Here is a 69,725-nt window from a genome sequence, read left to right as displayed (position 1 = left end):
GAGGTCTCAGGGGCTGGCAGGTTCCTTGAGGACCCTGAAGCCAGCTGGAGGGATGGAAGGTGCTAGAATGGAGGGCTGCTGTCTCTGGTAGAGGGCTCAGTGGGGGGTGCTCAGGGGAGCAGAGCTGGGCAGAGCTCAGATCTCTGGCTCTTCCCACTTGTCCCCTGGTCCTGTGCAAAACTGACTCAGGGGCCAATGGCCTTATCTGGGTCTGGGAGGGGACAAGTAGGAGACAGCTTCCTGGATGTGCTTTGGGGACCCAGGGCCATAGTTGGTGCATCTCCCTGGACACTGCAGGGTCAAGGACATAGTCCACCAGAAGAGACAAAGTCCCAAGGAAGAGGGCAATTGTAGATGAGGCTCTCTCTCCCTGGTCATATACTGCTTTGGAAAGGGACCCCCCACCTGGCAGCCCCCGGAGGTCCCCAGCTCCTCTTCTCTCACTCAATGGCAGAGACCTCTTCCTCTGGAAGGGGTCAGGCTGGTGTACCTGGAAGTCTCTGACCCAATGACGGCCCTGCCTGGGGGCATTGAGATGCAGGTCCTGGAGGAGGAGAGGAACGGAAGGATGGAGTGGGAGAGGTGGCAGCTGTCCAGCTGGTTGTGTCCTCACCAGCCTGTGGACACAGCCCAGAGAGAGGCCAGCAGGAGATAAGCCCCCTACCGCTGGCCTGGGCCTTATCTCAGCACTGCAGATAGACATCTTCACCTAGCTGGACGCTGAGGCTCACAGTGACTCTTGGGGCTCTGTGCCAGGCTGAGGAGGGGGAGGGGCTGAGTGTGGCTCCCTGGTGGTCTTGAAGGAAGGTCTGGTGCCTGACAGCTCTTGGAGAAGAATGTTCTAGGATAGGGAGCAGCTGAGGAACAAGGAGAAGGAACCAGGTTCAGACCTGCTACCCCCACACTTGGGGGAGGGCCTGACCCTGTGAACAGAGTCTAGGGGCCTACACTCCCTAAGCAATGCTTCCCTGTCACCTGGACCAATGGGTGTCCACTCCCATGCACAAAAGATTCAGTTCAGGCACCTCACTTTAGGGTAATTCCAGGGACTAGGCACCATCAGGAAGGGTCTCTTGAAGAAGGTTTTAAAGGTCTCTCTCCCTGCCACCAGCTCACCATCAGCCCTCTTTTGAGATGTCAAACAAATCGTTCCAGCTCTTCCTGCCCTGACCCAACAAATCATCAGTATCTTTCTTTTGGGGATTTTCAACGTCTTCACAAAATCGTTGAAGTGCCCCTGAGAAATGACTCAGCTCAAGATGGAAGTCCTGCCCCTAAACCTCAAACCCAAACAAGCAACAGTAATTGGAGTAGCAGATGGCAGGGTCGGATCAGACCTCTAGGCCATGCAACTTTAGCAAATTCATCTTTCTTTAGAAAATGATAGACGACTAGCTCATATTTGCTGGGGGGAGCTGGGGGCTGGCCATTTTCTGTTTTTCATGTGTGGTGACTCATTTAATCCTTGCAAGAATTCTAGAAGGTAGGTAAGGATTTCCCGGACCAGGAGCCCAAGTTCAGGGAGAAATCAGTTTGGTTTCTTCTGTGGCCCAACCAGAGTGAGCTTGAGTCCCCCAGCTGCCTTTTCCTTCCGGCCACCTCTGGTAGGGCTCTCCATCTCCAGGATCTTGGTCCCTCTCCTCCCAGAAGACTTCTTGGCTGTCATGCAGAGAATATCCTCCCAGAGAACCAGGGGTTCCCCTGAATGAGGGATTCCGTCTCCAGGTTCCACCTCACCAGGCACCAGCCCCAAATAAATCATTTCATTAGAGTTAATCACATAGTCCCTTTAACTGAAAAGTGCTTCCGAATAGAGGGCTCTCTAGTCAGAGTTAATGAACAGATAAGAATCTTTGTAATTAACTCAGTGATGGCTTGCATGGTAATGGACGTTCTTCTAAAGCTGCAGGACTATTTGCTTATTGCTGTAAGTATAGGGTAGACATGCTCCTGGCCACCCTCTCTCTGACGAGCTCCTATACACACAAGGACCCCTCAAGGTTATTTATGCACAGCCCCTCCTTGCAGAGACTATAACCCTCCTTGGTTATAGTACAGCTCAGAGGGCTGCCTGGCTTGGCTCCAGTCCCTCTCCATCGGGGCCACACCCTCCTTTACTTGCAATGCTGGCTGCCACCCTGTGACTTGTGCTTACCTATTATCTTTTCTGCACTGATCATATAGTCAGGTATGAGCAGCCTGTTTATTACTGCACTGGAGCTGTGGGGCTCCGTCTGCCCATGTGCGTGTGCGTGTGCGCATGCGTGGAGTGTGCGCACGCACTTGCGTGAGAGTCTGGTGGGGAGCGAAGAGGGTGCTCTGAGAGTTAGCATTTGTGATACTTTCTGCATGCGTGCGAGGAGTGCGCGTGCCAGGAGTGCGTGTGCCAGGAGCGCACGTGCCAGGAGTGCGCGTGCATGTGCTCCTCTTGCAGCAGAGCGTTTTTTCATCTTCTAACAAAGCCTGCCCCTGGGCCACTTAAGGCCACAGGTGCTTTGTTGTGTCTCCCTGGAGTGGAGTTTTCTGGGGTGGAGGGTCACTGGAGAGTTCCCAGGGAAGCCACCCTGCTGGAATGTTCTTTCCTTTCCCTGCTCTCCTCTGTCCCCAGGGAGGCACTTCCGCCCCGTGGGCTACTCAGTCCAGCCCCCACTCCCTTGGTGGTGAGGTCTCCATGGGGATGAATCTGGAGCTGAGCCTGGGGGATTGGGGACACACTTCAGAAAGAGGACCCCTACCTGGTGTGCAGGTGTGAGTGTGAGTGTGCTGTGTGGGCAGGGCGTAGGGAGACAGCCTGGGGACACTGTCCCAGCTTCCTGTCAGCACTGATGAATTGCATCCCACCAGGGGTGGGCTCAGCTCCCTCTGCCTCTAGGAGGGTGGAGTGCGTGCCAAGGTGGAGGCGGCTGGTAAATAATAAGGAGCGGTGGAGAAGGGGAGGGAGGAGGGATCCTTTCTTGCATCCTCCCACCATCTTGAACCTCCAAGGCTCCCTCCCTTCCTCCGTTCCTCTCTGCTCTGGGGGGAGCGGCTCTCAGGTGGAGTCACCCTTTCAGGACAGGAGCGCGCTGCTCACCTCCACTGCAGACGGGGCTCCCAGGACCCGCGGGCGTTTCCTTTTCTCCCAGAATTCCTCCTGGTTGGCAGGCTCCCTCCTTGTGGGAGAAGTCCCTGGGAGCAGCCATCCAACAACGATTGGAAACACTTGTAATGGAGGAGAAAGAAAGTCGTTCTAGAATTGCAGGTGTGTGTGTGTGGGGGAGGGCCAATCTAGCCCCACAGTGAGGCTCAAAGAGGCAGGGTGGGACCCCGACACCAGGGCCTGCCTCACCCTGCCCGAGCTGGGATCCGGGGAAGGCGGCTCTGCACGCCTGCCCTGCTCAGCACCTGGAGGGGCTGTAGGGTCCCCCATTCCCCTGCTGGAAGCCACTCTGCAGATGGGGTCATGATTAGACTTCTGACTGGGCACATAGTCTCACAGAAAAGATGGGTCCTTCCCTGTGGGTACCTCCTTCTCCCTGGGAGCTGAGAAGGGCTGGGAGCCTCTCTGGGCCTCTCTCAGTCCTGGGCAGTAGTGGATCCCCCTCCAGGCCTGTAGAGGGTCACCTCTGCCCCCTCCCCACGCCCCTCCTCCTCTCCACCAGGCCCCTCCAGGGCTCCATCTCTCAGCCAGGCTAAATCCATCCCACCCCCTAATCCTCATCCCAGCCATCTGGTGGGCCCTTGCTAATGCCCCCTCAATGCGCTCTACACCACAGCCCCTGGTCCCTTTCAGAATCAACCCGGGCCTTCCACATCTGCTCTCACCCTCTGCTCTGTGGCAGTGCGCCTGCGTGCAGGGATCTCGGTGCACATGTTTGTGTTTTTCTCTGGATGCACCATGTCACTTCCTCTGGGTGTGGTCAGGTCCCCGCAGGGGATTGGGTGTTCCCCATGGGCAGGGCTTTATCTCCCCCTGCAGACTGGAGACCTTTGTAGAAAAGGGCTTCCTCTTCCATCAGACTGGGGGCTCCTCTAGAGCGGAACCTGGGACCCAGGCATCAGACCGGGAGCTCCCTGTGGGTAGGGGACAGGCAGCTTGTACTTTGAAGATGCCCTGTCTCTCTGGCACGCACCCAGTATCACCTCACTCACCCTGCTTGCTCTTTCACAACACCCACTTACAACATGGCAACCCCAGCCCACAGGAGTGTAAAGCAGAGACTGGAGAAGCCTGCACCGCAGCTGAGGACCACCAAAGTCCCTTCCCGCCTGCCTCTGCCCACCCACAACAGCTGTCTCTCCAAGAGGGTGGGGGATGGTGCAGGGTGTGAACGGGCAGGACTTGGTGGGATCCAGGACTTCACACCTCCAAGTCCAAGAGCCATCAGGACTGAAGGCACTAGGGGGACACCCTGGGCCCTGGACTCCAATGGAGGGTCTTGTCTTGCTCCACACATGGGTGATGTCGGGTTCACGGCCACACCAGCAGACACAGGCAGAGTGAGAATTCCTGCTGAGCCCCTGGACTCCCAGCCCAGTGCTCTGCCAGCACATCAGAATGCCTCTCTGAGTCCCCAGACTTCCCTGTGGGGGGCCATGGGGAACAGTGGGAAAATCATGGAACTTGGGGCCCATGTAGCCTGGTTCTGCATCCTGGCTCTGTTATGGATTTGCTTTGTGGCTTGAGGCAAGTCATATAACTTTTCTGAACCTCAGTGTTGTCCTCTGTAAAACGGGCCTAGTAATAGCCTCTACCTTAACTGGTTGTTGTGAAAATCCATGAAAGGATGGAGACGAAGTGGTCTGCAGATTGTGAGGTCTCAGTAAACGTCGGTGACTTTTTAACACTCCTACTTTCTCTGTGCCTGGATCCGTGGAAAGGTTTAATAATTGCTCACTGAGCCAAAGTGACAGGGATGGGGGCCTGGATGGCCTCAGTTTGCAGTTTGTCTTGCTAAGTCCTAGGGGACAGCAGGAATTCCCCAAAGGGAAGGTCAGGTGCAGGCTGATACCCAGCTCCCTATGCTGGGCATCTCTGCTGATGCCACCAGCTGTCCAGACAAGCCCAGCCCCACCGCTTCTTAGAAAAATGTTGCAGGGTCTCTGCTTTGAGGGACTGCCTGATTGCCTGCTGTGACAGTCTGCTGGGATGAGGTTCCCAGTGGTCACTCAAACCGTGGCAGAGGCCAGTGTGTATGGTTGAGCCATCGTCCTCCATCTGCCTCAAGCATTATCTACCATCTGTACCTTAATTGGGGTCTTGCAGCCTGGCCCCTCAGCCAGCACAGGGCACATCAAATCCTTAGGACACTTCTCTAATCTCCCCCCAAGGCAAACTTCTCCAACCTCATCCCCCTTCACTTGACAGTGTCATTGGTTGCCTCAGAATGCAGTAGACAGTAGGTGGGCCAGGTCGTGTCTAAGCTGGAGACCTTGGGCAAATTCCTTGCCCTCTCTGTGCCTGTGTGTCCTTATCTATGATATAGGAGTACACATCCCTATGTCCCTAGACTCTTGGTAGAAATACAAGTGTTGAAACAGTGGGGCTTTTGAAGGAAGGCCAGTGGATCTTATCTAGTAGTGGTGATTTCTGTGTTTTCCAAATAAGGAAATGAGGGCTCAGAGTTGGTGATGTATTAGCTGGAGGTCACACAGCAAATACACTGTCAGATTCCAGAAGCCCCTAACAACCTGACTTGGGAAGTAAGAGTTTCCCCCTCTGGCCCATCTACTCTATTTGTAATCCTCTCCTTTTGGTGCCAATATCTGTCTCCCTGCCCCAGAAGTCATTTCTTAAGGGTGACCCTGTGCCTGGTACATGGTAAGTGTTCAGTTCATCAAGACAGAGGTGGGGACCTGGCCTAGGGTGGCACAGGTGGAGGTAATCATTCTGGTGGCCGCTCCCTATCCCGGCCCTGCCTTCCCTGCTCCGGCTGAGAAATCTCATTTTGCAGCGAGCTGATTCATGGACCCGGTTCCTGGTGTTCCCCGAGCAGCTCTCTGTCAATAACTCTTCTTTACAAGGTCCCTTGATTCGTTTTCAGAGTTGAAGACAAATTTTTAAAGAGGAGTTCAGTGCCAGGGCCATTCCAGAGGGGCTGTTAACTTAATGTCCCCCCTCATTCCCGCCAATCCCGCTCCTGCTGGAACTCGGCCGGGGTCAAGGCGTCGCTGTTTCTAGCAATCGCTCCTGAGTTCTTGCATGTGGACCCGGAGGCGGGGGGATGAAGAGAAAGGGACACAGATTACAGGACAAGGCAGCATGCATGTCGCTGGCCATGTTATCTAGTGTGTGCTGTGTGACTTTCGGCCAAAGGCTTTTCCTCTCTGGGCCCTCTTCTCTGGTTGCTGAAGGCACAGAAGCTGCCAAACGCTTCCCTCTGGCAGTGGCCTGGCCTCTGAAACTCATTCGGCAAGGAGGTGGCAGGTCTTCTCTCCTCCTGCCATCTCCAGCTGGGATAAACCCTGGGCAAATTCTCCTGCTGAGTACCACTGTATGCACCAGCCCTGTTCCTGCTGCCCGGGCTCATGGCCCGAGTGCTTCCTGCAGCACCCTCCTAGCGAGCACCCTTGCTCCTGGTCCTGTGTTCCTTCACCCAGGGACAGGGAAGTAGCTGGACCTCAAGCCTGAGCCTAATTCCCAGATTCATGCTGGGCCCACCACACCTTCTCTCTCTCCTTCTCTCTTTTTGGTACTGGGAATGAAACCCAGGGATGCTTTGCCACTGAGCTACATCCCCAGTTCTTTTTATTTTTTGATTCTGACACAAGGCCTTGTAAAGTTGCTTAGGGCCTCACAGTTGCTGGGGCTAACCTCGAACTTGCCATCCTCCCGCCTTGGCCTCCCGAGTCGCTGGGATTACAAGCGTGCACCACCGCACCTGGCCCACACCTTCTGTAGTCCTCACATGTTTGCACAAATGCTCTTGTGTTTCCTTACTGCCAGGGGCTCATGTTCCAGGCTTGGGGGCAGTAGGTGCAACCACTCCTCTGTGCCCCACCGCCCCAGGGCAAAACTCTGTGGCCATCCAGGTGATAACTTACCTGTCTTCCCTGTGAGGGCTCCTTGAAGACAGGTGCACAGGGCTTCCCAGACCCACCCCCCCCCCTCACTGAGCAGGGCCAGCACGTAACAAGAGCCTAATGTGTTGAATGAACAAATGGCTCCGAGCTGAACACCTGTAGCCTCCCCACCCCGAAACCTGGGGTATTCCTCCTCGAAGCACACCTGTCCTCATCTCTCTCCCTTATGAGAGTCTCAAGGGAACGACTTGGATCACTTATGATTTTCTAAACTAATTAGATAGTAGAATCTGCAAAATCCCAAACCTGGGATGATACCAAGGCCATCGATGGTCTGTAATGGGCTTTAATTTAGTCAGCACACATTGGTAGAGCACTTGCCAATTGACCTGTGTCCTTCTAAGGTTCACCAGGAGCTCACATCAGGGTGGATTTGAACATCGGGGTCTGGTGCTCCTAGAACTCTAGGAGAGCCCACAGGTGAACCCCTGGGGTTCTGCCCTGCACACAGCTCTTCAGCAGCTACCCCCTTGCCGCGGAGCCCATCGGATCCTTGTTGCAAAATCATCCGTCCCTGGTCTTCTTGTCAAACCCATGCCTTGCCTGGAAGCTCAGAACTGGTTGTGGCCAGGACCCTTCCTTGAGACCCTCTCTGTGCAGTGGTCTGCCCTGGCGTCCTGTCTGCTACTGGGTGCCATATAGGACACTTTACACATTACCACCTCATGGAATCCTCACAACACCCCCCCGGGCTGCTACTGGGGTGGAGCAGAGAGTCATGGAAGCCAGCATCTCCACTTGGTGGGCAAGGGCATGTTTTGGGGGGCAGAAAGCTGCTGGTCCTTTCTGGGGGGTTGACGGCTATTCTTCCTCTCTTCAAGATGGTTGCTGTACTCACCTGTCCATGGGCATAGAAGGCTGGGCCAGTCTCCCCCTGCCTGCCTGCAGCTTCTGTGCCCTGTCCTCTGCTTGGGGTTGCTGCCTGTGTGTATGTGGGGGTGATCTCTGCGTATAAGGGTCTGTGAGTCAACCATGGTCCATTGGTGGGACAAGGGGACACCCAACATGCCTTATCCTACCATGGAAACCCTAGGAATTTCCGTATCAATGCCACGTTGAAGGGACAGGAGGTTTCCATGAGGCAGGGGGGAGCACCCCAATCCTCTCCCCTCTCTTGTTCTTCCGTGGCCTCCCACCCTCAGCTGGCCCTTCCCGCCTCAGAGCCAATCCTGGCACACACCTAGAAGCCACCTCTTCGTAAGGCACACTTGCCAGTTTGTGGATCCTTTGTCATTTGATGTGGGCATCCACGGGGCATCCGAGGGCCTAAGGGACCTGCATGCAGGGGCCAGCCAGTGTGGCCTCGTGTCATGTGGTGTGCGCATGGTGTATGCGTGCGTGTGTGCATGTGTGTCCACGCCACGAGCAAGAGACGGAACCAGGCACCATGGAACCAGCCACCATGTCTGTTTGCCGGGAGTTGCGGCTCCCACCCCCAGTCCAATGGCCTCCATTTATTTATGAAAAAAATCCAACACAGTGGTGGGTAGAACCCAAGAGAAAAGTGGCTGTGGGATGGGACAGGGGAGGCGCCAGCTCCCTCTGCCTTCGTGTGCCCCTCGGCCCCCCACAGTGCTCCCTGGGCCCTCTTCTCCCCCGGCAGGGATTTCCTCCTGGGGGGCGGGTGGTGGTGTGGCTGCCTGCCCTGCGGTGCAGAGGGAAGGGGTGGTGAGCAGAGCGGAGGCGGCTAAGGCGCAGTCGTGTTGACCTTGCAGTGGGGGAGGCAGGAGGCACCTAGGCCTCCCTGGGCCCTGCTGGCCACAGTGCTCTGGGGTATGGTTTGGCCAGAGAGGGGACTGGGGACTCCTCCCGCTTGGGGCCCCCCTGCCCACAGCCCTTGGGGGGCAGGAGGGAGTCCTGAGGAGAACCCAGAAGGTGCTGGCTTGGCACCAGACACCACTGTAGAGTCAGCTCTAGGCCCTGGGAGGCACCTGGAAGCCAGCAGATGCCATGACTGTCCACCGACCCCCAAATGTTGTCTGCAGCAAGATCCTTGGCAAGGCAGGCAGCCGCTGCCTCCCCACCCTGCAGGACAGAAATCCCTGAATATTGGTTTAAGAAAAGTCTTTGTGCAGTCTGTGACACAAGATTCCCCAGGTCCCCCTGGCACAGGGGGAGGACAGGGGAGCAGGAGACAGGACCGGGCACAGTGTGGGCTCACCTCCCCCATGCTGGACCTCAGGGCCCCGCTCCTGGGGCAGCTGGGCTGCCTAGACCCGCAGAGGCTGGAGAGGACAGGACGGAGCCCTGCCTGCTTCCCTCCTTGCAAGCCCCTCAGGAAGGGGCCCTCCACCCCCAGGTGGCAGGAGAGGGTGACACTGGGAGGTGGGAGGGGCCAGAATAGGGAGCCATCCAAGTTCCTCCAAGCAAAGCTGCGGGGGTGGGGAGTATAAAACCAACCCGCCTGCCCTGTGGTGTGAACCGGGGTCCCCGCTGGTCCCACCCACGCAGCCGGTGTGGGGGGTCATCCTTGCCACCCGGGATGGCGCCTCTAAGCAATCTCTTTGATTCTGCGCATGTAATTGTGCAGGTCCGGGGGCGGAGTGGCCCGCTTGGCTCCCGCCACGTCGGGGCAGCCCCAACCCAGGTCCTCTTCATCCTCCTCGTCCTCTTCGCCGGCTGGCACAGAGTCATAGGCCAGCTCCTCCGAGGGCAGCGTAGTGAAGGTGGTGAACTTGACCCGCTTGCGCTTGGAGGTGGGAGAGCTGGCTGGGTCCTCGGCCTGGTCCCGGGCGGAGCCGCCCGAGGAGCCATCGCCGCGTCCGTGCACCTGGCTCTGGACGCTGGTCTGGGAGCTGCCGCTACTGTGGTGGTCCCCGTGGCAGCAGGCGGGCACGGTCTCCAGAGGGTTGCCGGCGGGCGGCGAGAGCTCCCCTTGCACCCGAAGCGGCTGCCCGTTGCCCAGGAACACCCAGTGGTGAGAGTGGTCCATGCTGGTCTGGCCCTCGGGCGGGATGCGCTTGTGTCGGTAGCGCAGCACGAAGACGATGCAGTTGATGAGGAAGACGAGGATGGCGAGGCAGAAGACGCCCAGCAGTGCGTACATGCCGATCTCCAGGTCTGTCAGACCCCGGGGCATCTGCAGGAAGCCGGTGGGCAGCGGCAAGAAGTCCTCTGTGGGTGGCACCGCGGAGGTGCCCAGTCCAGGGGCCGCCAGCGCAGGGCCCCCTGTGCCTGGAGGACCGGCTCCTTGGGCCTCGTCCTCGCCCCCGCCAGCTCCCGGCTGGCTGGGGCCTGGGTAGTCGTAAGTGGGGTCCTCTTCGTCCCTCCCGAAGTGCACTCGCAGGCCCACGGGGGTCGTGGCCAGAACGCTCTTGCGCTTGGTTTTCTGGCAGCTCTCGGCAATCGTGAGCTCGGCGCGGAGCAGCTCCCCGGCCCCCTCGGCCTCAGCTACCACCAGTGGGAAGGCCCGATCCTGAGTGACTGTGGCCACTCGCTCATCCAGGCTGCTCACCAGCAGCCCGTAGTCCCGTGGGCTGTAAAGGGAGAGTGGGGCCGTGGTGCCATCACTATAGGAGAGCCAGAGGCTCAGGAGGGCTTCCTGCGGAGGAGGAGGGGATAGGAGTGAGAAAGCCTGCCCCACTAGGTCCTGATGGCTACAAGGATAAGGATCAAGGATCTCTGGCCCCCTTCTACCTTCCCCGTGGAAACTGGCATGTGGCAGGCACAAGTCCTCCCAGGTTGGGGGGGAGGGGTGAAAGGCATCATGGCATCCAGCCTGGTGCTACCCCAGAGACTGCTTCTGTCCTCTTGAACCCAAGGCAAATTCCGCCTTCAGTTCTGCTCTTATGCTGCGGCAGTAGCCCCAAATCTGCATTCCTGATCTTGAGATCCCCCATCAGACCCTTGGCTTATGATAAACACATGCTCCTAGCCTCCTCCTTGGTCAGTCTTAACTTCTGAGAATTCCTCTTCCTGCAGAGGAGCAAGCAGAGCCCAGAGAGAAGCAATGGCCCTGGCTCATGCGCAGAGCACTGGGGGTGGAGGACCCCTGCGTCTTGACTCCTGGCTCCATGCTTGAAGCCCACCTCCTCACCCCCTCTGTGCTCCCACCTGTCGCCTGTCCACAGGAAGATCTCAGGTGGCAAGTGCAGGAGAAGCTGCCCAGACCCCTGTGTAGGGCAGGGGGAGGGGACAGGGCAGACACTGAGGGGTTCTGAGGGCAGAGAGAGCTTCTGTCACCTGAAGACCTGACTAGGGGACTCATGGCGTAAAGGAAAGACAGAGCCCCTAAGCCCTCCCTCCACGCCCCAGACCCCCTTGCTGGCAGGTCAGGCAGCCAGCTACCTGCTTGGGGAAGGTGAGGGTCTGCTGTGCAGCTGTGGTGGCCAGGATGGTGTGGCTGCTTCCAGGGCTGGGCCGCAGGGAGAGCGTCAGGCTCGCCACCACCTGGGCCTGCAGCTGTGTGATGCTGACCTTCTCCTCTGTCACTGTCAGCAGCGTCTCCCCTAGCACCGCCTCCGTCAGTGGGGACACCACCTGAGGCAGAGCAGGATGGGGATGGGAGAGAGCCAGGAAGGCGGCAGCCCCCACCCAGGGTCTCCCCAGGGAGGATGCCCCTCGCTGCCAGAAGAGGAGCCCAGAGCCATGGGGTGGGCAGGGAGGCAGGGAGGCAGACTTCTGGCTCTGCCTTAGGCCTGCAAGCAGGAACCAAGGTCCAGGGGTCACAAGAGGGTGGGGGGCTCACAGGAGCCAGTCAGGAACCCGGATGAGAGGGGTGAGCTGATTTTGAGGACAATAACCCTCACACGGTGATAAACAGTAAGTGATGTTTGGCCTCAATGTCAGGGAGACAAAAAGGAGAAGTGGGGACGGTGGCAAGTGGGAGAACTCATGCTCACGGAAGGGGAAACTCATGACTCCTGCTGATCGTGGCCAGGTGGGGATGTAGGCTCAGTCTTGCCGGATTCATTTTTTTTGTAAAAACCAGAAATCTAGACTGTTTTTTTGAAAGGAGAAAACCTCTCAATTTTGAAATGTTGCACCAATCGTTTTCTAAACCAAATCTGACTGCAGGCAGATGCCAGCCCCTGGGTCCCTATTTATAATCTCTCAGATCCATGAGCTCTACCCAGACACCGAATTATCAGGGAGCAAGGTCCAAGCTGAGTTTCTGGAGCGGCTCTCCCCTGCTCCCGCAGCCCCTCTCCACCCGCACACAGTCCCCCTCCCTGTGGGAGGCTGGACAATGGTTGATGCCTCATGCAGTGAAGACCTTTGCCAAGATGAAGCTGGAAGGACTTGACCTTCAGTGGTGTAACTTCAGGCAGAATGACAGGTGGGAAGGAAGCAGGTCCTGGGGCCAGTTGGGGTTGCTCCCAGGGGCTCTGAGCTCTCCACCCACAGGTAAACCAGACCCCTTTGTGCTCACCCGGCTCAGGCCTACCTTAAAGGGGGTGGTGCCTGGCTCCAGTCCCGCTAGCGTGCTACTGTCCACCATGTGTGCCACTCGGGGGTCGCCTACCCGCATGAAGTCACTGACCAAATCCGTGACCTCCACCAACCAGTCTGGGCCCAGCATGGTGACCACCTGGTCAGTGCCCTCAGATGACGTTGTGTGGAACTGGGTGAAGACCTGCAGGGTGGCATGCTGGTACTGCAGGGTACAGCCCCGGCTCACGCTCTGCCGCCGCTCCTCTTCCTCCTCATCCTCGTCTTCGCTTTCCCGGGCTGACCTGGGGTGGGGATGCACCAAGGTCGGGGCTGGCTGGGCTGAGGGCACTTCACCCTAGCTCTGACCTGCACAAGTCTCTGCCCTCATCCTTGCCCTGATGGTCCTTCCAGCTCCCCATGGGTGGAGGCTCTGCAAACCTCCTCCTGGTTCGTGCCTCCATCTCTAAGTTTGTGCCAGGAGCCCCGACCTTTTCCTCTCTAACCCAAGCCTCTGCATAGTTGGCACTTGATCCCAATTGATGACTCCTGCCTTCTTTAGCACTAAGCATGAGCCTGGTTCTGTGCTCAGCTCCAAACTGGAGTAAAGGGGCTCCCTGTTAGAGAGCGCCAGAAGGCCTAGCTGAATCACGCACAACTTGCAGACAATGAACTTGGAAATTTAACGGAGGAGATTTCCAAGCAAGGTCTAGAAGGGGCAGCCCAGCTGCCCCTCGCTGCTTTTAGTAAAAGGTGAGAGGAGAGAGACAAATTGACAAACTGTTAAGCAAAAGGGAACTCTGGGATCTGATGAGTTGGGGAATTCTCAACCTAGCAGGTTGGAAAAGATGCTCACATCAGTAGATTCCCTGCCAGGAAGGCACGCTCCAGAGAGAAAGCTTGCGAGAGCTTTGTCAGTATCAACCAGCCCAAATATTCATTCACACAAAGGGCTCTTTCATCTGTGTTGACTGATTTAATCCTCACCACAATCTCATGAGAAGTATTATCTTGCTTATTTTACAGGTAAGAAAAATGAGGCACAGAGAGGTTATGTGAATAGCCCAAGTTTGCACAGCTAGTACTGAGTCAGGATTTAAGCCAGACTGCAGAGTTTGTTCTATCCTCACTACTTAAAGCAGCATCCCCATCACTCGGTAGATGGTCAGAAATGCAGAATCTCAGGCTCCTCCAGACCTTCCCCATCAGAAGCTGCATTTTAGCAGGATGCCCTGGTTCACTCAGGTTTCAGAGGCCCTGGTCTGCACAACCTTGCTTTTGTAAATCTCTGTGGAACTGAACTCAGTCCCATTCTCCCTTGGCCACCTGCTTCTTTCTCCACCCCACCCTAGCTGCCTGCTAATTTCCCTTGCTTCTCTTCCTTGCTGGGCCCTTCTCTGTTGTAGCTCTGAGAGAGTGGGTGGGTGGAGCATGGTGAGGACACGTGTTGATGCCCTGCAGATGGGCACTCAGGTGCATGAGCCTGCATCACTTCGAGGAGGTGGGGTGTGTGTCACGGTGCCTGTGTTCATGTGCTCGTGAGTCTGCCCTCAGTGTGCCCATGTAGGGGCAGCTGTGCCCAGGCACTTGCGTTCCTATGATGGTGCATCTGCTCCACTGGATGTACCTGGCTGCTCTCTCACCCTTTCTCCTTTCTACTCATCCTTTAAGATTTAACTCAAGCACACACCTATAATCCCATCGGCTGGGGAGGCTGAGGCAGGAGGATTGCAAGTTTGAGACTAGCCTCAACAACTTAGTGAGGCTGAGCAACTTAGTGAGACCCTGTCTCAAAATAAAGAATAAAAAGGGCTGAGGATTTGGCTCTCTGGGAAAGTGCCCCTGGGTTCAATCCCCAGTACCAAAAAAAAAAAAAAAAAAGAAGAAAAAAAAAAGATTTAAATCAAGGGTCAACTCTTCTAGGAAGCCTGCTTTGGCTTGACACCCGTGCACAGGACATCCCATGCACCATTGTGTTCTGTGGCACATAGGTGTCTGCCTTCTCTGCTGGACGGAGAACTTGGCAGGGTCAGCTCTCTGGTTCCATATCTCAAACACCGGTCAGTAGTACCTACCACACAGTAGCTGTTCAATACGTTTGTTGATTGCACAGCTGACCCACAGAACCGGTTTACCCGGGGCCTTATCCACATCAGCAGCTCAGCCTCTGAGGAGGCTGTATCCACCTGTGAGTGTCCCAAGTGTCCTGTGTGTGCGGGGGGCTGTACCTGCTGTCAGGGAGGATAGGTACCCTCCAGCCCTTCACTTGGCTGAGGCGAGCATCCGAGAGCTCGATGTGCAGAGGCAGCTTGGGGACCCAGACTGTCATTTCCAGGGGGGCGCTGAGGACGTCGTAGCGGAAGGTGACCCTGGCGTTCATGGACCCTCGAGACTCCTTTCCGCTCACAAATACGTAGTCACAGCTGCTGGAAACCTGGGGAGAGGAGGAGCCGGCCATGTGCCTTGCCCCGCAGGTCTTCCTGCAGGGCAGTGTGGGGGACATGTGTGTGGCAAGCAGGGGCAGGAGGCCTGCTGGAGAGAGAGGGGCCACCAGGTGGGAGAAGGCGCTGATTCCACTGGGAGATGCCACTTTCCACCCTGTTTTTCTAGAAAGCCTGCCTCTGTGCCCACTGGTCCTTGGTGGTGCCAGCCTGCAAGTGTTTCTGTAGGGGCTGGTTCTGACCTGACGGAACCACCTGGTGAGGAGACCCCAGGTTGAAGGGCCTCACAAGGTCCTTAGTAATTGATAGCTCAGGAGTCAGGTGTCTGGCAGGAGAGGGCGCCCCACTGGGCAGGAGGAAGTTGAGGTGGAGGGGATCGTGGTGAGGGGCAGGTCCACGCCTCCTCTGTGCTGCCCCAGGAGAATGGGCAGCTGGGTAATTTCAGGTGAGGGGGCTGCACTAGCCAGGTGTGGAGGCGAGGAAGCCGGGGAGGGAGCATCAGATGCCCAAATGCAGACTCCTGGATGTTTGCCACCAGTAGGGGAGGCTTTGGCAAATGCATGCCCACCTGGGCAGCAACCTGCATTCCTAGAGATTCCTAGAGATGGCAACTGGCTGCCTCCTGAGCACATCTTCCTGGAGACCACTGCCCACTCACAGAGAGGTCGCTGCCAGGACTTCAGGGCAAACACAGATGGGTGTGTGTGCTCAGTGTGCCCACGCACACACCTGGCACATGCTCGAGTGCCTCCTACGTGCATGGTGCCCAGGCGCCCCTGCTGGCACATGCCCTCAATGGGGCGGAGGATCCCCAGAGTCTCTGCAGTGGGGGCGGGGAGGGTTCTGGGACTGTGGCTCATGGAAATGAGCCCCTGGACCATCCCAGGTCCCTTAATCATCTCAGAGGGTGCATGGGGGAAAGTGGGGACAGTAGCCCTGCCAGAAATGCTCATTTCCCACCTGGGCAGGCAGAGATGCCATCTGCAGCCCGGCAGATTCCACTTAGAATGCTGGCCAGGCCCATAAAGAACCTGGGAGCATCGCATGGAGTTTCATCACAAATCCCACTTAGAAGCCTTGATGATTCCCCTCAGTCTCTACAGCTATCACTCGGGTAGGGGAATCTGGGCAACAGAAAAGGTGCAGGTGAGGGCTTCAGGGACCTGAATGGTTTTCCAGCCAGCCAGCAGTGGAGAGCCCCATGGCCCCCCGGCAAGGCTTCCAAGCGGCTGCCAAGGGCCAGGGGGTGTGGCACGGAGCCTCTGCTCTGACTCCCCTGAGAGCCTTCTGCCAGGGTCGGGGCGGATGAGGGCAGCACCAGGTTCTCCACTCTCAGTGGGACCCAGAGGCAGGGCATGAGGAGAGTGGGCACGAGGTAGCCCAGGTGAGCAGAGAGGACCCCTGCCTCCCTCTCCTGCCCTCCTCCAAGCTTCCTTCCAGGGTTGGACAGCTCTGGCCCCATGCTCCTTCTCTGCCCCATCTCACCTCTGCAAATAGGGAGGTGGCAAAGTGGCCACCCAAGACAGAAGAGCATCCTGTGTTCTGGGCTGAGGAGGACTTGGGGCAGAGCAGGTCCCTGCTGGAGAGCTGTGGCTGGGAGGGGCCTGCAGGAGTCAGGGGGTGCGGCAGAATGGGGACCTCTGTGTACAACCTTCTGAGGACTTCCTCCCTGAGCTCCATCTGCCCCGGGGTTCAGGGTCAGTCTGTGAGGAGCCCACCTCCCCGCTCTCCCTTGCCTTGCCCAATGTCTGTCACACCCCAGGGCTCAGTAATGACTTCCTGGGTTGAGTTTGAGTTCTCTTTGGGATGGCCAAGCCATCAGCTCCCTCTTCCTCCAGGAAGCCCTACAGGACTGGCTGCAGCGGTACTCGGAAGCTCTCTAGGGAGAAGAGACTTAGGGATGGACCGTTTCAGACAGGCATGCGGCCACTCAGGATGCATGAGCCTGGTGCTGTGGGAGGGAAGGGGAGGTTCTGAGTGCAGTTTTTAAGGATGAGTGAGATAAGCCACCTCGACTCTGGTTTGGGGGTCCACTCCCCCAGAGGGTCCAACACCATCTTCATCTAGAGGACCCGCCTCCAGGAAGCTCACCTTGATGATGTCCTCATTGTCAGACTCGCAGTCCACGAGGGTGGAGACATCTAGCACAAGGCCTGTCACTTCGATGGCGATGACTTTCACAGGGATGGCCACGGTCCTGCCCGTCAAGATGGCTGTGTTGATGATCTCTGTATCCTGAGGGAGGAGCAGAAGAGGGAGTTCTGTTTGTGGTCCCTTTCTCTATAGGGATATGTCTACCAAGACCCTGGACCCGGCTGCTGCCACTCTTCAGAGGCATAACCTTCCCATGGGGACACAGGCACCCGTGTGCAGGGATAAGCTACCACTCAGACTCACGCTCCTTCTTGGAGGGTCTGTCACGTGGACAGCTGTGGAGCCTCACCTAGGCCTCACTCTGCTCCCCAGCCTTAGTCTGTGTGGGCCTCACCATCAGGATGCTCAGAGTAACAGCTAACGCATTCACCTGGCTCCTCAAGGTGCACTGGGTTGGTCCCACATGGCCATTCTACCCCGTGCTCCTTCTAAAGTCATGGCTTCCTTTGGAGAAACTACTCACATCTCCACTGCTATATCTTTGTCCACCTGTCCAAGGCACCCTCCTCATCTTCCGTGACAGTGAGAGCCCTTCCCCTTACCTGACCTCCTCCCACCTGACCTTCCTCCCACTCCCCTGCATGGCTACCTCCTCTAGGAAACCTCCCCTGAGCAGCCTCTACATGGTGACTGCCCACCCTCCAGGAGTGCCCACCGGGAGGGTGGAGGCAGTCTCCTGCATAGTCCCCTCTGTGGGCGCCCACAAGCACACACGCACTCAGCCATGCTCACTGCCCCCCCCACACATAGAGACATAGGCAGCCACTGGCCTGGTCGCCTGGCCACTCACCATTGCTAGGGGCAGAATGGCTTGCACATCCCGCTGGATGACTGTCAGCTCGGTGACTGCCCGCTCCAGGTCAGGTAGGGCACCATGGCCACGGTAGTCGATGTGCCACATGATTCTCCGCTTGACCGAATGGCTGGTGAAGTTCTCCATCTCAAAGTCTAGCTGTAGAATCTCCAGGGGGCCCTGGCCCTCCCTGACAGGGAGGGAAAGAAGGGGGACAGAGGATGAAGACCAGGAGAAGCCGGGGAGCTCTGAAACCCTCAGAGGGGACCCCATCCCTCCTCAGCAGCCGCCTTCTATGGCCCTGGGCCTCTTCAGCCCTCTCGAGGTAACCTGTCCCCAAAGTCCCATGTTGGGGTCCAGACCTCAGATTTCCCATCAACCAGGTCCCAACCCTTCACAAGCCCAGCCTTGCCATTGAGGACCCCCCACCCCTCTAGGTGCCTGCTCTGCAAAGAGGTAGGGCTCACCAGGGGGGCAGGGGAGTGCCCTGGGCCCAGGCCACATCCACAGTGGCCGTTGAGTGCTTTGCCCCCGTCAGCAGCTCTGAGGTCACATGCCACTGGACACTTCGTGACTTGGTGCCTAGAAGGGTCACACCCTTTTTGGCCTTCACCCTGGAACAAAGAGCGAAACAGAGGAGAGAGAGAGGGTTAGGCTGGGACCCAAAGTCTGGGTGCCTGGCCACCACCTCTGGGCTGGAGTTGGGGTGGGGGAACAGGGGAGCTAAGAGACCCTGAGTCCTAGACTTAAGGGTCTTGGTATCTGACACCACATAGGTACGTATTGCTCATGTGGGGCAGTGTGTCCGTGGGCTCTATTTTATGTCAGAATCGCCCACCATGACTCAAACCATGCATTCCAACTGGGAAACATCGTATGTTTTGTGGGGGATGTGATATGATCTAAGCATTTTTGAATTCATGAGCTGTGTTCTTCTGAAAGTATAGAAAAAGTGGGAGTCTCAAAAAATTCTTCTCTCAACCCCAGGACTGAGACCAATGTCCCAACAGGCACATACACCTGTTGGTCTTATGGCTACCATCCAAGGGGGTGCTTTCTGACCTCTGTCTCCTCTCTAGCCTTTGTTTCCTCCTCTGTAAAATGGGGGAGTTGGATAGCTGATCCTCCAGAGCCCTTGCAGCCACATCCCATCATTCTGAGCCTCTACATGTGTGAAAACTGGCTATGCCTTTTACTGTGATGGTGACTCCATTGAGATAAAGGAGTCGCAGAGGTTTTGGTTGCCATCAGAAGGACTAAGAACATGGGGGTGGTGGCTCACCTAAGTTCGCAGTCTTTTGCCATAGATGGGAGAGCTGAGATTAGGATGCTGGACAGAGATCCAGCTAGGACCTGGACAAGGTGTCGGGGATCTACTGGACCTTGGAAGGGAAGCCAGACCCCTGACGACAGCTCTGTTACCTGAGTGTGAAATGCTCCACGCTGGGGCTGGAGGGCGAGGAGGAGTTGGGGGCCAGGTAGAGGAGAATGCTCAGTACCTCCCCTGGCTTGAGCGGCCGGTCGGGCAGGCGGATCATCAGGTTGCTGTCCAGCCTGTGCTCCTGCAGCGCCCTCCGAGGTGGCGGGCGGAAGAGGCTGATGCTCCCGATGCGTAGCAAGGGGTGCTGCGTGGGGCTTTCAGCGCGCGCCCCCATCCCCTGCCCAGGTGCCCGCCGTGAGCCCCCGCAGCCGCCCGCCGCATCGGGGGCGTGGAGGGTGTAGTAGAGCTCAGCCTGCTGGCTCTCGCCCGCGGCCTCGGGCTCCAACCCATCCGGGGACTTGCGGCGGGCGCTGGGGGGCACCGCGGGGGCCGGGGGTCCAAACCAGGCCAGGGGCAGCTCGGCCCGCACAAGGCAGGTGGCCAGGCCTCCACTGAGACGGCAGGAGCTCTTGACCTCCCGGGCATCCCTGAAAGCGTGCAGGCGGACACAGGGCAAGCGCTCGGTGACCCCAAAATCATCCCAGTCTCTGCCGGCCACGTAGAAGAGCACCTGCGCCACGGGCTGCGAGGCCGGCACCCGGGCGCGGACGATGAAGGCCCGCACCTTCCAGTTGACCGTCAGGCGCTCGGGGATGTCCAAGGTGCTGGAGGGCTGCAGCAGCTCCCGCGCTACCACCTGGCTGGTGCTGAAGGGCCCCAGGGAGACGTTGAGCACCGGCAGCTCCTTGGTCTGGAACACCACGAAGGGCTCGGAGCGCTGCAGGGAGCCGTTGGCCACCGCTGGCCACGGGGGCCGCGCCTCCCGCAGGAAGAAGGCCAGACGCGTGTGCGACAGGCGGTAGCTGACCGGCAGCACCGGGCTGGCCGGAGGCCCCGGTGGGCTGGGACTGGCAGGGTGGGAGCGGCTGGAGGCTGGGGACAGAGAGCAAAGAGACCCAGAGTGGTCAGGAGAGGCACGCTGGACCCCAGCCCCTGGCTGCCTACCTCTCACCCCCACAGACAGCCTGGTCCACTGTCTTTGGTGGTCCAGGGCCCTGCTACCAGGCACCGAGCCTGGCGCCACCTTTGTTCTTTGTTAATAACCCTCTTGCCCATGTTTTATTTCTTCCTCTTCGTCCTCAGGGTAAAGCCAATTCCATCATAAAGCCTTGTGAAGCTTTGGTGAAGTTGCCTCCCCTGGTGCTTTGGAAACCTCAAGACCTGCCAAATGAGCCTCAAAATTGTTTCTGCCTCAATGTGCCTGGTGAGGACCTTCTGAAGTCCCGAGCCTACAGGGCTGAGCCCAGCTCTGGAGCCCAGGAAGTGTAACTCTTCCCTGCACGCTGGGCTCTGTGCCCAGTGCTCCATGCTCGGCCAGTGTTAGCTTGTTTGATCCTCAGTGCAGTCCTTGGAGGTGGGCATTGTTATGATTTCTATCCACTCAATCACTTTCCTGACAATAACTTTTTTTTGAGTACCTACACTTGCATCGTATAGATAAAGGAACAAAGATGACAGGGACTTTAATAACTTACCCAACTTGCCTGGGCAAAAGAGCCAGGAGCAGGATTTGAACCTGAGGCTACTTGGTTCTCAAGCCCCAGTCCTTAACTGCACCAGCAGTCTCAGATGATGTAGGGGTCCCCAGGGACCCCCTAGTTCCCCTTGTTCCCTCTTATCACACACTATATAAACAGGGAATCTTGTCTTCAGTCTCCCAAACCTAAATGTGGGTCTTGTGTTTGGCTTCTCCCTTCTCCCAACCCTTGCCCCGTTTACCGAGAAGCTGCCAAGTTCTAGCAATTCTGCCTGCTGGCCAATTGCTTTGTCCTGGGCTGTCCTCTGCCCTCCATCCCCAGGACCCTGCCCCAGGTCAGGCCTCACTCCTGTTGTAATGCCTAACTGGGTCTCCCCTCACCCCCTCTCTCCTCCTCTCTGGCATCCTGACATTCCCCCCTTCCCTACCACAGCAGCCAGAGCCGCCCTTCTCCTGGACAGGCCAGACCTTAGCGACCCTCACTCCTGTCTCAAAACATGGTGGCACTGTCAGGGCACAGGTAGGACCTACAGTGGAGGCCTGAAGTTGGAGATCCTTTTCTGGATCTTCTCATAAACTCTCTGAGTCACATCTGTCAACTTTAAAATCAGGATGATAATCATGCTGGTTATTGTTATTTGTTTTGCGTTGGCGAATCCGATAAGGAAATGCTCTATCAATTGTGCAGCACAATGCAAACGTGGGGAGGTATCCCTAAGGAATCCTTCTTACAAGATAAAGCCCACACCACCTCACAGGGCCCTCTACTTGTAGACCCAGGACCCTCTTTCCCCTAGGACTCCCTTTCTCAAGCCCCTCCAGCAGGACAACCAGGTAACTGAGTGTCCTTACTGCATCCTCCATGTGGCCTTATGGCCCCTCCTTTGCTCATGCTGAGCCCTTTACATCCAACCCTCTCCTTATTCAAACCAGAATCTTCCTCCAATGCCACCTTCTCCAGGAAGCCCTTTAGGATGTGTCTCACTCAGAGCTTTGCCCTTTTCTCCAGGGTCCTCTCCCATCCTGCGTTGGGTGGGAGCTGATTGTCTATGGGGTCTGGCATCAAGCAAGGCTTCAACAAATCCTGGCTGATCTCCTCTGAGCCATCTCTGTTTAAAGGGGAGACCCCTGGTCAGCGCCAGACTGTCTTGGAGCTTACGTATATTTATCATTTTATCACTGTCCTTGAAACCTTGATAGTTTCACAAACATTCACACCCACTTCCTCCCGAAAGCAGTGAGCTAAAAATTCCCTGAACTTGAGGGTCCGGGTTCTCCCTCCTATTTTGAAAATCTGCAGTCTCATCTCCTCATTCAACAAAATAAGGCAATTGGCTTGAGCGAAGGCCCTTGGGGTCAGTTGTAGGAGGAGAGGTGCTTGGTCTCTCCACTCCTTCTTAAGGGTCCTCATGAGCAGCCCTGAGAACCCACTGGGGAAACGCTGGTCCCTGGTCCCCTGGGCAGCCCATGCTTTTGCCACCAGACAGTCTCACTGCATTCCCAGGAGACCTCGGTGTCCAGGCCCCTCTTTCCTGCTGGATGCTATGTAGCCAGCAGAGAGCTATGGGGGTGGAAGTGGGGCCGTGGAATCCAAGATGAGGTCAGGAAGATGTTTGCAGAGACACCAAAAACCTTCCTGATTGGCATCTGGAATCTCAGAACATGTCCCTGCAGCCTGGGAGGACTTGCCCCAAGGTGGGCTTGTGGATATCCAGAGTAGTGTCCTGAGCCAGGCCATAGAAGTCAATCAAAGCAGGAGGATGCAGGGAAATGGGCTGTGGGACTGAGGACACTCCCTGGGCACGTTCCTTCCCATTTGGAGCCTCAGATTCCATCTCTAAAATTTGATTGGTGACGTGAGCCCCACCCACCTCATGGGGATGCTGATAGTGGCTGACAGACCCAGCTGTAGGACAGGCTCTGTGAGTGGTCAGGCAGCCCTGGGGGGATGAGGCATTCATTTGGGTGGGAGTGTCCAGAGCCTATGAATGCTGGGCCTGAGGTGGGGACAGTCCACCATGCTTGTCCCTCTGACTTGGAGAAGGGCAGCTGTGGCCAGGAGAATGTGAGTGCTCAGGGCACAGGGAGGGTGGGATAGGCTGGAGTGAAGGGGTGGAGGGTCAGAACAGTGACCCTGCCCTCGTTGGCTATCCCCAGGAGACCCCAGAGGCTACTAAGTGGCACTTAGTTCCATTTGCCCCTCTCCCCAGCCCAACTTCACGGTGGACCATCTGGACTCCTTGGAAGGCACCGTGGGGGCAGAGGCCACCAGATGGCCACCAGACTCAGAGGGGCGTGAAGGAAGGGATTGGGGAACCGTGTTTGCATGTCCCCATCTACCTCCTGGGGAGAGAAGTGGTCTGAAAACCAAGGTCCTGGATGATTCAACCCATCCTTGCTGTTCTCAGAATCTGCTGAGCAAATGTGTCCGTCTCGGGCCTCTGCATGTGCTGTCCTCTTTGCCTGAGAGCGCTCCTCTCTCTCTCCCTGTCTCTCTATCTTTGTTCAGCGCCATCTGTCCAGGCCGTCCCATCTATAGTGGCATGTCCCACCCCCCTTGGTCCCTCTCCATCCTCTTTCTTGATTTATTTTCTTCATAGAATTTATTGCCATCTGACTTTACACGGTGAGCCCGTGTGGTTCCTGTGCACTAGACACTGTCCCCAGGGATGCCCACACCGCCTCCCTCCTCTGCTTAGAACAGGGCCTGGCACTTAGTGGGCCCTCATCAGCATTTGTTGAAACCGACGCTGACCGGGATGCTGTGGGGTCACGAGTTCCTTGTCACTGAGGCATGCAAGAGGACAGCAGATGGCCACTAAACCTAGGAGTGCCTCTTGTAGCCCTTTGGCCACCTTGTGGGTGAGAAACCGAGTCTGGGAAGGGATAGTACCTAGATTAAGGGAACAGCCAGCATTCAGAAAGGGGTGCCAGAAAGATGACAGTGTTACAATTTTCATATTTATGTCCTTGGGACACACAGCACCCCTGCCCATCACCACTCGGAATCGCTCCGTCCTCTGGGCCCTGAGGTCTCCTCTGTGGCTTGGAGCAAGGTGGGTCGCGGGCACCCTGGCACTAATCTCCGCTCTCCGGCAGCCAAAAGGAAGTGGCTTGACTTTTCTGAGCCTCAGTTTCCCCTAGAAGCGTGGGTGGCCCTGGAAACACTCTTGGTGTGGCCGGAGGAGTGGAGGAAGTGAGACGGGAGGAGGCAGCAGATCACACAGTAGGTCAACTTCTGTGATACTAGGGGTGTGCTTGCTAACAGGCACACGGCCCTGACCTCTGGACATCTTGGAGCACGGCACGCACGGGCCTGGGGAGGAGAAGCTGCTGGAAGGTTCCCAGAAGGAATACGGATGTGGGGTGGGGGAGGGGGATCAACAACGAGACCAAGGTCAGGCCAGGCCGGGAGGTGGGCGAGAGAGAGAGGTGCTTCAGAGGTGAGCCGGGCGGGGGGGTGGGGGAGTAGGGTGGTGGTGGTGGAAGTGACAGCTTGCACCCGCCTTGGACACACTCAACACGGGAGCTGCCCCTCACCCCCAGCCTGGCTGGGAGCCTGCAATCATGGGCACACGTACTGGCCCTCGCCTGCCCCTCAGGGCTCCAGGAATCATTTGAAAATTCCCACCCACCCGGACCCTCTCCCCTGTGCCGTCTCCTGTTGAAGGAACTTCTCCATGTCTTCTCTGGCTCCTGATAGGGTCTCGTGGTTCAACTGTTGTCCCCCTGGTTCTTATGTTGAGGTCCTCAGGCCCCGTATCTCAGAATGGGACTGTATTTGGGGATGGGGTCTCGAGGGGGAATGGAGTTAAGGGGAGGCTGTAGGGGCCCCTAATCCAGGGTCCAGGACGCAGGTCTACAGAGAGGGAAGATGATGTGAAGACGCAGGACAGACAGGATGAGGGCCCTCGCCAGCAGCTGCCCTTCCGACACCTGGTCTCAGGCTGCAGCCTCTGGAGAGCGAGGACGCACTGCAGCCAGCTGCCCAGCCTGGGGCGCTGTGTTATGGTGGCTGACCCAGCAAACATGGGGGCTGGCCTCAGTTTCCCCAGTGAGACATGGAGGCACCGATGGCGGAGGAATGGTAGCGATGACTGAGGTTCCCAGCCCTCCCCATCATCCCGGAACCCTGCCAGAACTATGGCTGGCAAGTGACCCTCCCTGCACAGACGTGGCCAGCTCTGTCCTCCCCACAACCAAAAGAGACCGAGGAAGGAATCTGCAGGTGGGGTAGAAAGGCATCGATCCACCTGGACCCCAGGGGGAACTGGGCATGGAGTGGGCGTGGGGTCCTTGTCTCCTTCCATGCCCAGCACGGGGGGTCCCCTTCCCCGGAAGCTCCTCTCATGTCACCTCCCAGGGAGATGGCTCCTCTTCTCCCTGCAGCTCTGTGCTCTGTGTAGCTCTGGCCTGAACACATCAGGGGCATGGCCCAGTGCGGATGAGAGGCAAATGACCAAAGAGCAAGGGACGCTGGCTCGTGAGCCCCTCTGCAGTGCACAGGTCTCTCCAGCCGCGTCCACCTCCAGGAGGCAGAAACCTGCTTTCCTACCGTGGCCTTTCCAACTGGACCCGGATATGGGCGACCCGGGAGCTGAGTCCGCTGTGCATAGAACCAGGGGTGGCATACAGTGGGTGCTTAATAAATGTCAATTCTATCTACTTATGAGGCTGAGGGGTACCAGCTTAGGGTTAGTGGGTAGACAGAGTCCCTTCCCTTTCATCTCAGGCTGGTCCTAGTTGTCTGGGAGCATATGGGTCCCTCTGGCCACTGCCGGATGAGCTTTCTCCCGGGGGGGTGCAGAGGTCAGGCCCCTCCCTCACCTTCCTGAGCACATAGATGGGTCTTCACAGAGGCGGGGGCCAGGCAGGCTGGTGCCCTGGCCATCTCTTTGCTTCTAATCAAGATCAGATACCTCCTGCTTCTACCTCTAATTGTCCCCAAATTAAAACTAATCACTTGTGAATCAGAAAAAAAAACCACAAAAAACTGTAATTAGTTTTGGTGAGTTTGAGGCTGAGGGGCCCCGTGGGGCACGCCCGTTGGGATGGAGGGTGCTGGGCTGACCGGGAGAGCACAGTGCTCCTCCATGGGCCACGCCTGAGGTCAGTGTCTGCAGATCCTTCAGCACTTGCTCCGGAACTTGCCGGAATAGAAGAATCATCTGGAACCAACACAACAGCATACAAAGCCTGGGGACCGATCCAGGTGGACACTTCAGAATTCCCAGAGGACAGTCCCCGCAGCCTGGGTGTTTAGCATTCATCCCAGGTGCTGTCACCATCACGGAAGTTTGGAAAACAGCACTAAGTAGGGAGGGTTGGTGGAGGAGCTGAAGAGGTAGGGGGTTGCACAGTGCCATGAGACTACGCTGACGGGTAATGACGATGAATTTCCAGAGCCTGGAATAGTGCCTGACCAGATAGGCACCAGGTCCATGCATCAGGGAGTGGACCAATGAAAGAGCCAACGAGAGGGAGCGAGAACCATACCAACGCAGGTGGGGAGAGTCCCAGGGGCCCCTTGGCCCGCGACCAGGAGGCCAGGGATGGCTACACCCAGCAACCCTTCCCCAGCCCTGACCCGGAGGGCCACAGGAGTGGTACGACACAGCGGGTGGGAGGGACTGGCTTGGGGAGACACCCAGCTTCAGCATTGACAGGGCTCTGGAAGGGCCGGCTGCCTGTCCTTGGCTGGTCAGAGGGTCTGACCCCGCATGCTGCTCTCTGCACCCGACTTCCCATGGGCAAACAAGGCTTCACAGCCAAAACAACGCGGCAGACTTTGCAGAGCAGGGCTGCCATGGGCACACCCAGGTCAGGAGAAACCTCCCCGGGTTTTTAAAGAGAATGAGTGGTACTTGGTACTTAGCAAGGGCTTTCAGAAATGGGCACGCTCTTGCCCCGTTGGTAAAGGGTAAAGTGGGTAAGCTTTCCAGAAAGCAATTTCAAAATCTGTTTTAAAGGCCTTACAAAATGTTCATGCTCCTTAACCCAGTAAATCCTGCTGCGGGGATCTAATAAGCAGAAATCTGCTCAAAGGTTTATGGAAAAAGGAGTTCACTGTGATGTCATGCTTATTAGTAAAGAATTAGGTAGGACCTAAAATGTCCAAAAGTAATGTTGTGTTAAATAAATGCAAATGCACAAGATGGATAGGTGCGCATCCATTAGAGATCGAGTTTTTTGTTTTGTTTTGTTTTTTAATGTTTACTCAGTTGAAAAAAATACTCACAAAATAGTGTTAAACTGACAAGGAAGAGCACAAAGAGGCTCTGTGGCCCAGTACTGATCTTACATGAGAAACACAGACGGAGAGGAAACATAGCGCAATGCTAATGGTGGTTATCTCAGAGGGGTGGGGATTACGGGTGATTGTTGTTATTTTTTTACTTCATGCTTTTATGTATTTTCCAATTGTCTGCAATGAACATGTATTGCTTGTAAAATTACAAAGAAAACAATAGATGAAGGAGAGTGTTTGAAGCTTTTCCAAGAATAAAAATAAAGGAATTAAGACAAACAAACAAAAAAAAGGGAAACTGTGTGGCTTTGGAGAAACAAACTCACATTCAAATCCCTGCTCTGACATTTCTCAGCTGTGTGATCCAGGGCAAGTGACTTAACCTCTCTGACCCTTGATTTCCATTCATGTAAAGTGAAGATCAGGGAACTTATTTTATGAAGTTGCCATGATTAAATAAGAAAATGGGTTAGTGTCGTCCCTGGTAGAGTCGGTGCTCCGTGTCATCTGCTTCTTGATTCCTTCACTTGTCACTTACTGGTTGTTTGGGTTCTGAGAGGAGGGATGTGCTGACCTGTTTTTCTCCAGCACTTGGTGCCTGTTTGGCTCATGGCAGGTCCTCTGTCAATGTCTGTTCAGTTAAATAGGACAAGTCAGAGTTGACAGGTGCACAAAGCAGTGTCCCAAGGGCCTCGAAGGAAGCATGGAGGTGGAAGGAGTACTTGCTGTCAGGGGCCCTAGAAGCCAGCCCAGGAAGCTCTGCCGCTGACCTTGGTCAGGTCCCCTCTCCTCTCTGGGCTCAAGTCCTCATCAGGGAGCGGCTTATAACCCCTGCCCCGCATGCCGCATGGGTGGCTAGAGGTGGGCAGGGTTGTGTGTGCAGGGATCTCGGGGGTCCCTGCAGCAGGCAGAGTTCAGCTGTTCCAAGGGGGTTAACAACGGCAGGGCCCAGAACACAGCCTCCCCTCCCTCCCAGGGCAGGGCCCCTGCAGCTGTGGACAGCTGCTGCTGCTCAAGGTGAGGCTCTAGCCCAGCCCAGGCCAGCTCTGCGGCCACTCCAGCGCCACCTCTGGGTTTGTCTAAGTTGCAGAGATTCCTCCATACAGGCCAGGCCCCGTGGGCGTGCACCCACTGGAGGCTGGAGTTGCCCTGGACCATGGGCTGGAGGGGAGAGGAGCCCAGTGTGTAGGCAGAGGAAGAGGTGCTTCCCTGGGGCCTACAGCCTGCTGCAGATGTCCACCCAGCCCTAGCCCGCCCACCTGCCTCCTCCAGTGAGCCCCTTCCCAAAGCAGCTGGTGCTCCCCACCGTGAGGCTGCAGACCCCACCTCTAGAGCCCATGGGGGTGCTCCTGAAGGGCAGGAGGGTGTGCCCTCTCCTCCAGTGCTGCTCCCCAGATTTGAGGGCCCCACGTGCCTGGTGCCTTGAATGTGAGCAGCCTGTGGCCACGCCCCCCAGAAGGGTGAGAGGAAGGGCCTGGAAGCTTGCAGTAGCCCCTCAGGCAGGCTGTAAATCCTGGAGAGGCGGCCACCGCCCCACCCCCATGCTGGCGGCTGCCCAAGGCTGGACTAAGTGGGCTGGGAGGAAGCTGCAGGAGGGGTGCCCCCCCTCCCCCAGGGCCTGCCGGGCGGCTCACCCAGCGGCCCTGGCTCCCTGCCACCCGCATGGGAACTCCCTAGCTCTTGGCAGAAGGGATGTCAGGTCCCTCCCCGGCATTTTGCTGAGGAGGAACCTTTGGGTCAGGAGGGTGGGGGTGGGACTGGCTTAGCACCCTCGGCCTTGGCTTCCTAAACTGTAAAGGGGGTGGGAACAGCACCCCTTTCAGTGGTGGCTTTGAGAACCAAACGCTCTAGGGGAAGGTCATCTGCAGAAGGTTTCCCCTGCCCAGTGCACAGCGAGCCCCCTCTAAATGTTAGCTCTGATTTGAGCGTTATCACCCTCATTAGCTGAATCCCCACCGCCTCCTGAGCCAGGGTCCAGGGGTCCTCCCAGGCCCGGCAGCGGATGGCCGGTTCTGGGGAGGGGGAACCCCCACTGCTCTCCCAGGCTGGCTGCTGGGGGAAATGCCCCCTGCTCAGGGCAGGGCCGCCCGCTGTCATCCCAAGTACAGAGCCTTGCCCAGGGTCAAAGCTGAAGAGAGGGCTGGAGAATGAAGGAATGGGGGACAGGGGGACCCTGGGGGGCTGTGACTGCTGACACAACCCAAGTGTGAGCATGAGCGTGAGCACACACACACACACTCACACACAGCCCACCAAGCTTCTCTGGCTGGTGCGCCCTGGGTCATCTGTCCTTACCTGGACACTCCTTTTGTGCTCTTGGCCTAGAGGCTGGGGCTCACGGAAATCAAAGGCCCTGGCAGAGGACTGGGGAGGGGAGGACCCATGGCAGAATGAAAGAATGGGGTGAGCTTAGCTCACTAGCTCCCCAAGGGCCCAGAGGAGGGCCAGGGGACCAGGAGGACAGGTGGCCATGGGACTCCAACAAGCTTTGCCAGCCTCCAGTACTCTTGGGTAATGGTGGTGGTGGGGAGGGCTTGCCCAAAGCACACAGTGAAAGAGCACCCTCCCTGGGGCTCTGGTCCCCTCCCCCTGCTGGCCCCAGGGGACCCTCCCTCTGGCCCCTGGTGGAGCCCTGCCACCAGACTGAGAGCAGTCCTAGTCCTAGGGGAGACCAAGAAAAGGCTCCTTGGTCCTGGAGACCAGCTGGGTCAGGGTCCCTGCCATCCCCTCAGTCTTGGGGGTGAGAAGGGGTAGCCCGATGGGCCGGTGTGGTCCTCTGTGGGACCTCTTACCTCTGTAAGAGGTACAGCCAGGCTTGTGCTGGGCCGTGGGGTCCCAAGACAGAGTGACCTGGAGCTTCATGGCCCAGTATTGAGAGGAGAAGTCAGGGCAGAGGAAGGGTATCTGTTGTGGGGACAGAAGCCCTGCCCCTCCAAGAGTATGGTGGCCTGGGTTCTCCCTGTGTCTGCTGTGAGTAGGGGCCTGTGTCTATTTGTCCCTCTGCATCTGTGACCTCAGGCTTGGGACCAGGCGTCTAGCAGGCTTGCGAAGACAAGAAGCCATTATGTTTCCAGCTCAGCACCCCTCACCCCCAGAAAGAGCTTGGATTTTTGCAAATCTAGAAGGGCCCCCATCTCTCAGCCTGTCCCCAGCAGTGACCTCCCCAGCAAACCTGCAGCCCCAGCCCTCAGTCTGCCCAGCTGTAAGGGATCTGATGTGAGGTCCCTGTCTCGATGGAGAGAGCTGAGTGGGGAGCCTGGACTGGAGGAAGCCAGGTCAAGGGGTTCTTTAGTCCCCAGGTCTGGAGCCAGCCAATGGGTGTGGGTCTAGAGGTCAGAGGAAACTGTCTTAATAGTCCTTTGTTCCCAAGTGTCCCCACCACCAGCTTCCCCTAACCCAGGCCACTTGAAGTCAGGGGCTTTCTGTTCCGTGAGCACTAGGGGAGTTCCACCTTCACTTGAAGCACCCGGGTTTCTTGGGGTTTAGGGTGGCCACAAGTGACTTGGAGAAGAGGGCAGTGAAGGGGCCTCTTGGAGAGGTGGCCTGCCAGCCCAGTCCTCAGCACCCCGACACCAGGGCTCAGGGCAGGAGGAGGGCAGGACCAGAGGGCAGCTCTGACAGACAGGTTGAGAGTGGGATCTGGACTCTGTCAGTCAATCAGGGATGAGAACTGCCACCAACACCTGTCCTCACAGGCTGGTGGCTGACCTGCTCTGCTGGCCTGCCTACCCCACCTGCGGAAACTGACCTGCCCCAGGGGGAGGGGGAGGGGGAGCATCGGAAAGAAGGCAAGGCTGAGGCTGGAGGCAGGGGAGGCAGGGGAGAGGCCAGAGAACCCAGGGAAAGAGGGGGGAACCGGGGTGGCCAGCCTGTGGCTGAGGAGTGAGGGAGAGGAGGGGAGCCAGGGCAGCGGGAGGGCGCCCGGGAAGGAGCCTGGCAGGACCTGTGCAGAAGGTGGCTCTGGCCTGGGAACGAGGGGGTGGGTGGCAGCAGGAGTGCGGGGGAGGGGCGCGCTGTGAGTTACACTAAATGACGAATGTGCATTATCCTAATTATAGCGGAGCAAGCTGAGCCTGCCCACTGGTGCAGCCGCCTGCATCTCCTAATAAGCAATTAGCCGCAAACAACAGAAAAGGAAAGTGTGTGTGTGTGTGTGTGTGTGTGTGTATGTGTGTGTGTGAGAGAGAGAGAGAGCGCTCACACACGCTTGCCCGTGAGGGGGGTGGGTTTGGAGCTGGGCCTTAGGAGTCCCTGGGGTCTCCTGGGCCCTGGGCAGGGGTATGGGCTGCAGCAGACCCAGGGCCCTTGGGGAGAAGTTGAGCCTCAATGTCTCCATCTGCAAAACGGGGCCAGCAAAGCCCACTCAGGCACAGTTGTGAGGAGTCTGGGATCCAGGCTCCCCTGGGACACTCTCACCTGCCGTCTCCCCCAGGGGACCCTCCATGATTGGTGGGTCCCCTGCTCTAACCGCCCCTCAAAGCCTAGACCCTGTTGCCCCAGGTGTATCTTGCGCCATATGATGGACTGAGAGATGTCTTCTTGAGCATCCCGGGCATCTCCAACAGTGCCAGGAAGGGGCTGCAAGTCTTGCTTTACAAATGGGAAAACCTAGGTCCAGAGGAGGCAGTTCCCGCAGGCCCAGGATTTCACAGCTCCGTCCTCTCCTCCACCGGGGCTCCACCTCACGGCCACCCATTCTTTCTCTCTGAGGGATGCTCACCTTCCTGCTCCCCAGCTCAGGTTTCCACGGGTGTTCCCTTTGGCCCTGAACTGTCTGTCCCTAGCTGCTCCTGAGTACTCTCTTCCCACCTCCCAGCCACCCATAACCCTGGGCCTCTCTCGCTATTTCTTTGCAATGCTGTTCCCTCTCTCAGCGGTGCTGTTCCCCACACATTCCACCCTATTGGTGTCCTCCGTGTCTGGACATCTCCCAGGTGTCACCCCCTCTATGAGAGCTTTCTTGACAGCTCTACAAGGGCTGGGTTAGGCCCCCCGTGTCTGAGCCACCACATCCACCGCCTGTCCTTTTGCTCTGAGCTGTCACTGTCACTGTGTCAGGTGGAACCTTGCTGAGGGCAAGGTCCAGGCCTGTCCCCCTGCCGCCCAGATGCCTGGGACAGTGCTAGGGCTTGTTACCGGATCCTCAAAGATATTCAACAAATAAATATTTATTCAGCCTTTCTTTGCAAAGACCCTGCTGGGAGCTGCCAGGGAGAGAGAGATAAAGAAGATAGTTTCTGCCCTTAAGGAATTTGCCGGCTAACAGGGAGACCAGACAAGTGCATAAATAACCATGCTAAAAGGTGGGCAGTGCCGGGAGGGAGCCCTCGAAGAAGTGAGAGCTCCCTGGGGCTCCAGGGGGAGCCAGCCAGCCGCCCACACACGGGGAGCACTTTCAGAGGGAGCGGTTGCTGAGCAGAGGGTCTTGAAGAGTGGGTGGAAACTCAACCAGAGGCTGGCGGCGGTGGCACCTGGGATGGGGGAGGTCAGGGACACTTCGGGTGGAAAGGACAGGGTGACACGTGGGAACCAGGGAGGGAAGGCAGGTGTGGATGGAGAGGCATGAAACAGGAAAAGCAGAGAGATGAGACGGGCAGGGTGGGCCCTGGAGGGCCAAGGCTTTGAGCGCCTGGCTGTGGGGCCTGTGGCTTCATTCCAAAGGCTCTCGAGTGTTCCTTGGGGCCCCGGGGGCTCTGTGAGGGGCCCCCCAGGTCCTGATGTTCTTGTCATGGATTTTCGCGTGGGCTAATTCCAGGACTGATGGTCCAGGGCATGGTCTCATGGCAGTGGGGGAGCCACTAGGAGGAGGGGTGTGACACTGTGAGCTGGCACTTGTCCCTGTGCCCCACCCCCACCCATCACAGGGTGAAGTGGAGGAGGTGCTGGTGCCTCGCTTGAGGAGCTGCTGCTATAATTAATCTCCTGAGCTGTCCTTGTGTCAGTAGCACATCTGGCCAGCTAACCTAGCTACGGAGGACCAAACCCTCTGCCCAGGGCAGGGCATCCCGAGGGGAAGGGGCATCTCCTTCCCTTCCCTGAGGGCTCTTTCTGGTCACAGCTGCATCCTGCTTCCTCTTCCTGTCCTCCTCTCACTCCACCCTAGACCTCCATCTCCTCTCCTCCCACCCCTGCCTCAAGCCTGACCCGAGCTTCTGCTTATGAAGGTGCCCGGAGAGCAGAAGGGGGGGGGGGTGGCATGCACAGCTGAGCATGGGACCCTCCCCAGGCAGCCCCCAGAGCTCCTAGAACATGCCTCCTCACTGCTGCTTGATGCACCCCCCCTGCCCCCCCCCCCCCCCGCATTTAAAAAGATGCTGAAAAAAACGCCACCTCCTCCAGGTAGCCTGTCCAGATTGCAGGGAGCCAGACTGTTTTAGATATCTTTGTGTCTCATGCCAAAGAATCTGAGATGAGAGCAATTTAGGACCCGAGTCCCAGCCCAGGGGAAGAGAGGAGAGCCCGAGCTGATTAACCACTCAGCTGTGAGTGCCAGATGGGAAGTAGGACTTCTAGGCTGCATCTCCACTGTCCTCGCCCTCCTGACTCCAAACATCAGCTGGAGTATTCAACTAGACATTTTTGAAGTTCCCTATAGTCCTCAGATTCTGGAAGAGGCCACACAAAAGCAGATGACATCCTCTTCAGCGCTAAGGCCACCTGCTCCCTGGTCTCTACTAAAAAGATAACTCTTATGTGTTCTGAATGCCCACATCTGGGTCTGGTTGCCAAGCACCTCCACGCCTCAGTTCCAAGAAGGAGAGACGGCAAAGTGGATTAGAGAACTGGATTCCCAATTCACTGAAGACTCTAACCTGTGGGAAGGGGAAGGTCCCACTTGGAAAGTCAAAGTTTCATATCATGGGTGCAGATGTGCCGAGTGCTAATTCCATCCTGCGGCACATTATCAACGGTAACGAGACGATACCCCCACTCTTTCTGCCACCAGAGAACGCACCTGTGGTCTTAAGTCTACACAGAGACACACTGCAGCAGCTCAGCTGCCACCCAGATCACAGATCTGGAATTCAAACCCAGTTCTATCGCCAAAGCACCCCAAAGGGTTATCCTGGGGAAAAGTGATACTGTGACATAATAAGAAAAATAACATTGGATCTTTGCCCCTTGTTCCTGACACGTGGCTTCTAAAACCTTTGAGCTTTCCAAATGATAGAGTGAGAGGACCATCTTCCGATATTCATAATGAACCCCTTTACCCCATTCCTGAATTTATGCTAATGAGCTGGCTCTAGGAGGAGGCCCTGGTTGCCCGGGGAACCAACCATGTGCTTGGAGACTTGGCCCCATGGCCCCTCCGCTGACCTCTGGGCAGAGTCAGGAGCCGGAGATTGAGTTGACCACTAATGGTTAAATATGCAACCCATCCTGCCTGCATAAGGAACCTCCATGAGACCATTCCACTGCAGGATGGGGGGAGTTTCTGGGTAGTGAACACACCGTGTGCCTGGACGGATGGCGCACCCAGCTCCCTGGGGACGGAGCTCCTGCACTATCTCTCCCTATGTACCTCTCCGTCCGATTGCTCGTTTGTGTCCTTTAATAATATCCTTTCTAATAAACTGGCAATGGTAAGCATGTTTCCCTGAGTTCCTCGAGCTGTCAGAGCAAATTATAGAACCTGAGGAGAGGCTCCCGGTAGCCAAGATGGAAGGAGCACGGGTACCCTGGCAGCCCGTACTTGCCCTCGCATCTGAGGTAGGGAGCAGTCTCGTGGGATAGAGCCCTTAACCCATCAGCCCCGCAGGAACGCCCGGCAGCTAGTGTCAGAATTGGATCCAATTGTAGGACATTCACTTGGTACCTGGTGAATTGCTGGTGTGGAGAAACAAAGCCCTCACATTTGAGATGTCAAGGTGTTTTGGACAGAGAACTGGGGTCTCCTTGTGGAAGGGATTCACTCGTTGTCCCCTCCTTCCCTATCTGAGCACCTGTCTCTCCCGCCCATGTTGTCCTTGTCTGTCTCCCTGTGCCCTCAGGGCCCTTGAGGAGGTAGATAGGGATTCCCATCTCTATTCCAGTTCCCAGCTGGTGTAAGATTTTCCTAAATATTGGTTGAATTAGGTCAACCAATATTGATTGAGGGCAGCCTGGGAACGAAAAATAAGTTAGTGATTTCTTGGGGTCAGAGCTGCCCAGCAACAGAAGAGGCTGCCTCGTAGGGCAGAGTTCCAGTCCCTGGGAGGACCCCAGGCGCTTGAAGCTTGGCAGTCTCCATCAGGGATGCTAAATGAGCCTTCTGCATGGGTAGAGGTGGCCCGATGCCCTTCCAGCCCAGGTTGTGGGAGGCTCCTATTGGATGGCACTGCTGCCTACTGCATGGAGGGTGGAGGAGCAAAGGAAGGAGGTCAGGAGAGAGGAGAGGGAGGGATGAGTGGGAGATGGTGTGGAGAGAGGGGCCCTTGTACTTCACTTTGGCAGAGGAAGTGCAGCCACAGGGGAAGGTGAGATTGGAGCTGGAGACATTCCAACAGCCGTTGTCTCTGCTCATTAGGGGAGGCCATGGGATCGGGGCATCTAGAATGACCCTCAAAGTCTCCTGGGATAAAGAATTGGTATTTTTTGGAGGTGGAGGAACCTTTAAGAGGTGGAGCTTAATGGGAGGAGGGTAGGCCATTGGGGGGCGTGTCCTCAAAGGAGATAGTAGGACCCAGCCTCTTCCTCTGTCATGTTTTTTGCCATGGATGGGATGATTTTGCTCTGCCACACACTCCTGCCATGATGTGCTGTCCCTCACCCCAAGGCCTAAAAGCAATAGATCTGCCCAATCACAGATGGGAACCTCTGAAACTGGAGCCAAAATAAACTTTTCTTTAAGTTGGTTATCTCGGGTATTTATCATAGGGATGGAAGCTGACAGACACAGGGGTGGGACACTCCCCTCAGTCCCAGGTGTCCCTTTCTGTTCCTTCCTTGGCAGGAGACCCAGCAAAAACTGAGGCTGGGCACCCCTCTCCCAGGACCAGGCTTTTGAGCCGTCCTGGAGGTAAGGGAGAGGCAGAGCCGTGTGGCAGATGGGATCTAGAACTCCAAACCCATGTGATTTGTCTTCTGATTCTGCCCAGCCCTGGCTGTGTGACTGGCGGGTGTCCCTTCCCATCCCTGGGCCTCAGTTTCCAGGCCTGTGTCCTCTCAGCCCCCTTCCTTTTGTGACCTCTGGACCACCCTTTCTTGGGTGAGAGACTGAACCAGTGGTCTCAGTTCTTCAGGGTCTGGAATAGCAGGGCCCAGCGGCACCCAGCCGTGGACCTTGGGATGAGCTTGCCTTCTCCTGAGCTGGGCTTGCCCATGCCTGGCTGAAGCCAAGGAGACTTTAGCCAGCGGGAAACACGCAGAGGGTGGAAGAGCCATCCTTTTGGCATGATTGGGCCTTTTTTGCTAAAAGAAGAATGAACTTCCAGGAGGGCCTGGTGCAGACAGCAAGGGAGAAACGTGCACAGGCCAGGACTGGCCAGAGTGACTGGGGGTCCAGCCAGTGGGAGGGCCTGGAGTCACCAAGCCCCAGGCACCTGCAGACTCGCGAGAAGAAAATACTCCTTGTTTTTAAGGGCATAGAATCATGGCAGGGGCAGGGGGTTATGGCATATGCATGGCAATAACTGATAAATCTTTCCCAGATGCATGGAATCCAGCCATGCTGAGGGGCCTCGGAGGGGTCGCCGCAGCCCTTCCCCTGCCAGTATGCAAGGCCACCGCTTAACAAGGCCACAAGGCAGTTCCTTGTTTGTTAGCAGTCAAATAGGACACCAGGGCCAGGTCAGGCTGCTGAGAGGCTGGGGGCACCTGGGGCTTGCTCTGGGGAGGCAGGAAAGGCCTGGAAGAGGCTGCCCCATCTTGCCTGGCCACAACCACCCCTGAGGCCAGGGCACTGAGGACACCTGACCTCTATGTTCTGACAGGAGACGGCTCTCTGGGCCCAACTCTGAAGCACAGTGAGGATCTTGAAGCTGGGCCCAGCTTCTCTCATCACACGGTTCATGCTCTGAGGGCCCCAATTGCCCGTGTGACAGTCAGGGACAAGGGACCTGAGTCTGCTCACTTAGGACTTCACGGCTGATTACATAAGGAAATAAAAGCAGGTCTTCAGGCAGTGAGGACAGACATGTTCCTCTCCGTGCAGCCAGCACGTCTGCGGGCTCCTCCAGCGTTGCCCCCCCACCAAGTTCCTGAGCAGCTCCGGGGAGCTGGGTTCCAGGCAGTAGCAGCCTCTAGATCAACCTGGTTTTGAATCCCAGTCTTGCCTCTTTCTGGCTGTGTGACCTTGAGCAAGTTGCTTCACCTTGCTGAGCCTCAGCCTCCTGTCCTTTGTAGCGCTGATGGTAACATCTACCTCATAGGGTTGCCTGAGGATGGGATGGTGAGTGCCACACACACAGGGCCTGACACCGAGTGGTGCTGTCATAACCCTTGGCAGTGCTACTAGTCACCCATCATTCTCATTAGACGTTGGGCTTTCTCGTTCTCAGAGTGCATTCATCCTTCTTCTGGTCCTTTAGGAGGTTACTGTCCCACGTGGGGCAAGGAGTAAGTCACAACTGGCCTCTGAGGGGAGACAGACCTGCAAGAAGCTAACAGAGCTGTTGGGGGCACCCAGAGCAGGCAGATGAGGCCACCCAGGAAGTACAGTGACCTCAGCAGGGAGCCGAGTAGGAACTGTCAGGAGGAGCCTGGTTAAAGTGACCGTGGTCACCTGCGTGGGGTGGGCATAGTGTGTGTGCATGTTTGGGAGGAGAGTGGAGAAGTGTGTGGTGACACAGACCAGGGAGGCCAGACCACAGGGCCCTGGACACTGCCACCAGGAGCCCCAAGGATCTGCCCCTCTGCCCCAGTAACAGGAGAGGAGGCCATCGCAGGTGGAGGGCCGGGATGACTCGGTCAGGTTTTCACTCTCTTGGGGAGTGGCCTGCAGGGAAGAGATTGGGGCCAGAGTAGGCACTCGGGGTGTGATGCATGGTCCAGGGAAGTCCAGCAGGTCTGAGCAGGGTGGTGACAGTGAGGAGGCCAGCTCCCTACCTACCAGGGCCATGTGTGGCCTTGGGCAGCTTACCCCGCTCTCTGGGCCTGCAAAATGCTGTTGTCATGAGGATTAAACAAGTGAAACATGCGAGGCCCTTAGACGGACGCCCAGCACTGGGTGTGCGCTCAGTGCGAGGTGGCCACTGTGGCTGTCACTTCACAGCCGCACAGCCGGGTCCCTGGTGGGCTCAGGCCAGACGTGGCCAGGGAGTGGAGAGATGGGGGAGAGGGAGTGGCACGGGGAGATGGGTGCGTGTTCCAGGGACCAGGCCAGGCCCTGCACCTGGGTCCCACCGTGGCTCTGTCTGCTGGGGGCCACAGCGCCCTTCTCCTCTTCCCAGCACCTGGCACGGCCCAGGGCTTTATTACTGTAACCAGACGGCAATGCCGGGCTGAGCCTGGAGGTCATCTGCTGACTTCTGGGGAGCACATCTGCTCAGTGCATAGGGCATAGGGGACATCTAGGCCCAACGTCCCCATCTGTAGTAAGGGGAAGGGGCTGAGTGGTGCTTCCCTGGGGTCCCTCGTCACCTTGGCAGATCTCGTGGCCTGTGAGTTGTCAGCCTCCAGGGCCCCGGCACCCACGCCTGGGAATGCGAGGTCACACTCATGTGACAGGAAACATGGTGCCTCCTCCAGGAGAGGAGCCCAGCCAAGGGTCTCCTCCACCATCACTCTCCCGCACCCTGACCCTCTGACCCTCATGGCGTTCTACTTTGTGAGCACACAGGAGACTTCAAAAGGGAGGCCACCCTAGCCCATGCAAGGGAGCCTAGGCTGCAGAATAGTGACAGGAAGGTCTCCCAAGAGGCCATGCCACCTCCAGCACTTCCTGGAGGACCACCAGAGAAGCAGATCCCGTCTCCCTGTGCAGGGACCCTCTTGCTTCCACTGCACTCAGACCCCTTCCTGCTTCCCCGTCTCCTGCCCTGGGTCATAAGAAGGACACAGAAGCCATCCTGAGGGGTGTGCAAGGGAGGCGTGGGGTGCTGAGCCCACCGTACACTGCTCCCGGATTCTCTTCTGCCTGAAATCTGCAGCTTGTCCCCTGCTGCCCCAGAAATGCCCTCCCTCTGCCAATCTGGCTCCATAGGATGGTGTGGCCTTCTACAGGGGGCACGAGGAAGCTACGGATCTTCTGGTCTGTCAGCACGTCCTGCTCTCACCTGTCCAGGCTGGAGGGAGACAGGGAGGCTCCCTTTCCCAGGTGTGGAAGAGAGGAGCGCCCCCCCCAGCAACTCTTCAAATGCATGAGAACTGCAGGGTCCCAGCGCAACCTCCTCACATCCCCCATGCACTAGAAGCCATAAACTGAAGCCCAGAGAAGTGAAGGGGTCCCCTGAGCCCACAATGAGAGTGGACAGGGCTGTGTGTCTGTCTGGCCTCTGATCTGTGCTTGACCAACACTTTAGGGAGTAGACCAGGCCAGGGAACTGTCTACTAGGGTTCCACATCCCAGGGAACTAGCCCAGTTTCCTGGCAGCAGTATTGTTACTTCCAGAAGGTATCTAGGTTCTCCCTAAAGACCCTTTTTTTTTGTGCAAGGTGGGATCTGATGGGATAAAGAAATAGTTATTCTGTAATATTATTATTATTTTGTTACTGCGGATTGAACCCAGGGGTACTCTACCACTGAGCCACATCCCCAGTCCTTTTAATTTTTGAGACAGTGTCTTGCTAAGTTGCTTGAGGCTGGCCTCAAATTTGAGATCCTCCTGACTTGGCCTCCCCAGTCTAAGATTACAGGTGCATGCCACTGTGCCCAGCTTGGGAGGTAGTTTTCAAACTGTGTTCCAGGAGGCTGTGGCAGCAGGACAGACCCCAGACCCAGTGCCTTGCAGAAACCCTCAAGGCCAAATGGTATTCACAGAAGAGAACAGGATCCTGAGTCTGAAGGCTGGGTTCAGACCCCTCCTCTTCTGCTAACTTGGAGCAGTGCCCTCTTGGAAGGGGTCCTAATTGCTCATATGGGGCAGTTAGAGGGGGCTATGGAGGCCCCTGGTAAATGGGAGGGGTCACAGGTTCAGGAAGGTCCTTGAGCCTGGGGCTTTGGGGTGGGGGTGGGGAGGCAGCCTTGGAGCCCAGGCACTTCCTCCTCCTCCTCCCCAGAGGGGCCAGAGCCTTACAGAGAAGCGACTTGGAGTCAACAAAGACAAATTGGTTTAATTGACCCAAATTAGCAGCAGGAAGGGCCTGGATGGCCCAGCTGCTGGTCCATTTAATCACTGTCATCCTGTGTGGTCAGGGACAGTCCCCTCCCCCAAGGCCATCAGGGTCATCCTCCCTGTGAATGGCAGCCTCTCTGGTGTCCTCCATCTACAGGAAGTAGGGCTGGGACTTTGGGGACAAAGACAGCCTCTGGCCAGAGGCCAGAGCTCCCCATAGGGCTCACAGCCTTGCCTAGGACACCGGGACCCTCGTTCTGAGTTCCGCTGGAGTTCTGGGGCACAGTGGCACTGACCGAAGGACCTCCATTGAGACTCTGTCCACCTCCTGGGCTTTAGAGGTGGGCAAAAGGGTGTGCTCTGCAGGGCCCCCTGAGCTGCTCTGCTCCCCTCTTTCAAATCCTCACCAATTCCTTTCCAATGCTGGGGCCAGGTCCACGGGGACCTCCTGAAAAACTTATCAGGTTGCAAGCCACAGCCCTCAGTGGCCCCTGGGTTCCTGTGGGCTGTTCCTGCCAAGGGTCTGCACTTTGAGAGGGCAGGAGGACCTCTGTCCACCCCAGGGGCCTCCCGCTTCCCGCCTGTGGAGATCTTCTTGCCTCTCACAGCAGACACTGGTGGAAGGCCCATGGTGAGCTGAGCCTGGGCCTGGGTGACAGATCATGGCCTCACCTTACAGATCCCCTTCTCCAGCGGCACCCAACTTTTTCCCGTTTGGAATCTGATCCACCAGCAGCTCTTGCACGCTCCTCTGGGCCCCGTGCGGAGTACCCAGGGCTCTGTGCCCTTCCCAGCTCCATCCTGGAAGCCAGCTCTGCCTGGGTCACGCTCCAACCAGGTCTCCTGCCCCAGGGCTCTGCCTCCCTAGACCTTTTAAGCCCTTCTCGGGCCTCTCCCAGCTGCTTCTCTCTGTGACCATTCAGGCCCTCTTCCCTCTGACAGCAAGGTCGACGGACATCTCCACGGACGCTCTCCTGGGTTCAATCCAGGTGCCAAAATGCACCGCAGAGAAGACCCTGAGGGGGGAGCCCCTGCTAACTAGCTTCCCTGAAAGCAGAACATCTCTGTCTCCGTCTCTCTCTCCCACACCCACAGATGCGTGTGAATGCACGCACACACACACACACACACACACACACACACACCCCATATTCCACAGACGGGCTTCAACTTATAAAAGGGCTGCTTATCAAAAGTTCATTGGAAATTGGCTCTTAGAACTCGGAAAACACATTTCAACACGTTTTCCTACACAGATCACATTATCAGGAGTCATCCGTAGTAGCTCAGGTTGAATATCCCTTATCAGAAATGCTTGGGACCAGAAGTGGTTTTAGTTCCATTTTTTTTTTCCTATCTTTTTGGGAATATTTGCATATACATAATGAGGTATCTTGGGGGATGGGACCTAAGTCTAAACATGAAATTTATGGGTGGCTCCTCAGCACCTGACATGCATAGCCTGAAGGTAATTTTACACGATATTTTTAATGCACCTGCATTTTGACTATGATACATCATGGGAGGTCAGGCGTGAAATTTTCCACCTGGGGTGTCATGTCTGTGCTCAAAAAGCTTCAGATTTTGGAGCGTTGGGGATGTCAGGTGTTCAGATTAAGAATGCTCAGCCTGTGGTAGTTATCGGTATTAATATTCCCAGGCTAGCCCACCAAGCGGATTTTTACCCATAATTTGGTGAGTATTTATTGATCCCCTACTATGTACATGCTGAGACTGATTGGCAATCTAAGAGAGATACCTTGAATTCTGGGTCCCAGAGCAGGGGACCAAGTGAAGCAGAGGAGGCAGGAAATGGAGAGGTCCCTCTAAGTCACTTAACACTACGACAGGCCCATCTGCGACTCACCTCTGCCTCCCTCCTCCATCCCAGGGTCCCATCCTTTCATCCTCGGGGTCTCCCTGTCCCCTTCCCTGTGCAGGTCCCAGCTTCAGGGGATCCCCCCTAGGTCTGTCCCAGTGCCACAGTTCCCAGAGCCCCCCTATCCTAATCTGGGAGGCCTGGGTGGTCCCACCGTCCCTGCTCTGCAGCCTCGGGAAAGGCTGGCTCTGGCTGTGGGTTTCCATCTTGGTTTCCCGTCAGAATCACCCGGAAGCAATTTCTGAATCTCTAGGCAGAAACCCAGACCCTAGCATTTAAAAAATACTCCTCAGCATGCAGCCAAGACTGAGCACCACTGTCTGACCTGTTCTGTGTCTTGCAAAAGGTATTGTCTTGTCCTCCGCCTCAACCCGCAGATCCCCAGAATCCATAACTGCCCACCCTCCCCTGACTGTGACGCGGCAGCAGCAGCAGCAGCCGACACTCGTTTTGCACGGGCTATCAGGGAGGGATGGGGATATCCTGACAGCCTCAGTGCCGAGGCCACAACCAGACCAGCCCACCACCACAGTGAGGACAGGAACTCCAAGATGATGTGACTGACCGCTGGCCAACGGGTGGGGTGCTGAGCCCCGACCGGATGCATGGTGCTAGGTGTTCCTATGCAGCTTCTAGAATGCCCCCTAATGAGAGCGATTCATCTTCCATGATCCGACTCTCCATGCACCCTCTTGCTGTGAAGGAACCCCCACCTCTGTTTCTTCATTAGAGGCCTGCTCTGGACAGTCCTTGGAACCTGCTTCCAATTCCATCTAGAAGGTCTTTGCCTAAGGCTGGCCGTGTCCCAGCTGGGTCCCTCCTTCTGTCACTGCTTGGAAGCCCTGTCCATCTATTCCATAAGCATGCCACTTATTTTCACCCACCTGGGCTCTGTCGGGCCCCCCGTGAGCCATCATCTGTGAGCTTGGGATGGTGAGCGCACGCCCAGGGTAGACAAAGGGTGGCAGATGTGAGGACCTGGTAGAGGCTGGAGATCTGAAGCCATAATTCACGTAGCAGCAAGAGCTGCCGAGAGGGGCCGGCTGGAGCTTCCAGCAGGGAGCAGGAGGTGGTGAGAGCTCCTCAGGTCAGCACCCGTCCACCCCCAGGAAAACCCTAAGCTGCCAGTCCAGGCCCTGCCCAGGTGAGCCGTCATGCTGAGCGCTGGCCCACATCCCCAGGCTGGTGGAAGGTGATTTCGCATTTGTAACAATTATTCACATAATTGGGTTCCAATTAAATCAGAGAGGGGAGTGTTGGGCTGCGTCTGTGTTTGCTCTCCGTCTTCCTCCTCCTGCACATCAAAGGGAGCGCAGGCAGGATGAGTAACAGGCTCTTCCTCCTCTGGAGTGAACCCACCTTCTCAGGGGTGTCTCCCGTGCCTGCGGCTCTCACTGGGGCTGAACTCACTGCAGGGTGCCCAGGGGTGCTGGGTGCCCAGGCAAGTACCAGTTCTCTTCCTGGACTTCACCCCCACTGGAGACAGAGTGGGGTCCCAGGGAACTGCGGGTAGAGAGGGTGGGCCTGCTCCCATCAACAGCACTGCGCAGGCCCCTGGGTGGCACGGTAGTGGGTGTCTGGGGGAGGGAGAAAGTGGGCCAAGAGCTGGCCAGCTGGGCTCCTTGGGGGTGTTCCAAGGGCTGCTGGGTAACAGGGAAAGGTAGTACCTCCATGTTCCCGCCAACCCACAGCTCTGATCTCATCTGTATCACGCGTGGCCTATCTTGTCTACAGGTAGCGTATAAATATGTTATGATGTGTTGTATATTGGTTATACATTTTTCTGGCTAAAAATATTTTAGAAAAACCACTGCTTGCATACACATCTATCACATCTCAGACAAGGAGACTGAGGCCCAGAAAGGGGGAGGGTCTTGCTCAAGGCTACACACTGTCCCTCTGCTACAGAGGAAGGCCCCTCACCTCAACCCCCAATGGCCAGGTGACGGTAGAGCTCCATGGGCCAGAGGGGCAGAGGGGAGTGAGGGTGGAGATTCCCAAGGGAAGTCCTGCCCAGGTCATGGTCTCTAGGTGGAACTTCCCTCCCTAGCGCTGGAGGGACTCTCTTGCCTCTGGTCCCAGGCAGAGCCCACACTGAAAAGAGGTCATGGTCACGAAGAGCGGCCAGGGCCATGGCTGAGAGTTTGTCCATGGCGGTCCTGAGTGTCAGCCCCAAGGAGAACCGAGCCACGTCTGGGGACCCTGGCTGCAGGAGCTCCTCAGAGGGACCATATCTGCAGAAAGACACAAGTTCATTCAGTGTCTGGCAAACAGTAGGAATTCTGAAAAGCTTGGGAGCATGAATGAATGAAGGAGACCTCAGTCTAGCGGTCAGGACCTAGGTTTCTAAAAGGGGTGAAAGGAACGGGCTCTGTCGTAATCTGAGATGCAGAACAAGGAAAGGGAGAATCAGACGGGCCTCAGGGTGTCCCCCAAGCCCTGCCAGCGGGAATTCCCCACTGATGGGGTGAGCCTAGCTCTCCTGGGGGCGTCTCTTGTGTGAGAGAGGCAGGCTCCTCTGGAGGAGTCCTCAGACGGATCGGGGAGGCACAGCTGTCCCTGGGAGTCCCCAGTGTGGTGGAGCAGGCTGAAGGGAAGGGGTGCATGTTCTTGCCCCAGGAGCTCCCTGTCAGATGGAGGTCACAGCCCTGACCTTGGCATTCCCCTGGCTGAGGGAGGAGGCCAGGCCCAGGGTGCGAGGCTGATTTTCTGCTTTCTGGCCTTGGAGCTGAGGAACCCTGCGTCTGGATGCCCTGCAGGAAGAAGCCCGGAGCTGTGGCCAGGCAGGCAGGAGAGCCATCGGCATTCCGGTCAGGCAGCCAGTGGCTGAGTTATTATTATTTCTTTCTTTTTTTTTTTTTTTTGAGCTACTTAGAGCAATTTACAGAAATCATTTAGGGGCCGTTTAGGGAGAAGAGAAAAGATGAAGACTTTTAAAGGCAGGGCCCTGGGAAGGTTTTATGCAAATCAGCTTTGCAGGGACGTGAGGACCAGTCTAGATTCCCAGAGGGGAGCGGGGCAGGAGCCACGGGGCTCTGGTCCCTGGTCCCCACACTCCAGGGCTGGGAGACTCGGGGAATAGCTGGGAACCATGGAAAGGGATCAGGGGGAGCCTGTATTGGACACGGGCTGAGACACGAGAGCAGGGAGCCCGCTCCCCGGCTAAGCCAGCTGCTCCAAGCTCTGTCTCCCTTCTGTGTATGGGGCACCGTACAGGAGCACAGCTAATGGCCCTGGGACCAAGCTGAACGGGTATGACACTGCCTCATGACACTGGGGGCCAGAGGCAGAGCCTTGGGACCCATCACCCCAGAGAGGAGAAATCACTCTTTTTAGGCTGGACAAGGATACAATTGGCCTTGGCTGGGCAGGATCAGAGGTCTGAGCTGGATGCCTGGGAGCACAGGTTGTGTGTGTGTATGTGTGTGTGGGTGTGTAAGTATGTTACACACCCACACCCACACAAACACACACACACAATGTGAAAGGGGAGTGGCGTGGTCACAGAGAGGTGAGTAGTGGGGGAAAAACGAGAAAATCAGTCACATATTAGCGAAGCTGTCCCCACAGTCCCCACCTCCTGCTACTTGTGATGTGATTAACGGAGATGGAATCTGGTCATCCCATGCCCACACCCTGCCTTCTGGGGTGCATCTCCCAGATACAGCCCACAGGGGAAGCTGGAGGTGGGGGCGAACTCAAACTCAGTGACAGGCCTGGGAGTCAGGAATCTGGGTCTTCGACCTGCAGTTGCAACTCCTGACTGCTGGGTGACCTGAGTTAAGATCATCCCCCTCTCTGGGGCTTAGTCCCTCATCTTTAAGACAGGGATGGTTCCAGGTGAGAGGGGCATGAAGTCCCCTTCTAGTTTCCCTGGTGTAAGTTTCTTTGACTTTAGGGACCTTGCCTCACTGAGCAGCCCCTCTGTGCCACTGTCTGGAGAGACTGCAAGCGTAAATGGTGTGCAGGGCAGCTCCCCAGCACCCCGCCCGCAGCAGGGAGGCTCAGGCTGCTCTTTCTTTCCAGTGGCTGGTCCCCAGGATGCAGGCCTAACATCCGCTCTTTCTAGCTAAGATTAATCGTAGCTCCTGAGCCTCAGCTCAACAACCCATGGAGTCCCCTCAGGGAGCAGAAGTGACTTTGGCCAAGGGGTCCCTGCAGAAGCCCCTGACTCCTGGGCCACATCCCCAGCCCTGTTTTGTATTTTTGTTTAGAGACAGGGTCTCACTGAGTTGCTCAGCACCTGGCTTTTGCTGAGGCTGGCTCTGAACTCTTGATCCTCCTGCCTCAGCCTCCCGAGCCGCTGAGGTTGCAGGTGTGTGCCACCGCGCCCGGCCAGGCTGCATTCTTTGCCAGCACCACTGCAATAGCTGGGTGGGAAGGCTCTGGGCAAAATGTCCACCCCCGGAGCTGCTGGAACTCAGCCTGCCGGCGGCTCACACAGATTTTGGCAGTGGTTGCTGCAAAATGACAAGAATCCCACCAGACCCACTTCAAAGCCCCAGTGAGTCCAGGTGTTCTGGCACCTCTGCCACCCTGGCATGGATTGCACTCCACTGGCATTGCTCACAGCCTTGCCCCGTGACAAGAGGAACTGTACTTTCATCACCACATGCCTGGCGTTTGCTGCAGTGCTTGGTGATGAGGAAATGTCCAAAAACATGCACTAAATAAAACAATAGCTACCATTTATTGAACACGTACTATAAGCCAAGCACTGCCCCAAGTCCGGAACTGGCATAAACTCATTTATTCATTCTAATAGCTTCATGAAGAACATAGTCCTCATATCCCATCGTTGAAATGTATAAATGGTGCCACAGAGAAGTTAAGTGATTTCCCCAAGGTCACACAGCTAGGATTTGGCCGGCCAATGTGCTACTGAATAAGTGAATGCAGGAATAAATTCTTCACCTCTGGTCCCTGTCACCCATTTAACTACCAATCTGTCTTCCTAGTGGCTCTCTGGGTGGAAAGGGTGAGAGGATGGGAAGGAGTCACCTCCATGATTGATTCTCTCATCTCACAAATACGTGCTGAGTGTTTCTGGTTGGGCTCTGGTTCTGGTGTTGGAGCACAGAAGCAAACAAGACTCACGTGGCCCCTGCTCACGGGGGCTTCCATTCCAAAGGGGGTCAGTGTGCAGACCAGTGGACACATACCCAAGTAACATGCCACACGGCGGAAAACGGAGTGGAGTGAGAGGGAAGAGGTGTCCAGGCAGGACACCAGACGAGAAGGCCGGGCAGCAAGACCAGGTCCCCAAGGCTCTGTGCCTGGCATGCTGGGGATGGCAAAGAAACCAGCACGGCTAGAAATGAGCAGCATGGAGAGGTGGGGTCCGGAAGGGGACAGCCGTGAGGGCTTGTGAGCTGCCGCGGGGACTTTGGCCTTCACTCCTGGTGAGGCAAAGATGCTGAGCAGAAGTGGGCTCGACCTGACCCATGGTTTCCAGGGGGACATGGTCTCCGGGGTGGGGGAAGCTGGGCACTGCCTCCCTGGCCCTGGACAGAGCTGCTGGACTAGATGGGAGTCGCAGTGGCCAGCATGAACCACACCAGCGCTGGGCAGGGCTGGACAGGGCAGGACAGGGCAGGGGACTTCCAAGGAGGCCTGCAGGGAAGGGCCTGGGCCCAGCTCACCAGGGCCAGTGTGTGACTCCTGGGGAGAGAGCCGCAGGGCCTCGGGCAGCAGCCAGCCCTGTGCCCACAGCACTGGCCCCGGGCAGCCTGGCTTGCTGGACCCCAGATGTGCTGCTGGGGAGCATCAGGAGCACAAGGACTGAACAGGAAAGAAGGGACCATGGCGCAGGACTCCATGTGGAATGTGAGGTGACACGACAAATCTTTGGATACATTGGTTCAAATGAACGATTAAAATCAGTGTCCGCTGTTTCTTTTTCTCATGTGAAGACTAGCAATGTTCTAAAGCAGACCCGCGGCTCCTGTTCTGTCTCTTCTGGACGGGGCAGACGCCGCCCAGCAGCCTGGACGTTCAGGACAGGGACACTGAACTCCAACTGGAGGAGGGAAGGGTTTGTCCCCACACACAGCAGACCTGAGAGCCAGGGTGGGGAGTGAACAGTTAAGTAGAGGGAGAACGTGACTGGGGAGTGGCGAGCAGAGTGGAGCAGGCTTGTTTGAGGTGACCCCTGCGGCCAGCAACACCGTGGACCGTCAGTGACCACGGTGACCATATACTGAGCCGACTGTGCAAGGCAGGGCCAAACCTCTGCTGCCCACTCAACGGCCACACGGGACGGGCAGGCTTCTCTTCCCATTGTTGTCGAATGAGGAAACTGAGATGGAAGAGTGGCATGCCCAGGGCCACCTGTCCCCAGCCAGGAGTGGAGGAGCAAGCCCTGGGCCAGGACCTTCAAGGGCCAGGCTGCAGGACCTGGGAAGGCCTGGGCTCCATTGCAGAGACTCCCCGGGCCCCTGAGCCTGACATGCCACACAGGCTGCCTGCGCTGGCCTAGGGGCCCAGCCTTAGGGGCTACCATGGCAGGGGTCACCATCAGGAAGCGGTGGCGTGGCCATCCAGGTACTGGATGTTGTGGCTGGAAGCTGGAGCCAGAGGAGCGTCCTCCACCCCAACAGGCTGCAGAGGCGCTGAGACTGTGGGCAGAGGCCTGGGGCTGCTTTCTGGGGAGGAAAGGAAGAGGGAGAAAGGAACAGGGGCCGGCCGCTGGCCACTGCTTTTAAAATCCAGGAGCATGTTGCTAGGAGTCACCAAGGGAAAAAAAAAAAAAAGATCCCAAACAAAACAAAAACCCAACCTCCGGGAAGCCTCTGGCAAGTCTCTTGTGTTCTCCAGGCCTTGGCTGCTAAAATAATGAGTGCACTTGCAAATACTGAGCCTCCGCCATGTGAGCTGCCTGCCCCCTTCCATTTGCCGTCTGGCCTCACAGAGGTGGAGACCAGGGAGGAGAAGGGCAATCAGGCCGGAAGCGCTGTCAGGACGCTGCTAAGTGGCAGAGGAGGCTCTCACACTCAGACCCCTTCCCTGGATCTAAAGCAGGCTCCTTGCCATGCAGCGGTTCCTTGGATGACTTCTCATGGTCATTCCCATTTGGAGACCCCTGACTCCCAGAGGGGCTGCTGCAGCAAATTCCTTCCGCTTTATACCAATCTGCAGAATGACCCCTGACCCAGTAATTATTGGGACTCCTGCTCTGATCATTGCCATTCCCCGCTCTAACCCTTCCAGGCCTCCCCAGCATTCCACTGATCATGAGGTCACAGTCCTGAGAGGCCTTAAGAACGTCCAAGTCAAGGATTACCAACCACGTACCTGGGCACACAGCCTCATAGCCTGCACTCGCCGCCGGCATCCCTGGCTGTCCCCAACCTGCACTCTGAATGCTCTAAGGCCAGTAGCTATTTTTGCCCTGTGTTTCTGTCCTTCTCAGGGAATCAGACCCAAGAGACGCTGAGTGTCCAGCCTTCTGAAGCAGAATTTGAGCCTGGCTGTGGGCTCTTGGAGTGACACCTCTTCCTTGAAGCCTCCCCTGAGCCCCTCTAACCGTTAAGGAATTTTCCTTTCCCTCCCTCCCTCCACAGCACTCTGTGTCCCTTCCACAGTGTCTGCGGCTCTGCATTTGATCACAATCTCTGCAGACGGAGCTCATCTCCCTGGGATGCCCCATTAGAAGCTCCCTACGGGCAGGCGGTACATTTCCTTCATCTTTCCACTCAACCCGGTGCCTGGCATGCGCTTATAAAATTAACAGCAACAATATTGACAACTGTCGTTTTTGCACATCGACTGTGTGCTAAGTGTGACTCTAAATATTTGGCGTGTCCTAATACACTGAATCATCATACCAACCTTCCTTATAAATGGGGTAATTTCGTAATCATTTGCAAATGAGGAAACCGAAGCACAGAGAGGTTAAATAACTTGCCCCACACCACACAGGGTTTGACTAAGATGAGCAGTTTGGTTCCAGAGCTGAGTGCAGGGAAAGGGTGAAGGGGGTGGGGAGCCATAAGGGGAGGGGGGAGCCATAAATGTCTCCACTATGTGGAATCGGAGCTGGGTCGCTGCTAGCCCTGGGGGGTTGCACTGAGTGGCACACAGTAGGTGCTCAGTAATAATGGACTATTAAGATAACGAGACAGTTCAATGGCTGTTCAGACACAGGTGTGCGGCTGGTGGGGGCTGGAGGCTGAGGAGAATATCCCAGGCAGGAGGACTGGCAGTGCCCACCTGGCTCTCACCCCGCCACTTCCGCCAGCTCCAGCCGCCTGTCCCCAGCCTTCAGACCTCTCATGCCTGGGCTGGCGGCTGGCAGTTTTTCTCCTGCCGAGAACAGCCATAGAAAATTGAGATCATTTCTCTGCCGTGCTGGCAGCTGAGAAAATGGCAATTTTTCCTATTTCCAATCCAAGAGTTCCTTCCTATTGGACAAATGCCCCATGAGCCTGTCGGGGCAGGGGAGAGTATGGGTCACCCCTGGGCAGGTCACATCCTACGAGGCGTGGGCTGCAGTGGTCATGCAAGCGACAGGCTGCGGGTGGCAGGAGGAGGGGGCCACCAACCAAGACCCCTGCGGGTGTCAAATAGGGGCAGGTGGCGAGGTCCCAGCAGCAGATGACCTAGTTGCTGCAGGCTGCTCGGGGACTCAAAGGAAATGGGGCTTTGCAGTCCTTGAACTCAAGAGCCTCTAGTTTATCATGCCCCCAATCAAGAGTGGCAGCAAATGAGACCCAGCATGTGTGTGTGTCACCCCCACGTCCCCTTAGAAGTGGAGTTTCTGTAAAGGTAGATGATTTGTTAAAAAATTAAAATTTGTACCAGGCTTGGTGGCTCACACTTATCATCCCAATAGCTCGGGAGGCTGAGGCAGGAGGATCATGAGTTCAAAGCCAGCCTCAGCAACAGCAAGGTGCTAAGCAACTCAGGGAGACCCTGCCTCTAAATAAAATACAAAATAGGGCTGGGGATGTGGCTCAGTGGTTGAGTGCCCCTGAATTCAATCCCCTGTAACCGCCGCCCTCCCAAAAAATTAAAATTTGTGAAAGAAATGGGAAGTCGCTTAGCATCCCAAATGCCCTGCAGAGGACAGATGGCCTGTGGGCTCCACCAGGATGGCTCCCCGTGGCTCTCAGCTTGCAAGCTAGCTTTCTCACCAGGGCCTCTGGGCCCTGTAAGACCCACCCACTCACCCACCCACCCATCATGGCACTCCAGCCCCTCTGGCTTCCCTTCTGCTCCTCGAATGGTCAAGCCCGTGCCCCAGGACTCTGACACTGGCTGCTGCCTCTGCCCTCGGGCTCTCTCGGGTGCAGATGTGTGGCTCTCACTCAGTGCACATCCTCCCCTGCCCCTGTCTCTGCTGGGTGATGCTTCATCCAATGGTCATTCGCTTTGATGCTAATCATCTGTCCCCAACGCACACGCTCCTCAGAGTTCCCAATTCCCCTTACCCTACTTTTTGCCTTCTAACAGATATAACTGACTTATAGGATAGATTCATCCCCGACCTCTGCCTTCCCTTCCCCCACGATGCAGGCAGGTTCCCTGAGGGCAGGGGTTTTGTTGTGCCCACTGATCATGGCAGCGCCCCAGCTGAACACCTGTTGGGTGACAGGTGGGGGTGTCCCTGTGCACATTCATGGATTCCTCTGGCCCATTACCAAAGGCTTGCTTCTCGTCAGACACCCCTGGGTGGGCAGCGGCCGCGAAGCCATCACGCCCTGTCTGTGTCCACGTGAGCCCAGGGCCAGTGGGGAAGCCTAATGAAAAGCACAACAAATCTGCTCACATGATAATCGAGTGGCCTTCTCTGGTGGACATGCTGTGGCTGGGGAGCTGGGCCAGGTGATGGGTGGGAAGGTGCTTGGGTCAGGGGGGGCAGCAGGTGCAGAAGCTCTGATGTGGGAAAGAGCATGACTCGTCCAGGAGAGGGGTGGAGGGCAGCTCCAGGTGAGGCTGGAGAGGCCCCCACGGGTGGTCCCTGTCTCTGTGGCTCATTCTGTGCTTGGTCCCTGTTTGTAGGACACGGAGAGGTTTGCTAAGAAGACCTCCCTGTGCGGGCTCAGAAAACCTGACTTCCAAAGCTGGTGAGGCCAGGGCTCTGTGAAATGGGGACCACAGGGCTACCTGCACGTGGCGGCCACCATGAGCGTCAAGTGGATCTGAACCGCACAGGCGGTTGGAACTCTCCAAGAGGCGGCGTGGGACCGCGGCTGAGCAGGCGCGCACTGAGCATGCGCCTCTCTTCTGGCTCCCACCGACAGGACACCTTGCTCCTGCCGTGACAAGTCTGCTGCATCATCTGAACCAAGTTGCCAAAAATACATCCACTTCTGGGCCAGAGCCAGGCTCCCCACAGCCCCCAGGTCTCAGGGCCGGGGCGGGAGGACCGTAAGGGAAGGCCCTACAACCTCTGAGCAAAGGGGCATCTCTCCCACCAGACCCGCGGCAAGCAGGCGACCATGGCCACCTGTGCAGGCTGCTCATCAGATGGGCCTCTGTGGAGACGAGGCTGCCTCTCTTGTCAAATGGGGTGCTCCCTGAGGGCACCCCACCTCTTCTCCTCTCCTTCAGTAAAACAGAGAGGCTGCCACCCAGTGCAGCGCAGCTCTCCTGTTTGAAGTTGGTCGCTGCTGGGGCTATGATCCTGGGGAGGGGTCTGAGGCGGAGGGGAGGGGTGTCCTGGCTGTCTGCTCTCCCTGGGGCCAGGGGTCTGCCCTGGAGGTCCCCATGTTGTTGGGCCTGGACGTCTTAGATGGAGATGCCTTCGGGGAACCTGAACTGCTTTAAGAGACATCCATCCATCCTGGTGACCATGGGCACACTATTCTCTCAGCCCCTCCTAGGATCAGGAGAGAGATGGGCCCCTGGAGACACAATAAGCTGAGAAACCCCACACCAGCCAGTCCACATGTTCCCACTGCTCCCAGTTTGAACTGATTAGGGAAGTCATTTATGCCAAGAGAGTCTCCAGTCGCTCATCCCCATAGGCCATAGGTGTGGGCGAGAATGCAGTGGGAAGGACTCAAGTTGGATAAAAAGGAGAACTTTCCAAAGGCAGATAATTATTTAGATAATTTAGGCAAAAAAAAAAGGGGGGGGGGAGATTTTCTTCAATTATCTTTTCTACCCCCATTTTTTTTTGCACTGAATAATTCATTCTTGCATTCATTCATTTGTGCAATAAGCACTGAATTATCTAGGTAATTGCTCCCATTTTCCACTCCATCCTGCTGGGCTGTCTGTTAGCCAGCAGAGCCTGGGGTGCTGGAGTGTGTGGGGAGGGGGTTAGGAGGGAGGGGAGCTAAAAGGGGCAAAGGGAAGAGTGGAAAGGGGACGGTCACTTCTGGACTTGCAGCCTGTGGGTGCTGAGGGTGCTCTCAGGGCTGGCTTGTCCCCCTGTGACCGTGCTGGCCTCACTTCTCAGGACCCCCTCCCTGGGCTGTCCATTTGTCCCCCAGAGACTGGTGTGTGAGGCTGGCTGAGTGCTGGTGCTCTGTGACACCCTGCCTCATCCTTGGGGACGGCTGGAGATGGCGCAGCCGGCTGAGTGGCTGATAACGCGTCCTGCCTTTCTTTGCATTTAAAAAGACAAGAGAAGGAAAATAGGAAAGGACATTTATTTTCTTGGAAAAAAAAATATATATATATACGCACATAACCGGTTCATTAATTTCTTATTAAAATTCCGTGTTGAGCACGGGCGAGGAAGGAGTGGGGGAGACCCTGGGGAAGGGGCGGGAGGAGATCATCCCCGCTTGTTAGCGCCTGCCCATGTTAGTGCCCATGGAGGGAGGCCCGGGAAGGTGAGGGGTGATGAGGGGGCTTCTCATCACCAAGCAAGGGCGGGACTGGGCCTGGACAGTTCCTCCTCCTCTCTGCAATGGCAGAGGAGGAAAAGAGGTCTCAGGGAGGAGCGAGATTCCTGGGGCCATGCAGCAAGTCTCGATGACAGTCCGTGTTTGAACCCAGGCATCCTGCATCCTGGGGGCTGTGGCTTCAAACTGCTTTGCGATGGCGAGAACCCAGGGCTGCCTGGTCTCTGCAACTGGGCCTGGAGCTCGACACTGGGAGCTGGGAGGGAGACCCAACCCCTCTGTGTTTCTTTTTTAGTGCTTGGTCAGGTTGATTAAGGAACGCTACAGTGATGGATGGCCTCCCCTGCTAGGCCAGAGGCTGCCTGGAGACTGGAAGAGGCTGTGGAGAGGGAGGATGGCTGGGCTGGGGGGGCCTTCCGTCAATCCAGGAGCCCTGTTCAGGCTCTGGGCTGGTCCTGGTTCCAGAACTAACTTGGGGGATGACCTTGGTCAGCCCTTGGCCTTGCGTGTCCATTTTCCTCAGCCATCCAGTGGTTGGACGTGATGGCTCTGTGGATGTCACTACATGATGAGCAGGGAACAAAGCGAGACCCTGCCCCGGGCAGGCAGTGGGCCAGGCCCTGGGGGTGGGGGGCAGCCCCTCTCAGGTCTGGTGTCTGCAGGAGCATCACACCTGCCCCCAGCCTCAGGGGTCCGTGGGGGCTTATCTGGCCCCCAGCAGGGCCTCGGAATCACCCTGATAGCCCACAGGGGCCGCACCTCCTGAGCCAAGCACCCAGCCATCCTCAGAACAGATTCCAATAAAGCTCATTTTCTGTCACCAAGTTTATAACACATCCCCACCTACTGGCCTCAAACATTAACAAGGCTGTGTGGTGGCACAGGGCTCCATGTGGCCAGGAGGAGCAGGGGTGTGGGAGGAGGAAGGTAGCACACACCTGGCTCCCAGCAGCGGGGCCACCCCAGCCTGGCCCTGTCCTCCTGCATCTCCAAAGGAGGCCCCGGCTTGGGTCATCAGGGGAATGGAATGGGGAGCGTGGACACAGCCTAGGGAGAAACTCTGCGCTTTCTGGGCTGGGGGCCACACGCACTTGAGATCATGCACCCAGAGCAATGGGGGACACTGGCATTTATATTCTGAGACCATGTCATAACACGACACCTGGGATCCATGTGTTTTGTAGATGCCACTCCAGGGGCATGGCATGGGCCTGCTCCTTCCTCTTGCTCTCTTCCTAGCGTCCCTGCCTGTCTCCTCCCCTGTCCCTCTTCTGCCCCAGCGCCCAGAGCTCTCTCCCTCGCCTCATCCAGTTCTTCTGAGCACCTACTATGTGTGAAGCACTGGAGTGAGAGGCAAAGACATGGAAGATGTGACTGTCTCCTGTCCTCGAAGCAGGTGGGAGTCAGGAGGTAAACACGCCTGTGCACATGCTTCCTGTGTGTGCCCAGCCTGGCTTAGTCTCTGAAAGGCAGGAGGATATGTAGAGGCAACACCAAGACAGTTCTAGTACTTCTGTTGGGGCAGGAGGGCTGCTGGAGAGAGCAGTCACTGGGAAATCTAGGGAGACTCCCCGGAGGAGGTGATAACTGAACTGTGCTTTGAAGGGTAGGAAATGATTTCTGGAGGAAGGGTAATCCAGATGGAGAGAACGGCACGTGGAAAGCGAAAAGGCAGGAGAGTGAAGAGTTACTCCTCATGAGGTACATGGAGGATGGAGAGGGGTGTACCAGACATGAAGATGTCCATAGGGACATGTCCATGGAGGATATTGGACACCAGGGCAAAGCTGACTAAGGCAGCTGATATGATCAGCTCTGCCACAGACTGAGCCACCAGCCGGTCCTCCCAAACTCACATTCAAACTAAATATGGAGGAGAGTCTCCCCAAAGACAGAATCAAGAAAATGGCCTTCACAGATGATCTCTGGAAGAGGCCTTGAGACTGGCAACAGTCTCAAGGGGACCCAGATACCCCCCACCATCTACCCTTTGAGCTGAGCTGGGCCCTGAAAGGAAATGGGGGGTTCTCTGCCCAGCAGTCCTGGCAGAAAGAGAGGAGGGCATGGATGGGCCAGAGACCACACTGCCCGTGGAAGGTGGGGGCACGATGGAGGCAGGCCAAGGTCACCCTCCCCAGTGGCGCCAGAGTCAGACAGAAACCCAGGCTACTTGCCTCCAGACTGTCTGTGTGGTCAGAACCCTGTGGCCCCAGGATCCTGCCAGGCGTCGAACAACTGCACCTGCCCCTCCACCCCGACAGCATCCTGGACCACCCAGAAAACCCAACCATGAATTAGGCTTGAGATTAAGTCCATGTGCCTTCCTTATCAGTGGAAATGGTTGGCAGAATGGCCATCAGGCAGCCTTGGAGGAGGAAGGGCCAGGGGACCTTTTTTTTCAGGGGGAGGTTTCTTTTATTTGGGCCTTTCCCATTCGGGGGATCCCCAAGTTTTAAGCATCTTCCCCAGAGCAGAGGGGAGACTCAGACATGGGATGGGGAAGATGCCCCTTGTCTCAGGGGAGGAGGGGCTTGGAGAGGGAGTCAGACAGTCAGGAGGCGGAAGCCTGCCCCACCTCAAGTGTTTTCTTCCTGCAGCCAGGTCCTGAGCCCCATGCGTGCAGCACTGGGCTAGCAGTGGCTATGTGACAGACAGAGGAAAAAGCCAGGGTTCTGCCCACTGCTCCAGGACCACCAGCAGGGAGACCCTTGGGTTCCTAAGGAAAACCAGAAGCAGAGAGCAAACAATCCCAGGCACTTGCAGGCAGCAACCAAGGCCCACCTGGAACTGGAGCCTAAAAAGCAGACAAGATGCTGGCAGGTGACAGAGGGGAAAAGAAATTTAGTGCCAAACTGAGGGATTAGGAAGGGGTGGGTCGGTGGAGACCTAAGGACAGTGTTTGAGCTGCATGGGGTCTTAACTGGATTTCGGGATGGAAGTCTGACAGCAAAATGCAAAGGTGGGGAGAACCATGCCTGGACCCAGTCCTGAGCTTCCAGGTTTCCTCCTGCTGGGCACTTGGATTCCATGCTCACCGGGGCTAGTCGCCAGCAGCCCGCAGCTCCAGTGTACAGGGGAGCCCACCTCTACCCCTTTCCCATCCTCAGTCTTGCAAACCCCAGCAGGCAGAGATTTGGGGTTCAGCTGCACTCCCAGCCGCCCCACCCACTTCCACCTACCCCAGGCTGGCGCTTGCCCTGCCCATTGCTCTTGTAGTAGAGAACTGAGGTTTGCTATCACTGGTGAACTGAAGGCAAAACAGCCCCCTAGAGTCACTCCCCACGGGGAACAACCAATCCCCATTCATAGAGAACGGTCAGCCAACTCCCCTCCCCCTCCTGGCCCCAGGACCCTTGGATTCTGAGAGACCATTCTTTTTCTTATTCTTTCAACCTTGAGAATGCACCCTGGTCAGGGTGAGGGAGGCCGCTGGCTAGAGACCTTGGGCACACACATGGCGCGCTTGGGCAGGCTCCTAGGGACTGGGCAGCTCTGGGCAAAAGCTGAGCACGGAACAAGGAGAGTCTTCCTCCAACGTGGAGAGGCCACTACCCCCTCCGTCAAGTCCCTCTCCATCCTGTCCGAGGCTCACCCTCAGCGTGGGGTATCGAAACCTTCTCCACCCCGCCCTTGCTGGTTGGGGAAATGTGTCCCGGGCCGGTCGGATACACGTTGGGAAGGGCAGAGGCTGCTCTTCTCCATTCTCCTCCCTCGGGTCCTCTCCCTCTCCCTTCTCCTCTTGGAGCATCTCCAGCTTGCGGAAGGCCCGCCGCAGCCACCTTCCGTCTGGTCTGAGTTACCACGCTGGGGGGCTGTTCAGAGACCCTCTGTCCCCCATCCGTGTCCCCCCTGTCCCACAGCCAAAGCGCGCCAGCCCAGCCCCTCCCTCTCCCACCCCTTTCCCGAGGAGCCCGGGGCGAGCCTGGGGAGCAGACGCAACAGATTGCAGAAAGCGAGAGCGCGGAGCCCGCTCCCTCCGCGCGCCCTGCCTGCGCCTGCTGCCCAAACCCCCCGCCTCCTGGCTCCGCTAAGCCGGCCATTTAGATGCAGCTCACAGGACCGCGGGCGGCCGGGCGGCCGCGGCTCCCGGGGCCCTGTCAGTCCACTTCCCTTCTCCAGGACCGCCGCAGGAAGCCAGACAGCGGGCCGCGCGGCCCCGCACCCGCCTGCGCGCCAGCGGCCGGAGAAGATGCGATCGCACGGATCCCAACAACCCCCCGCCCGGCCCGCTGCAGGGGGAACCGCGGGTGGGGAAGCTGGAACGCGATCCAGCAGACCCCTCTAGATTACCGTAGGCGGACACGCCCCCAGGTTCTCGGGTTTAGACCCTTCTTTTTAACCCTGGGAGGAATGGAGCGAACCCTCCCCCCCCCCCAGCCCTTTTCCTGGGCCGGGCTCGGTCCCCTCCGCGGGTCTCGAGCTTCAGCTCCCGCCAGAGGGCTTAGGGGCCGGCGATAACTCAAGCCGCAGCCCAAGACGCCAGGCTGGGAGCGGCGGCAGAGTCCGGGGGGTAGAGATAGGGGTTCTCCTTTCTCCGGTCCTCCCTGTGCCCCCTCCAGTGGCGCCCGCCGCATCTTCACCCCCGAGTCTGCGCCGCGACACTTACCGTGGGCGAGCAGCGCCGAAAGGCAGAGCAGGGCGGCGCCGCCGCGGCCCGACATCCCTGGGGCCATGGCCGAGGCGGGGCCGAAGGGGTCCGAGGGGACAACAGTCGACGATGACTTGGCCCCAGGATGGGCTTGGTCACATCCAACTCAGTGTGGCGGTGGCGCCTAGCTGTCTCTGCAGAAGCTTTGGTGACCAAGGAGCGCAATTCGGGGACACTTTGCGGGGAGGGGGCGTCCCAGGCGCCGCTGGCTACACCCTCGGAGCTGGTGGGGGCGCAGCTCCGGGCGGGAGGAGCCTCCACCTCCCTCGGCTGGTGCCCCCTGCAGGATCTGTGAGGCGAGGGGGGAGCCGCACGTGCAGTCCCGGGGCCCGGTGGCCGCGGACGTCCCGGGGGCCGCTTAGAGACAAGCGCCGAATCCCCTGGCCCCGCGGCCCAGCTCGAATTTGAACTCGCTTGAGGGTGCAGATTGCCAACGGAAGCCCCGATTTCCTTGGTTTCGGTGGTAACCCCACATGGAGAGCGCAGCTTTCTTCCTCCAAGAGCCCTGCAGCAGCCTCAGCATAAAAATCCTAGGTCGGGTGCAAATGAATGATTTCTTTCGCAAAGAGAAAATCAAGGCAACTTTAATCCATCCAGAGAAGGAAAAGTTTCCGTGCAGTGCTGAGACGGGCGACGTGGATCGCCACCACCCTAGGCGACGCCCAGACGGAATGCCCGAAGCGGGTGGCCAGATGTTTGTCCCCTTCCAGGGCTCGCTCCTGGACTCCAGCGCTCTCTCTCACGTCTCGACCAGGGCCCGCGCTCATCACAGGCAGGCCCCGCGCCTCCTGGCCCGGCAGCAGCTTGGTGTCTGGGGCTAGGGTGGTGCGGCCAGAACCGGCTGCCCCAGAGGAGATGAGATGGGGCTTAGAGAAACGAGGGAGCGGTAAAGCCAGCTAATGCGCCCTGATCCGAGCCCTTCCTACCCAGAGCATCGACTCCAGCTTCCAGACCACAACGTTGTAGGATGGAGAGGGGCTCCGCCAACCCTCTGCAGCTCCCGGCCTCCCCTCCCCGGTCTCGCTGTATCAGCAGAGAGGCGCGCTGCCCCGCCTCGCTCCTCGCCTTCCCTGGGGCGGGGGGGACCTGCACAAACCTTGAACTTTTCCGGGGTTCAGACTCTCCGACGTCTCCTGCTCCCCGCCGCCCCCGCCCTGCCCCTGGACGCCCGCTCTCCCGCTGTCTCAGTGCAGCAGGGCATCGGCTCTCGCTCTCTCGGAGTCAGTTTGGGCGAGAGGATCGCCGCACCAGTCCCGGCTGCGGGTGGCCAGACAAGGGCGCCGAGCCAGCGGCCAGGGCACCCGGCACCTGCGAAGCCTCGGGCCGGGGAGGCGGCAGCTGGTGCCTATCGGGCCGAACAGAAAGGTGCCAGCAGCGGGGCCGGCTCCCCATGGACGTGTGTAGGGGGAGTAGAAGAATCAAGGAGCTATAAGGAAGAGGAGGCGGGGGGAACCACAGTTGCACGAAGCCGTCGCCACCGCCGCCACCGCCTCCTCGGCGCTCGCGCCGGCTGCTCCACCGTAAAATACTCGGGAGACACACTCGCGCTCGCCGCCCTCCTCCTGGGTCGAGGATTCAGCGCCCACCCGAGCAGTAGCGGGCGCAGAGCTTGGCGCGCTCGCTCCCCTCCTTCCCCTCCCCTCCCAGATTCCCCGTGGTCACGTGGCCTGGAGCGCGCGGCCCACGGCTCGCGCGCCACGGAGGCTCCCCCCCGCCCCAGCTCCCCCTCGTCTGTCCACGTGTCCATTCCGCATTCCCAGCCTGGGGGCGCGCGCGGCTCCTTAATGAGACTCGGGCAAGAGTCGACCCAGCGATTCCGTTCTCCTCGCTTTTACGTTTCATTTTTCCTCCCTGACGCAGGCTAGCGCTGGGACCCAAGTGGGGTTGGCTGGCTGCAGCGGTTGCGTTTCTCTCCGGTACATGCCACCGCAGTCGCCGATGTCCCTTTTCAAAGGATGCAAGCTCCTCGCTGGGCGTCGGAGGTGTTCTACAGTCGTTCAGCCAGAGGCGCTGGTAGGGGGCACCCTGCCCCCACCACCAGGGTCTGCGTGGGGCTTCCCAGGGCACCGGTGGGAATCAGTCTAGCTGCCGCGCCCAGGAGCTCTCGGGCTCAGCTTCGTGCTGGGATGTGCCAGGGTCCCAGCTCCTGGTAGACCCAGTCCTCTGGCAGCAGGGGGTGGAGGCCAGAGAGGAGCGACTGCCAGCTTACAGGTTGTTTTGCAAACCTTTAAAGGGGTTTGGGGTTTGGGCGAGGAACTGCCCTTCTTGCACATTCACCCAGGCACGCGCTGGTGAGGGGGAGGGGTGGATGGGATGGCCGTTCATTCCCACCATTAGGCCCTTTCCATTAGTTCACAACCAAGATCAGACTGGACAAGTCAACCGTCAACGGTCAATCAAGCATTGGATCAATAGCAATGATTTTGTAGCATCATTGAGCATCATGCCCTAACCCCCAGAGGCCTGTTCTCAATCCTGCTCTACTCTGGAGGAAAAGGGTCTTCAGTCCTATGCCCCCCCACCTTTGCGGGGGAACAAGGGTCTTGAAGATTACCTCTCCATACCCCTGCACTCAACTAGAATGGAGAGTGTGGGGTGAGACAGGTCTGAACAATGCTGCTTGGGGTGCTCTGTTCCAACCCCTATCTGCCTGACTCAGCCCTCTAGACCCTATGAACTTCCTTTTCATCCAGGAAAGCGACTTTTTTTTTTTTCTTTTGGAAAATGGCTCCAGAAAGCCCCCCTCTTCCCGGGCTGCTGTCTGTCCCTGCCTCAGCTTGCCTGCAGGAGCCCCTCCCCCACGCCCACATCTGTCTGGAGCTGGAGATGTAGTGTGGGGAGGGTTGGCCCGGCTCTTGGAGGCCCTGGGGATGGAAGGTGCTGGAGTAGTCAAAGAAGATGATTCTCATTAGGCCCCTAATGCCTGATGGCAATTAATGTCACCCAAGGGCTTATTAACCATCCCACTGAGAGGCAAGCCAGCAATCAGGCTTACGTGTGGGAGTAGGGGGAGAGAACCACCTCCTGAGTCTGGAGAGGACTCCAAGAAGAGAGGAAAGAAGGGGGTCCTTCCATCCCTGCCCACCCACCTGATTGGAGAGGAATGGGATCTGAGGATGGCCAGAGGGAAGAGATAAGGCTGCTGTCCCCGGCGAAGTGGATCAAATGTTCCTTCTTCACGATTCTTTGCAATTTCCACAGGAGCTGGAGGGCCAGTGGTTCAGCCCACTCTAGAAGCTGAACACAGTATCAGGAACTCACACACATGCTTCTTCTCCCAGCCCCGACTCAGTTTCCCCTTCTTCCTCCCTCTCTTTCACAACAGTACTGGGACGATCCCCAACATCAGAGGGGCAGGTCTGTGGAGCAGTTCCACCAGATGGAGTCCAGGCTCAGGGAGGAACCATGCCAAATAAGCACCTTCTTAACTTTCTGCTTTCCCTTCCTGGTTGGGGTGGAGTGTCTTTCTGAATAGAAGATTGGCAGTGGTTGGGGGTCATCTCAATTTTTAGCTCCTGGGGTGCCTGGAACAGCCCTCACCTCCTTCCAAGTAGATGGATAGCTGGTGGGGTTCAGACCCTTGCAGGGATGCCTATCAAGGGCCCAGACTGAAACTAGAACCCACTTCCTCCCCTGCCCAGCCTGCCCCACAGTGGACCTTCACAGCATGCCCTTCAGCACAGCCCTGGTTGTCAGGATGCCTGCTAACGGAAGACAGAACAAACCAATGTGGCACATCACTAAGAGGATGTTCCTGGGATCACTATGGAGTCCCAGTCTTTTTTCAGCTACAGGAGGACTCCAGATGTCCTGAGTTAGCCCTCTCATTTTACAGCTGCAAAAATTAAGGCCCATTAATTCAATCGCCTTATTAAATACTTTGAATTTTTATTGAACTCTAATTTTAGGTATGAAGCATTGTGATAGGCGCTAGAATGCATAGGTTGAACAAGACCGCCAAGACCCAGATGGTACAAGTTCAAGAGCATCAACAAACCCATATTGAGAACCTAGTAATACTAATAGCTAATATTAATGAGGGCTTTTTATATGCCAGGCACCCAGACAGGCATTTTGCATGCATTAACTGGATCCTCACTACAACCCTCTTAAATAAATACTATTATTATTGCCATTTCCAGATGAGAAAACCGAGGCTTAGAGAAAGTAAGTTCATTGTCTAGGGTCATGCAGCTAGAAAGTAGTAGCACCACAGTTCAAAACCAGAGGAATGTGATTGCAAAGCCCAGCGATGTAGCCCACTTAACACTTCCACATGATGTGTAGTGGATCAGGATTACATAGGTGATAGGGCCACCATATCTCCCTGGACATGCTTATGGAACTCTAGGCTTAAACAGGACATTCATCCCAGGGAGGGCAGTGTGGTGAAGGAGGTCAACCCAGGGTCTCTGGCAGCAAGGGGTCTCTGAAGAGAGGGCAGTGCTGTCTGCAGCACTGACCTAAGAAGCTCGGCCTCTCACCTCTTTTCCTTGGCACCCAGACTCACACCTACATGCTGTTAGATCTACATCCAGTTTAGCAGACAGTTGTGCAGACATTTGGCAAGCCTAACAGTCACCCAGCCTACCCTGAAGCTGGACCTCTTTGCCCCCTAGCTCGAATTCCAGGACCACTGCTGACCCACAGGTCCGAATGACAGCAGCTAAGGGCAGCGGGCATAATGGCCCAGCCTGTGGGTTTCCCAAGTGGACACCTGGTTCTGGTTCTGAAAGATGAGGTAACCTACTAGTCTGCGCCAGCTGCCATCACAAAAATACCACACACTGGGTGACTTAAACAAGTTCATTTCTGGAAGCTGAAAGTCTAAGATCAAGGTGCTGTTAGGTTGGTTTCTCCAAAGTCTCTTCCCTGGACTGCCAGATGGATGCCCTCCTGCCGTGTCTTCGCATGGTCATTTATCTGTGCTCATGGATCCCTAGTGTCTCTTCCTCTTCTTATAAGGACACCAGTCGTAGTGGATTAGGGCTTCATGCTAATGACCCCATTTCAACTTAATCACCTCTTTTAAAACCTGATGTCCAAATACAATTGCATTCTGAGTTATTTGGAGCTGGGATTCCAACATGTCAATTTCAGGGGGATATGGCTCATGACCGTGACTATAATTGGTCATCCAAACTGAGATAATTTTGAGAATCAAAAGGGGTGCTATTAATTGTTACCTTGGAACGGCAGCCTTAAGTGGACCATTCAGGACACACTGGAACATATGGTTCCCTAACATCCTGGCCCTGCCACACACTCTGCAGCCTCGCTTTCAACGGCATCTCTCTCAAGCCCTGAGCACATTACCCTCTGCTCAATTTCCCTCTGCATCTTGAGCACCCAGTCATCTCTACACAGTAAATCCTGCCCCCCATGGAGTCCTGTTCTCAATTTAGGATTATAGGTCAGAATCTACCTGCTTCTATTTTTGTAGATAAGAAACCCAAGGTCCGGAGAGAGCTGGTGATGGACCCGAGGTCACAAAGTCAGTTACCAACTCAGACAGGAATATAATCCTCCATCAGGATGGGCCTGGTCCACACTGTGCCCACCCCCAAGTTCCCTAACCAGGCTCAGCTTTGCTGTAGACTTGGGAAACAATCTTCTCTTTCCTGAAGGGAATGAGGCTCCCTAGATAATTGATTCAGAGGTTCAGCCCTGGTCAGTGTGGATGTTGGTTCTGCTCAGACCTTGGATTCTAGTTCTAGTAGTTATATTGATATCACTCATTTATTTTCACCTTGGACTTGTTTCCTCTGTGAAGCCCTCCCCAACACTTCCCTGGCCAACACTCCTATTCTGTGCACCCATAGGCCCTGTGTCTCCTGCATCTAAGCATCTATCAGGTTGTGTTGATTTGTCTGTCTCTTCTTCTGCATAGGAGACCCAGGAAGGTAGGAAGTCTGCGTTGTCCTCATCCTTCTAGACCCCTGGCCTGACATCTATCTAGAACTCAGTTAATGGTCATTGAAAAGTGAGATGTCAATCACCTCCTATGTGCTCAGAGTTCTGTTAGATGAGTGAACTGGTCCCTGGCCTCAGGGAGTGCAGGTGGGAGAGATAGGAGGGCAGACACAGGGTATACGGTCCATGGTGGCAGTGAGTACGGCCACAGAGGGAAGCATATGGATGTCTGGTTCAGCCTAGGGCACAGGTGTGGTTGGATAAGGGAAGCCTTCCTGGAGGAGGTGATTTTGCCACTCTGTGAGTGGCACTGAAGGAAGACAAGTTGCACAGGCCAGGGGAAGTGGCGAGAAGAGGCAGCAGAGAGGAGGTACAGGAAGAGGGAGTACATTTCATAAGCTGGTGCATGAGAGAGCTGGATTTCAGCACCTCTGAGAGCTGGGTAGAGCTGAGCAAGGAGGCTGGAGAGGCACGCGGGCACACCGTCCCCAGGCACAGAGGCACCTGCCTGGGCTAACACGCATGCTCAGAGCTGCTATATGCAGTCACAACTTCACACATAAAGGCCAAAGACACTGGGAGGCTTACAAAGCATTTGAGCAGCACATGTGTCTGCACACGCACCCCAATTCTTGCACTCTTGTGCAACTCTTGTGACCCTTGGAACCGTCTGTTCACAAGTCTTTTTACTCTCATTCTCTTAGAATCTCCACCGTTAGTCCCTCTTTAGACAGCACAGTCCTTCCACTCCCACCCATGCGCACTCTGACCCTGGCTGTTCCCTTTCCCTTCTTCCCTCCTGCATACGTGGGCAGTAAGCTGGGACCACCCTGGGCTCCCAGCCAAGGGAGGATTTGGACCTGGGCCATGCAGGCTGGATGCTGCTCTCCCCCTCCATCCCTCCCCACCCCACCCCCTTCCAGCTCCACTTAATTCCAGGGCAAAGCACTGGCCAAACACACACACACACACACACACACACACACACACAGAGAGAGAGAGAGAGAGAGAGAGAGAGAGAGAGAAAGAGGCTCTATCTCTGCTACAGCCCAGCAGCTAAATGGCAGCAGGCTCTTGACATTACTATGACTTCCATGAGTTGGCTGCTGTGTGCAGGCAGGAGAGGACAAGCTGGGGCCTCTCTGCTCCCCAGAGGCTCCTGTGCTGCTGCCCATGACCCCGTGCAGCTGTCGAGCCAACTCTGCCTGGCCCCCTGGGGTTGGCACCACCTAAGCACTGGGTGGCGAATGCCAGTCTGGGCTGCTGGGGAAGGTGGAGGAGGAGGAGCCAGGCCTGGACTGGGGAGGAGGCCAGTGCCGCTGGGTGGGGAAGCCCTGTCACTGCAGACACCACGTCTGGATAGGCGGTCCAAGCCCTCTGGGTCTCTGTGAGCCTTAGCGGGTGTCACAGCAGTGGGTACTTCCCCTGGCTTCCCACAGGGCTCTCATTTCAGGACTGGAGTCAAAACCAGGTTCCCCTTCCTGTTCTCTTAAGATGGGAATTCTTGCTCCAGGCTCCTGCCCTACCTCCCAAATTGAATCCTTGGATCACTTACGTCTCAGTGTTGCTCTGGAGCCTTCTACACCTTCCCACTGCCTGCAGGATTAATTCCAGTGCCCCAGATTGGCACGGAGGGCTTGACACAACCTCCCAGCCTATCCCCACCTCGACCCACTCTCCCCCCACGAGCTGTGCCTTTCTCTCCCTGGAGCCCTGGGCCAGGCATTTGCTGTGAGCACACCTGTTCCTCCTTCCTTCTCTTTTTGTGGAGGCTTTTCTTCCAAGCCTGGTTCTACCTCCCCCAGATGGAATCAATCACTGTCTGCCTCATCGTTAGAATTCACCCCGTCTCTGTCTTAGCTTCCTCTATTCACTTATAAAATCCTTAAGGACAAGGACTATATTCTGCTCACCTTTAAATCTCCCACAACACTGGACACAGTACTGTCCATGAAATAAAGGTTCCTAAATGTTTATCGAGCAGATGAATGAATGGGTGGCGGGCAAAAGAGGAAATATTTTGGAGGTCAATGCCCTGCATGGTCTTGGGGGACTCTATTCGTTACTCCTCTGAAACTTCACTGTAATCCAGAGTGACATGTAAATATTATCTCCCTTTAGAGAGAAGGAAGAGGAGGCTCAGAGAGGCAAAGTAATTTGCTCCAAGCTACCTAGCCAGGAAAGGGCAGAGCTGGGATTCTATTCAAAATCTGCTTCTGGAGCCTGGGTTCAATTCACCTGCTCTGAGCACATCTAATTACAAATGCCTCTGAGGCTGATGTTCTGGGACGTCCTATGACCACCCCAGAATCCACCAGCAGGGAACACTCAAAGGAAGTCAGGGGCATCTGTAGAGTGATTTCCTTAGCTGAGGTCCCACTCCTGTCCTCCAGCTGGATGAAGTATGTTCTAGGCTGCAGCACAGAACAGAGAGATGGACGTTCTCTGGTCTTATGGGGGCCTCATTTCCACCAGTCCTGGGTGGTTCCTAGGGTAGGCTTCTACTGGATGGTTCTGAACCCAACTCCTGGAGCCAGATGGCCTGAAGTTCAAATCCTGCTTCTGCTGTCCACCCCCTGTGTGATCTTATACAACTAATTTAACGTCAGGTGCTCAGTTTCTCATCTGTAAATGCTGAGTGTTGACCGTCACTCAGCACTTGGGGGTCTGCGCCAGCTCATGGCAGGTACTCTATTGTGAATGCTCGTTACCGCGATCATCCACACCGTATTCCCGCTCTGAGATGCAAGCCCCGAAGGACTCACCTTCTTGCCCAGTCGTCTCCATCTTGCTGTGTGCTCTGGACAGGTTGCTGCGTGCTGCCGGGTGAGGCAGGGAAACCAAACCGGGCAGGGAGAATAGTTCCAAGGAAAGCCAAATCAGAGTGACTTTTGTGGTGACAAATGCTTAATAATAACTTTACAAATCCAGTTGAATTACTATGAATAACAAGCCTCTTTTTTTTTTCCTCTTCTTCTTCTTTTTTTTAATGTGTATGGATACCGCTCCCGTCTCCCAGAGAGAACACAGCTACAACCCTGAAATCCACCCAAAAGAATCATTACTGGGAAAACAAACTAAAAATAACCCCCAAAGGGAAGAGTGCCAGCTCAGAAGCGTCTCTTTGGAGGTGGGGGCGTCCGAGGCAACTTTGCTGCTGCTTCTGGGGTGAGAGATGCTAATTTTTAGAATGCTATTTGCCTCTGAGCCTGCAGTCTGAACCCCCAGGCCACCTTTAACACTCCTCCTGGGCATCCGGCCCCTGTGCCATCATCTGGTGGCTCAAGGAAGGGTGTGGCAGGTGCAGGGCTCCATTCCCGGTCCCTGATGCTGGCTCGGTTACTAGCCTGGGAGACCTGGACTGTTCTGCTTGGCCTCATTTTCACTTCCAGGCAAGTTCCCATTTTTCCAGGTAGAGAAAGGAGCCTCAGAGAGCCTGCGTCACTGGTTCAAGGGCATGCAGTTGGAATTTGAACTCAGGCCAGGTCGGCCTGAGGATCATCATGAAGGTCCCTCTAAGAAGTGCTGTATGGAGGGGCTTAGCTGCTCCTGACCTGCACATTAGGGGTGCATGGGGGTGGGGTTCTCCATGGGAAGGAGCCCATGTCTACCCTTCAGATGGCACTTTCCAAGGCAGGTGCTTTGCCTCCAAGGTCATGGACAGACCGAATCTTGCCTGAGTCTCTTTGCTGATGCTCCCCCACAAGGCAGGGCTGAGTCTTTGCATCTGAAAGGGGGTTCCAGAGGGCAGGACTCCTGCTTAGTCTGGGACATCCTCCAGGTAAGGCTGTGTCCCATTAGTCTGGAGGAAGTCTCATGGCAAGGTCTTCTCCCCTCTCAGATTGGGGACTGCCTCATGGAAGAGTTGAATGTCCCCTGTCAGGCAAGGTCCCCCTTGCCAGGGGTCTTCACCCACATCTAACCCAGTCCTGTTAGACCCTGCCCTTGGTCTCTCTTCCCTCCACTTGCCACCTGGATTCTGGAGTTTCCAATTGACGAGTGACAGCTGACTAATGGGAAGGGCAGTGGGATAAACATGGGGCTCTCCTTGTGGCTACCAAGGCTGTTTGTCTCTGCACAAGAGATGAATGCTTGTCCCTGGGAAAGCTGATGGCTTTTCTTCCTGAGAGCACTGCAGTTCCCCTTGATTGAAATGTGTCCCTTTGGTGATGAGGCCCATTCTGGGGAGGAGAGGATTGCTGGTCCCCCCGCTGCCTGGCCTATAGGCTCTGTCCATTCGGGCAAGATAGATGACGTTATTCCAAGCCGAGATGATGCAACCAAGGTCAGAGTGAAGTGCTTAATTGGAATGTCAGGGGCTGGGGCCTGACTCTGCAGGGAGTGATTGATTCCAGAGAGGTGCCCATCAAAAATGCAGCCACAGCAGCGGGAGGAGGTGCGGGGGATCTGTGAGTGACCCAGGCGAGTTCGGGGCAGTGGGAGGCTACGAGGCCCTGCCAACGTCTGCAGTGAGGAGACCCAGCAGGCCCCTGCATTGGACAGGGACTCTGCCTCCTCCAAAGGGGAAACTGAGGCACGATATGAGAGGCATGGCTGGGACGAGGATATAGGAGCTTCACAGTTCAGCTTTCAGTTCTGTGGCCAAATGGCTCTGTCCTTCCTACTCCTCATCCCTCAGATCCACTGACTGGTCCTGGTCCCTTCCCTATGTTAAGGAAGAGGCTGTGGGAGGAGCATGTGGTCACCCAGTGCATAGAGAGACTGCTGCCCACCCATGGCCTCACTCCTGTGGCTCCAGCCTGTGGGGGACTGGCAGGGTGGCAGCCGAGTTTAGAAGTCATTGAAAGGCACCCCCATCTCTGCATACTAGGAAGCTCTTCTCCTAGGCTCCAGAGACTGAGGGGCACTCTCATGTAAGGGAGATGGGTTGAGAGCCGGGCCTGGTACCCCATGAGCAGCCCTCTTCCATCCCACAGTGGTTTTGACCCAGGAAGTGAGGAAGAGCTGGGCATGGGCAGCCAGCAGGGCTCTGTCTACCTGGCCTTTTGTCTTTGAAAGTTGATGGCAGGGTGGTGCAGAATGGAAGGAGGCCAAGGCAGGGGAACTGAGGTATCCCTGGTATAAATAGCCGCCCGAGTGTGCTCGTCCTCCTCGCCTGGGCGGAGGAGTGAGCGGAGGGAAGAAGAAGCTGGGGAGGTGGTCAGGGAGGGCTGCTGAGGCTGCAGGGGCGGAGGGGAAATGCACAGGCTCCGTGGCAGTGGCACCTTTAGGGGCTGGGGGAGAGGGGTGGGCTGCAGGTCCTGAAA

The 69,725-nt window shown here is 56.7% G+C and overlaps 1 protein-coding gene across 1 annotated transcript; it reads right to left on the bottom strand.

Moving 5' to 3' along the window:
- Positions 1–9,553: 9,553 nt before the first annotated feature.
- On the bottom strand, positions 9,554–58,570 carry LOC114082779 (transmembrane protein 132E). Its single transcript, XM_027923867.3, has 9 exons — positions 58,504–58,570; positions 19,243–20,173; positions 18,288–18,434; positions 17,818–18,010; positions 16,965–17,108; positions 14,661–14,866; positions 12,449–12,737; positions 11,350–11,541; positions 9,554–10,603 (listed from the first exon to the last, which is right to left on the bottom strand). Exons 1-9 carry the CDS (start codon positions 58,568–58,570, stop codon positions 9,554–9,556), a joined length of 3,219 nt encoding a protein of 1,072 aa, XP_027779668.1.
- Positions 58,571–69,725: the final 11,155 nt, after the last annotated feature.

This window comes from Marmota flaviventris, chromosome 17 (genome assembly GCF_047511675.1).
Source record: "Marmota flaviventris isolate mMarFla1 chromosome 17, mMarFla1.hap1, whole genome shotgun sequence".
In the NCBI taxonomy this organism is placed as follows: domain Eukaryota; kingdom Metazoa; phylum Chordata; class Mammalia; order Rodentia; family Sciuridae; genus Marmota; species Marmota flaviventris.
This window is presented reverse-complemented; position numbering and strand designations above follow the sequence as displayed.

Coding starts and splice junctions, on each gene's coding strand:
- LOC114082779 (XM_027923867.3), bottom strand. CDS start 58,570: ATGGCCCCAGGGATGTCGGGCCGCGGCGGCGCCGCCCTGCTCTGCCTT. Junction 18,011..18,287: donor GGCACTCCCCTGCCCCCCTG/GTGAGCCCTACC, acceptor CCTCCCTGTCAG/GGAGGGCCAGGGCCCCCTGG. Junction 11,542..12,448: donor CAGGCACCACCCCCTTTAAG/GTAGGCCTGAGC, acceptor GCTCTGCCTCAG/GTGGTGTCCCCACTGACGGA.